The sequence below is a fragment of the Scyliorhinus torazame genome, chromosome 3 (genome assembly GCF_047496885.1).
Source record: "Scyliorhinus torazame isolate Kashiwa2021f chromosome 3, sScyTor2.1, whole genome shotgun sequence".
Taxonomy (NCBI): domain Eukaryota; kingdom Metazoa; phylum Chordata; class Chondrichthyes; order Carcharhiniformes; family Scyliorhinidae; genus Scyliorhinus; species Scyliorhinus torazame.
Window position 1 is genome coordinate 7,418,338 of NC_092709.1, and position 72,089 is coordinate 7,490,426.

General features: G+C 51.6%; 1 protein-coding gene across 2 annotated transcripts; it reads right to left on the reverse strand.

The window, feature by feature from the left end:
* Window positions 1-14,962: 14,962 nt before the first annotated feature.
* Window positions 14,963-38,962, reverse strand: LOC140408273 (epigen-like). Of its 2 annotated transcripts, none has more exons than XM_072495244.1 (5): window positions 38,864-38,962; window positions 35,894-36,019; window positions 27,749-27,881; window positions 16,872-17,030; window positions 14,963-15,459 (listed from the first exon to the last, which is right to left on the reverse strand). In XM_072495244.1, the coding sequence occupies exons 1-5, from the start codon at window positions 38,901-38,903 to the stop codon at window positions 15,405-15,407; spliced, it is 513 nt and encodes a 170-aa protein (XP_072351345.1). In that variant the 5' UTR covers window positions 38,904-38,962; the 3' UTR covers window positions 14,963-15,404. The 2 variants fall into 2 exon arrangements, with proteins under 2 accessions (XP_072351345.1, XP_072351346.1); XM_072495245.1 differs by having other exon boundaries at window positions 15,259-15,459; window positions 27,749-27,878.
* Window positions 38,963-72,089: the final 33,127 nt, after the last annotated feature.

Consider the following 72,089-nt stretch of genomic DNA (forward strand, 5'->3'; position numbering starts at 1 on the left):
CACCCCGCCGCACACACACATTACACTCCTCACACACACTCATCCCAGCCGGGTACACACATTACACTCCCCACACACACTCATCCCAGCCACACACACACATTACACTCGCCACACACACTCACCCAGCCGCACACACATTACACTCCCCGCACACACTCATCCCAGCCGCACACACACATTACACTCCCCACACACACCATCCCAGCCACACACACACATTACACTCCCCACACACACTCATCCCAGCCACACACACACATTACACTCCCCACACACACTCATCCCAGCCGCACACACACATTACACTCCCCACACACACTCATCCCAGCCGCACAAACACATTACACTCCCCACACACACTCATCCCAGCCGCACACACACATTACACTCCCCACACACACTCATCCCAGCCGCACACACACATTACACTCCCCACACACACTCATCCCAGCTGCACACACACATTACACTCCCCACACACACTCATCCCAGCCGCACACACACATTACACTCCCCACACACCCTCATCCCAGCCGCACACACACATTACACTCCCCACACACACTCATCCCAGCCGCACACACACATTACACTACCCCCACACACTCATCCCAGCCACACACACATTACACTCCCCACACACACTCATCCCAGCCGCACACACACATTATACTCCCCCCACACACTCATCCCAGCCACACACACATTACACTCCCCACACACACTCGTCCCAGCCGCACACACACATTACACTCCCCACACACACTCATCCCAGCTGCACACACACATTACACTCCCCACACACACTCATCCCAGCCGGGTACACACATTACACTCCCCACACACACTCATCCCAGCCACACACACACATTACACTCCCCACACACACACACCCAGCCGCACACACATTACACTCCCCGCACACACTCATCCCAGCCGCACACACACATTACACTCCCCACACACACCATCCCAGCCACACACACAAATTACACTCCCCACACACACTCATCCCAGCCACACACACACATTACACTCCCCACACACACTCATCCCAGCCGCACACACACATTACACTTCCCACACACACTCATCCCAGCCGCACACACACATTACACTCCCCACACACACTCATCCCAGCCGCACACACACATTACACTCCCCACACACACTCATCCCAGCCGCACACACACATTACACTCCCCTCACACACTCATCCCAGCTGCACACACACATTACACTCCCCACACACACTCATCCCAGCCGCACACACACATTACTCTCCCCACACACACTCATCCCAGCCGCACACACACATTACACTCCCCACACACACTCATCCCAGCCGCACACACACATTACACTACCCCCACACACTCATCCCAGCCACACACACATTACACTCCCCACACACACTCATCCCAGCCGCACACACACATTATACTCCCCCCACACACTCATCCCAGCCACACACACATTTCACTCCCCACACACACTCGTCCCAGCCGCACACACACATTACACTCCCCACACACACACATCCCAGCTGCACACACACATTACACTCCCCACACACACTTATCCCAGCCGCACACACACATTACACACCCCACACACACTCATCCCAGCCACACACACACATTACACTCCCCACACACACTCATCCCAGCCGCACACACACATTACACTCCCCACACACACTCATCCCAGCCACACACACACATTACACTCCCCACACACACTCATCCCAGCTGCACACACACATTACACTCCCCACACACACTCATTCCAGCCGCACACACACATTACACACACCACACACACTCATCCCAGCCACACACACACATTACACTCCCCACACACACTCATCCCAGCCGCACACACACATTACACTCCCCACACACACTCACCCAGCCGCACACACACATTACACTCCCCACACACACTCATCCCAGCCGCACACACACATTACACTCCCCACACACACCATCCCAGCCACACACACACATTACACTTCCCACACACACTCATCCCAGCCGCACACACACATTACACTCCCCACACACACTCATCCCAGCCGCACACACACATTGCACTCCCCACACACACTCATCCCAGCCGCACACACACATTACACTCCCCACACACACTCATCCCAGCCGCACACACACATTACACTCCCCACACACACTCATCCCAGCCGCACACACACATTACACTCCCCACACACACTCATCCCAGCCGCACACACACATTACACTCCCCACATACACTCATCCCAGCCGCACACACACGTTACACTCCCCACACACACTCATCCCAGCCACACACACACATTACACTCCCCACACACACTCATCCCAGCCGCACACGCACATTGCACTCCCCACACACACTCATCCCAGCCGCACACACACATTACACTACCCCACACACTCATCCCAGCCACACACACATTACTCTCCCCACACACTCATCCCAGCCGCACACACACATTACACTACCCCACACACTCATCCCAGCCACACACACATTACACTCCCCACACACACTCATCCCAGCCACACACATTACACTCCCCACACACACTCATCCCAGCCGCATACACACATTACACTCCCCACACACACTCACCCAGCCGCACACACACATTACACTCCCCACACACACTCATCCCAGCCGCACATTCACAGTACACCCCCCACACACATTCATCCCAGCCGCACACACACATTACACTCCCCACACACACTCATCCCAGCCGTGCACACACATTACACTCCCCACACACACTCATCCCAGCCGCACACACACATTACACTCCCCACACACGCTCATCCCAGCCGCACACACACATTACACTCCCCATACACATTCATCCCAGCCGCACACACACATTACACTCCCCACACACACTCACCCCGCCGCACACACACATTACACTCCCCACACACACTCATCCCAGCCGGGTACACACATTACACTCCCCACACACACTCATCCCAGCCACACACACACATTACACTCCCCACACACACTCACCCAGCCGCACACACATTACACTCCCCGCACACACTCATCCCAGCCGCACACACACATTACACTCCCCACACACACCATCCCAGCCACACACACACATTACACTCCCCACACACACTCATCCCAGCCACACACACACATTACACTCCCCACACACACTCATCCTAGCCGCACACACACATTACACTCCCCACACACACTCATCCCAGCCGCACACACACATTACACTCCCCACACACACTCATCCCAGCCGCACACACACATTACACTCCCCACACACACTCACCCCAGCCGCACACACACATTACACTCCCCACACACACTCATCCCAGCTGCACACACACATTACACTCCCCACACACACTCATCCCAGCCGCACACACACATTACACTCCCCACACACACTCATCCCAGCCGCACACACACATTACACTCCCCACACACACTCATCCCAGCCGCACACACACATTACACTCCCCCCACACACTCATCCCAGCCACACACACATTACACTCCCCACACACACTCATCCCAGCCGCACACACACATTATACTCCCCCCACACACTCATCCCAGCCACACACACATTACACTCCCCACACACACTCGTCCCAGCCGCACACACACATTACACTCCCCACACACACTCATCCCTGCTGCACACACACATTACACTCCCCACACACACTCATCCCAGCCGCACACACACATTACACACCCCACACACACTCATCCCAGCCACACACACACATTACACTCCCCACACACACTCATCCCAGCCGCACACACACATTACACTCCCCACACACACTCATCCCAGCCACACACACACATTACACTCCCCACACACACACACCCAGCCGCACACACATTACACTCCCCGCACACACTCATCCCAGCCGCACACACACATTACACTCCCCACACACACCATCCCAGCCACACACACAAATTACACTCCCCACACACACTCATCCCAGCCACACACACACATTACACTCCCCACACACACTCATCCCAGCCGCACACACACATTACACTTCCCACACACACTCATCCCAGCCGCACACACACATTACACTCCCCACACACACTCATCCCAGCCGCACACACACATTACACTCCCCACACACACTCATCCCAGCCGCACACACACATTACACTCCCCACACACACTCATCCCAGCCGCACACACACATTACACTACCCCCACACACTCATCCCAGCCACACACACATTACACTCCCCACACACACTCATCCCAGCCGCACACACACATTATACTCCCCCCACACACTCATCCCAGCCACACACACATTTCACTCCCCACACACACTCGTCCCAGCCGCACACACACATTACACTCCCCACACACACTCATCCCAGCTGCACACACACATTACACTCCCCACACACACTTATCCCAGCCGCACACACACATTACACACCCCACACACACTCATCCCAGCCACACACACACATTACACTCCCCACACACACTCATCCCAGCCGCACACACACATTACACTCCCCACACACACTCATCCCAGCCACACACACACATTACACTCCCCACACACACTCATCCCAGCTGCACACACACATTACACTCCCCACACACACTCATTCCAGCCGCACACACACATTACACACACCACACACACTCATCCCAGCCACACACACACATTACACTCCCCACACACACTCATCCCAGCCGCACACACACATTACACTCCCCACACACACTCACCCAGCCGCACACACACATTACACTCCCCACACACACTCATCCCAGCCGCACACACACATTACACTCCCCACACACACCATCCCAGCCACACACACACATTACACTTCCCACACACACTCATCCCAGCCGCACACACACATTACACTCCCCACACACACTCATCCCAGCCGCACACACACATTGCACTCCCCACACACACTCATCCCAGCCGCACACACACATTACACTCCCCACACACACTCATCCCAGCCGCACACACACATTACACTCCCCACACACACTCATCCCAGCCGCACACACACATTACACTCCCCACACACACTCATCCCAGCCGCACACACACATTACACTCCCCACATACACTCATCCCAGCCGCACACACACGTTACACTCCCCACACACACTCATCCCAGCCACACACACACATTACACTCCCCACACACACTCATCCCAGCCGCACACGCACATTGCACTCCCCACACACTCATCCCAGCCGCACACACACATTACACTACCCCACACACTCATCCCAGCCACACACACATTACTCTCCCCACACACTCATCCCAGCCGCACACACACATTACACTACCCCACACACTCATCCCAGCCACACACACATTACACTCCCCACACACACTCATCCCAGCCACACACATTACACTCCCCACACACACTCATCCCAGCCGCATACACACATTACACTCCCCACACACACTCACCCAGCCGCACACACACATTACACTCCCCACACACACTCATCCCAGCCGCACATTCACAGTACACCCCCCACACACATTCATCCCAGCCGCACACACACATTACACTCCCCACACACACTCATCCCAGCCGTGCACACACATTACACTCCCCACACACACTCATCCCAGCCGCACACACACATTACACTCCCCACACACGCTCATCCCAGCCGCACACACACATTACACTCCCCATACACATTCATCCCAGCCGCACACACACATTACACTCCCCACACACACTCACCCCGCCGCACACACACATTACACTCCTCACACACACTCATCCCAGCCGGGTACACACATTACACTCCCCACACACACTCATCCCAGCCACACACACACATTACACTCCCCACACACACTCACCCAGCCGCACACACATTACACTCCCCGCACACACTCATCCCAGCCGCACACACACATTACACTCCCCACACACACCATCCCAGCCACACACACACATTACACTCCCCACACACACTCATCCCAGCCACACACACACATTACACTCCCCACACACACTCATCCCAGCCGCACACACACATTACACTCCCCACACACACTCATCCCAGCCGCACACACACATTACACTCCCCACACACACTCATCCCAGCCGCACACACACATTACACTCCCCACACACACTCATCCCAGCCGCACACACACATTACACTCCCCACACACACTCATCCCAGCTGCACACACACATTACACTCCCCACACACACTCATCCCAGCCGCACACACACATTACACTCCCCACACACACTCATCCCAGCCGCACACACACATTACACTCCCCACACACACTCATCCCAGCCGCACACACACATTACACTACCCCCACACACTCATCCCAGCCACACACACATTACACTCCCCACACACACTCATCCCAGCCGCACACACACATTATACTCCCCCCACACACTCATCCCAGCCACACACACATTACACTCCCCACACACACTCGTCCCAGCCGCACACACACATTACACTCCCCACACACACTCATCCCTGCTGCACACACACATTACACTCCCCACACACACTCATCCCAGCCGCACACACACATTACACACCCCACACACACTCATCCCAGCCACACACACACATTACACTCCCCACACACACTCATCCCAGCCGCACACACACATTACACTCCCCACACACACTCATCCCAGCCACACACACACATTACACTCCCCACACACACTCATCCCAGCCGCACACACACATTACACTCCCCACACACACTCACCCAGCCGCACACACACATTACACTCCCCACACACACTCATCCCAGCCGCACACACACATTACACTCCCCACACACACCATCCCAGCCACACACACACATTACACTTCCCACACACACTCATCCCAGCCGCACACACACATTACACTCCCCACACACACTCATCCCAGCCGCACACACACATTGCACTCCCCACACACACTCATCCCAGCCGCACACACACATTACACTCCCCACACACACTCATCCCAGCCGCACACACACATTACACTCACCACACACACTCATCCCAGCCGCACACACACATTACACTCCCCACATACACTCATCCCAGCCGCACACACACATTACACTCCCCACACACACTCATCCCAGCAGCACACACACATTACACTACCCCACACACTCATCCCAGCCACACACACATTACACTCCCCACACACACTCATCCCAGCCGCACACACACATTACACTCCCCACACACACTCATCCCAGCCGCACACACACATTACACTCCCCCCACACACTCATCCCAGCCACACACACATTACACTCCCCACACACACTCATCCCAGCCGCACACACACATTACACTCCCCACACACACTCATCCCAGCTGCACACACATTACACTCCCCACACACACTCATCCCAGCCGCACACACACATTACACACCCCACACACACTCATCCCAGCCACACACACACATTACACTCCCCACACACACTCATGCCAGCCGCACACACACATTACACTCCCCACACACACTCATCCCAGCCACACACACACATTACACTCCCCACACACACTCATCCCAGCCGCACACACACATTACACTCCCCACACACACTCATCCCAGCCACACACACACATTACACTCCACACACACACTCATCCCAGCCGCACACACATTACACTGCACGCACACACTCATCCCAGCAGCACACACACATTACACTCCTCACACACACACATCCCAGCCGCACACACACATTACACACCCCACACACACTCATCCCAGCCACACACACACATTACACTCCCCACACACACTCATCCCAGCTGCACACACACATTACACTCCCCACACACACTCATCCCCGCCCCACACACACATTACACTCCCCACACACACTCACCCCAGCCACACACACACATTACACTCCCCACACACACTCATCCCAGCCACACACACACATTACACTCCCCACACACACTCATCCCAGCCGCACACACACATTACACTCCCCACACACACTCACCCCAGCCACACACACACATTACACTCCCCACACACACTCATCCCAGCCACACACACACATTACACTCCCCACACACACTCATCCCAGCCGCACACACACATTACACTCCCCACACACACTCACCCCAGCCACACACACACATTACACTCCCCACACACACTCATCCCAGCCGCACACACACATTACACTCCCCACACACACTCACCCCAGCCACACACACATATTACACTCCCCACACACACTCATCCCAGCCGCACACACACATTACACTCCCCGCACACACTCATCCCAGCCGCACACACACATTACACTCCCCACACACACTCATCCCAGCCAACAAGATGGCACTGGTTGTGCTGGAGCGCACCCATACAGCTGATGGGTTAGCTGGGGCCAGAAGGCACCCAGGGGGTGGCCTGGGGACACCCATACGACCCGTGGCCCTAAGTTCCCAGTGGGCTGTTGGCGGTGTGCGCAGCTGCATGGCTGCCTTGCCGGCTGCGGCAATGGTGTTCCGTTCCCGACCACCCCGATCTTACAGCCCACCTCCTGGCCACCCCCCCCGCTACACCCCCCTGCCCTGGCGGAAACCCCTTGGCCAGAGGCACAACTGTCATCAAACTATGGTGATGTTGGGCACCTTCCGTACCCCCTCTCGCTCCCTCAGCAGCCGCCGCTTTCCCGATTTTTAAACACGTAAGTGACACATCGGGAAATCGGCCCATCGGAGACAGAGAATCACGGAGGCCCCAGAGAATAACGGGTCGGGCCCGCTAATGATATGCAAACGGTGCCTACTGTACGTACAGAGTGTAACGCATTGACGCCATTTTCGAGGTGACGGAGATTCGCGATTTGGAGCCAAATCGGCACCTGCCATGATTTTGGTGATGGAAGGTATTCTCCTCCCAATCGCATTTCCTGATTTTGGCGTCGGCTAACGGAAATTCCCGCCCAAAATGTTTTTATTGGGCGGCAGCAATGAATGTCCACAGTCCGCTTATGCTCAGCACGAAGTATCAGTCTGATGCTGGAGACAGGTGCGGGGCAGCAAATGCGCAAGTCAGCTGCACTGAGTCAGCCAGTGGTTGAATCTTTCTTCCCAACGAAGTGTGACTGAGAGATGGAGGGTTGTTGGAATGTTCAACAACAGCTCTCAAAATCTGGACCAACACTGTGTCCTATTGTGGGCAGCACACTTTACGGAGGATGTGGAGGCCTTGCAGAGCTGATTTACTGGAATGGGACCAGGGCCGAGGGGTTAGGTGGAGAGACTGAAGAAGATGGACTCGTTCTCCATTCAAGCAGAGAAGGTTAAGAGGATGTTTAATACGTGGTCAGTGCTATCAGGGGTCTAGATCATGGAATCATGGAGAATCTGTTCCCACAGGGAGGAGGGTCACTCACCAGAGAACACAGAATGCAGATAATCAGCAAAGGAAGCAGAGGCGAGCTGAGACAATCCTGACAGATTGAGTTGTCAAGGCCCTGCCTGAAGGGCCAGTGGAAGCAGATTCAATAGAAGCTTTCAAATCGGAAATAGGATAAATACCTGGAAAGGCGGAGTAAAGAGCTGCGGTGAAAGAGCAGTGGAGAGGAGCTAATGGGATAGCACATCAAAGAGGCAGCATAGTCCCAATGGGGCTGAATGGCCTCGTTCTGTGCTGTATGGTTGATTCTACAGTTCCACAAAGCACCTCTGCTGTAACGTAGCAAAGTATCAACGGCAAGACGGACAGGCACGGTTATTAGTCTAATAAAATCTGTCCGCTGGTTTGTGCCTCAAACCTGGATCATTTGTCCCTGTTATGCCGGAAATGGGCCTCATTATTCGTGAGTCACTACATTTTGAGAGTTACTGGCAGCCTCAAACCAAGTAATTAGCTGAACCCAAACATCCTGCAATGGGATGTGTGGAGAATAATGTTCCACAGCAACTACACAATTGGACTTTTTGGGGATAAAGTTTACAATGATCATAGCCAGGATGTAAATTTGTGTGTATTATAGAGTCGTGGAATCCTGCAGCAAAGAAGCAGGCCATTCAGCCCCTCATGTGTCAGCCCTTTGATAGAGCTATCCAATTAGTTCCACTCGCTTGCTCGTTTCCCACAGTCGTGCAGCTTTTAGTCATTCACGAGATCCTTCTCAATATCTATCCTATACCTTGTATCCTAGACGCCTATTGAAAGTTACCATTGAATCTGCTTCCGCTACGCTTTCAGGCAGCAATTTCCAAATCACAACAACCTCTCTGTTATAACCCTCAGGAAGACCACTTGGGAATCACTGATTGATCACGCCAGGGCTCCGTGGAGTGCGGGATCCCTTACTGAGCGTGGTTTTAAATACTGACCCAGAGCCGGGCCAGGGAGTTCCCGATGGTCCCGGGCTGCAATGCTTGTCCTGTACACCCTGACTGTGGCTTTATTTTTGTTGCGGAATAAATCTTCTTTCTTTCTAGCCTGGCTTCACCTGGAGTTCTTAAAATGGTGACAAGGATCAAGTATGGAATTCTGAGCAGCCTTTAAAAGTACAGATTACTGCTCCAGTAAGAGCCCTTCATTGGCACACATGAGTCATAAGATACACACGTGGAAGACTGGGCTCAGTATGCCGAGTGCATGCGCTATGTCCTTTGTGCCAACGGCATTGAAGGGAATGACAAGCAGAAGGTAACCCTACTGTGGGGCCCCGCGTTTAGCATCATAAAAAGCCTAACTTACCCAGCAGCCCCGACACTACCAGGTTCAATGTGCTCGTAGACCTGATGCGGAACCATTAGCACCCAAAGCCATCCATCATCCTCCAACATTATTGCTTTAATATGGCTGGGAGAATCCCGGGGGAGCGCTTTACGGAATTCCTTAGTAGATTGCGGAAGTTAGCAAAGAACAAAGAACAAATAACAAAGAAATGTACAGCACAGGAACAGGCCCTTCGGCCCTCCAAGCCCCTGCCGACCATGCTGCCCGACTAAACTACAATCTTCTACACTTCCTGGGTCCGTATCCTTCTATTCCCATCCTATTCATATATTTGTCAAGATGCCCCTTAAATGTCCCTATCGTCCCTGCTTCCGCTACCTCCTCCGGTAGCGAGTTCCAGGCACCCACTACCCTCTGCGTAAAAAACTTGCCTCGTACATCTACTCTAAACCTTGCCCCTCTCACCTTAAACCTATGCCCCCTAGTAATTGACCCCTCTACCCTGGGGAAAAGCCTCTGACTATCCACTCTGTCTATGCCCCTCATAATTTTATATACCTCTATCAGGTCTCCCCTCAACCTCCTTCATTCCAGTGAGAACAAACCGAGTTTATTCAATCGCTCCTCATAGCTAATGCCCTCCATAACAGGCAACATTCTGGTAAATCTCTTCTGCACCCTCTCTAAAGCCTCCACATCCTTCTGGCAGTGTGGCGACCAGAATTGAACACTATACTCCAAGTGTGGCCTAACTAAGGTTCTATACAGCTGCAACATGACTTGCCGTATGCCTTCTTGACTACCTTCTCCACCTGTGTTGCCCCTTTCAATGACCTGTGGACCTGTACTCCTAGATCTCTTTGACTTTCAATACTCTTGAGGGTTCTACCATTCACTGTATATTCCCTACCTGCATTAGACCTTCCAAAATGCATTACCTCACATTCGTCCGGATTAAACTCCATCTGCCATCTCTCCGCCCAAGTCTCCAGACAATCTAAATCCTGCTGTATCCTCCGACAGTCCTCATCGCTATCCGCAATTACACCAACCTTTGTGTCGCCTGCAAACTTACTAATCAGACCAGTTACATTTTCCTCCAGATCATTTATATATACTACAAAGAGCAAAGGTCCCAGCACTGATCCCTGTGGAACACCACTGGTCACAGCCCTCCAATTAGAAAAGCATCCCTCCATTGCTACTCTCTGCCTTCTATGGCCTAGCCAGTTCTGTATCCACCTTGCCAGCTCACCCCTGATCCCGTGTGACTTCACCTTTTGTACTAGTCTACCATGAGGGACCTTGTCAAAGGCCTTACTGAAGTCCATATAGACAACATCTACTGCCCTACCTGCATCAATCATCTTAGTGACCTCCTCGAAAAACTCTCTCAAGTTAGTGAGTGCTGCAAATTTGGGCTTTCACTGACCAAGACGCTACGCGATAGACTGGTGTGTGGGATTAACAATGTCACAACCCAAAATAATTACTGGCGGAGCCCAACCTAGACGTGAAAAAGGCCATTGAGATAGCCTTGCCCCTGGAGAAAGCCAAAAAAGGGGCTCAAGAACAGCGGAACGTGGCTGAGGCGGAAGGGAAAGAGTGCCCCCACGGCACAGGCCCGCCCGCGGATCGGTGGGCCCCGAACGTGGGCCACGCCACTGTGGGGGCACCCCCCCGGGGTCAGATCACCCCGCGCCCACCCAGGACCCCGGCGCCCGACCACGCCGCCTTGTCCCGCCGGTAAGGTAGGTGATTTCATTTACGCCGGCAGGACAGTCAATTTATCGGCTGGACTTCAGCCCATCCGGGCTGGAGAATCGAGCGGGGGGGGGGCCCGCCAACTGGCGCGGTGCGATTCCCGCCCCCGCCGAATATCCGGTGCCGGAGACTTCGGCAACCGGCAGGAGCGGGATTCACGCCAGCCCCCGGCGATTCTCCGACCCGGCGGGGGGTCGGAGAATCCTGTCCATTGTTGGGTATCTCTCCTTCTTTCGAAACAGTACAGAGCCAAAATAGGCACCAGTTCCACAGATATAAAAATACAGAAGCGGTGTTGTGAAAATATTACTACAAATACAATTGTAACAGGCAGCAATAGTTTTAATATGATGCACAAGGAATTATGAATTAGGACAAAAAATAATTTATTTGTATTAATGAATAAATATTGACAATGCATAAGGTTTGTCGAACAGCTTGAGCTGTGTTTTTCTAAATGCTATCATGCATTTAAATTTGATGTAATGCGGTTCAGGCAGCAGGTTCTGAGTTGGTGAGTGAAAGAGCGACAGAGGACGTGACTGCTTCCCAATAAGAGGAACTGTACACCTGAAGATGCTTATTGAGCACTTCCTGCTCGCTCCTGTCTTCACCAGAGGCTGTGAGCTGAGACTGGGCATCAATCGACCAAGTGTGGGTCGAGCAAACCCAGGAGGTGTTTGAGGGATCGGGAACAGGGGATCGAAGGTAGAAACTAAATCCTTGGAAATAAGGTTTCCCTGCTTCGCCCTCAGATCATCAGATTCACCGCAGGGTGAACCCACAAATGACAGCACCCCCGAAACCCCCACCCCCTCACACCCATCCACCTCCCCACCACCCCAACTCCTAGTGCCCCGAAACGCAATGTTATACCTGGTCTTTGAAGATCAGAACAAAACTCTTCAATCTTAAAGATCTTAGATTGTGCCTCAACCAGCCTCAAAAGCGATTGGCTGTTTAACAGTAAAGCACCTTTCGGTAAAAGCACCAAAATTCATCATTCGCCTGCCTTAATTTTTGAATTCTCGTCCTTGTTTTCAATTCCATCCATGACCTTCATCTTTTCCTGTCTCTGTAACCTCTTCCATCCAGCCACCCCCTGCTCTGTAATCTTCTCCAGCCCCTACACAGTCCCTATCGCTATAACCTCCTCCAGCCTTGACAATCCTCCTTATCTTTGTAACCTCCCCAGTCCCTATAATCCTCCCTTTCTCTGTAACCTCCTCCAGTCCCCACAACCTTCCCTATCTCTGTAAACTTCTCCAGTCCCCCATTACCATCCCTATTTCTGTAACCTCCTCCAGCCTCGACAATCCTCCTTATTTCTGTAACCTCCTCCAGTCCCTATAATCCTCCCTTTCTCTGTAACCTCCTCCACTCCTAACAATGCACTTAATCTCTGAAACCTTCTCCAGCCCCCCACAACCCTCCCTATCTCTGCAACCTCCCTCAGTCCCCAGAACACTCCCTATCTCTGTAACCTCCCTCAGTCCCCAGAACACTCCCTATCTCTGTAACCTCCCTCAGTCCCCAGAACACTCCCTATCTCTGTAACCTCCTCCAACCCTCTGAGGTCTCTGCTTTTCTTCAATTCTAGCCTCCACTTCCTTCACTCCACCATTGGCAACAGTGTCTTCAGCTGTCTAGACCCTAATCTCTGGCCTTTCCACCCTAAACCTCTCCTCCATCCCGCTTTGCTCTTTTAAGTCATTTGTTAACGTGCCCCCATCAGTTTTCTTTCCGTGTCTCGGTGTCAAATTTCATTATTCAATTGATGTGAGTTAGAACTTCCTTTGCCCGATGGAAATAATGCAATTAGTTGTTGTTCACCTCCCAGTTTTCCACATCCTTCCCTACTCCCCTGCTTTTCCCACGCACACCTCCTCCAGACACAGTTTTTATTTCTCTACTGCTTCCGTTGCCATTTCTTTTGCCTTCCTCCGCCATCCCTCGTGCCATTTAATCTCTTCTGCCTTCTGCCCAAACCCAGACCTCCCCCCCTGTTCTTTCCTCCACTCCCCCCTCCCCCTTTTCCACTCTCCAACTTCCCTCCAAATAACTCCTGTTCTGAGGAAAGGTCATTGACCTGGAACATTACACCTCTCCCCACAACAACTTGTTGATATCGGGGCTCAATTCAGAATTTCACAACGGAGATTGATGGATTATTGTGGGAGGAGGGTAGGAAGGGATGTGGGCACCTGGAATTGTCAACCATGATCTAACTGAATGGAGGAGACAGGATCAAGGAGCTGAACATCTTCTTCTTCCCACCACCTTTGGAGTGTTCCTGGGCTGACGTCGGACAGCTCTCTGTAACCCTGACTGGCTTTTGTTTTTGAAGCCCAGGAAGACCTGTTGGCCATGTCCTCCAGATTGGCGAACGCACGGCAACTGGGAATCAAAGTCTGGGCCTCACTGCTCAACCCCATTGGGGGTGGTATCTGGGAGAAGGAGCACGCACTGGTTGAGAGTGGGTTCCAACCTGGGGGTGCTAAATGCCCCTTTCCCCATCTGTGATAAACAAACTCAACCCCAATCAGGAAAACAAATCTGCTTTGGGTGGACAGATAGTTATTTGGAGGGGAAACGCAGGGCATAATCATTATTTAAATATTTACTTATTAACTTTCGCTGAGTTGAATTTACAAATCTCAGGCATACAGGGTCTTCCGGGTGATTCGGGGTTCTGTGTACAGTGACAAAAACCTGCTGAGTTCATGTGGTGGCACAAACACACAGAGTTCTCTTCCAGGTTAGTTCTTGGTGTTGCTCGAGTTTCCCCTTATGTTCGACAATAAGAGCACCAGAAATGGTTTTGCCAGCTGTCATTGGCGCACCTCACGGGAGCAGTCAAACCCGTGCCTCGACAGAACATTTGCTGTACATTTGTTTGGATTTCCGGCACCTGCAAACAAATACAATCACTGTCACAATGTATACTAATAATAATAATCTATATTGTCACAAGTAGGCTTACATTAACACAGCAATGAAGTTACTGTGAAAAGCCCCTAGTCGCCACACTCCGACGCCTGTTCGGGTACACAGAGGGAGAATTCAGAATGTCCAATTCACCTAACAAGCCCGTCTTTCGGGACTTGTGGGAGGAAACCGGAGCCCCCGGAGGAAACCCACGCAGACACGGGGAGAACATGCAGACTCCGCACAGACAGTGACGCAAGCCGGGAATCGAACCCGGGGCCCTGGTGCTGTGTAGCAGCGGTGCTAACCACTGTGCTACCGTGCCGCCCATCCTGAACGTGGAACAGTAGAAGTTTTAAAGCACGTGAAGGAGGCTGTTCAGGCTGTCACCTCTGGTTTTTTGTTACCATCCCAAATACGAATCCGACCGTCGTGTTTCCTCCCACAACCCTGTGCCTGCCACGGCATCATATACTTTTCCGAAACCTTTTCTTCCAAGTTGCGACTGTCTGCCTGAAACATTCCCGGCAGCAAAGCTTTCTGTGCTCCACATTAGTAATACGACCATTCCTTCCCTATACTCTCACACAAGGGCAATTAGGGATTGGGAATGAATGCTGGCCTAGCCAATCAAACCCACATCCCGTGAATGAATTTAAAAAACCTCACACCCTTACTGATTATTTTAAAACGATGACCAAGTCCGCGCATTAATTAGAAATGAGTGGAAAAGCAAGAATGGAAAATGGACTGCATCAAACATGTTTCAATGTCCCTTCACAGTGGAACAGTAAATGAATAATTTGTAATACCATTGGCTTGCATTCGTACAATATCTTTGATGTGCTCGAACATCCCAAAGCGCTTCACATGAAAATTATCAAATAAGCATTTAACACCAGGCCACTGAAGGGGTTTTCGGGCAGATCTCTAAAAGTTGGATCAAAAAGATTTTATGAAGAGCTGTGCAGGTAGAGAGGTGGTGAGGTTTAGGGGGGCAATTCCAGAGCTTAGGGTGCAAGCAACTGAAGGCACGGCCACCAATGATCGAGATGCGATAAAGGCCAGAATTAGAGGGGCGTGGAGACCTTGGAGGGAGGTAAGTCCTGTCTACTTTCTCAAACAGACAAAAAAGATCCCACCACCATTATTTTGAAGAAGACCAGGGGAGCAGTGACCTTGGCTAAGATTCATCCTTCAACCAGTATCACTAAAAGTTATTGGATGAACAGATCATTGTGACGTTGATGTTCCTGGGAGCTTGCAATGGCATTTCAATGGCTGTGGAATATGGCCGGACCTTCTGAGGTTGTGAAAGGCACTATATAAATGCAATTTGCATTTCAACAAGGGTCAGCCCCTTTACTGGGAGCTTTATTTCCTTACTGAGCTTACCTGTTTCGACAGCAATAATAGAGAAGAACAGCAAGTCCACTGAAGAGCAATCCAACACCAATTCCAACTGCGATATACATGTATAGTTCTGACTGCTGGGTTGCGTGAGACAATAGTGTTAGTTCCTCGCACCTCTCTCCCCTGTATCCTGGCTTACAGCTGGAATAGTGAATATAAAAGATGTATTCATGTTAACATTGAAAAGCAGAGCACCATTTGTATAATTAACCTGACTTAGCTTGGCGGTATTCGTTGGTACAAATCATAAGTGTTGCCTATTCATGTTTGTTCTGAATTGGAACAGAGTCACTTTAAGAGTATGGTCATGTGTGGTATTGATGATGTCATCGGCAATTTGGGCAGGCTAACAGTCCGTCTAGTCTAGCAGCCTGTGTGACACCACCTTTCCAATGAAGCTCTCGTTTTTTTGTGCCTTCGTGGTCTGCAAGCCTATCCTTTAAAAATACCATGACGAGGTAGATAACCCGCACTGCAAACATCCAAAAACAAACTGATGACACCTGGTGGAGGACGGAAAATCGTCGATCCACACTGCAACCATCCAAAAAGAGATTAAGAAAATCAAAACATCACTCTACCAAAGCTGGCAACAGAGGAGTGCAGAATAATAGCGGAAACAATCGAAGGAACCAAAACTTAAACAAAGATTTTGATGCAAACAGCATCAAAAGAAGCTTGTCAAGTGCTCTGCCCGGAATGTTCTGGAACAGTGCTCCTTCTACAGTGAGTAGTAAGTAACAAACACCCTGCAACGATTAATTGAGAGCTAGGAGAGTTTTGCAACAGCTTTTGCAAAACTTGAAAAGCAACAGGCTGAGCTCAGGATTACCTGGGTAAAAAGATTTTTAAAAGAATCAAGATAGTGCGAAAGATTTTTTGTGACACATTTGTGCTTACACAGGTTTTTTTTGGCATCATGGGACGATATGATGAAAGCACCAAGAACTGGAGCTCAGACACTGAAAGATTCAAATAATTTGTCCAGGCGAACAAAATTTTGGTGGACACACTAGTCCCATCCTTCCTGAGAATGATGGGAGGTGAAACGTTCATCCTCCTGCGAAGTCCATAGAATAGAGATCCTACAGTGCAGAAGTCAGCCATTTGGCCCATGGAATCTACACCAACCGTCTTAATGAGCACCCTCCCTATCCTCACAACTCCATCTAGCCTTTGGGCCCCAAGGGACAATTTAGCCTGGCCAATCCACCGAACCTGCTCATCTTTGGACTGTGGGGGGAAACCGGAGCACCCGGAGGAAACCTACGCAGACACGGGGAGTACGTGCAAACACCGTTAATGGAAGTGATTGGGCCACATCTATAGTACCCGTGATGAAGAAAGATGGCTTTTACACATATGCGGCAATTTTAAAGTTACTATCAATAGGGAACTGTGTCCAGAACATTGTCATCTACCTTTAATTGATGATTTATTTCCTGGGTTGGCTGGAGGCCAGACTTTAGTAAAGTTGACCTTAATCACGCTTATGTCCAGGTAAATGTGAATCCAGATTCACAACAATATTTGCTGAACATGACACATAAGGGGCGGTTCAGGTATAAATGACTTCCATTTGGCATCACGTCTGCACCTGCGTTATTCCAGCGTACCGCAAATCTAATTCTAAGCAGCCGAGAAGGAGTCCAGTGCTCCTTAGGTGATGGGCGAGATTTAACAGAAAAGAAACCGGGTCCAGCGTCGAGCACATTTACCTGGGTGTTTCCCGGTGCCAGCAGCCACTCCGATATCTAAAGGAACTTGGTTTTATTTTGGGGCCTCAGTGGGGGGAACGCCTTTGTACAAATTAAGGAGGCATTATTAAAGTCGGAGATCCTGACACACTTCAATCGAAGTTACCATTGCAACTGGCTTGCGACACATTCCCATATGGGGTGGGAGCTGTGGTTTCTCACATAATACCCAACGGTGAAGAGATGCAATGAAGTGTTTGCATCAAGATCCTTGGGCAAAGCAGAAATGGACAATGCACAGATAGAGAAGGAAGCTCCAGGCATCATTTTCAGAATCATTTTTACTAATACCTATTTGGACATAAATTTGCTTTACTGATGGATCATCGACCACTGGGAACGATACTTGGGCCACACACCTGTATTCCATCTCTAGCAACGAGCCGGATGCAGAGATGGGCTTTGTTGTTGTCAGCGCACACGTACACAATAACAAAATATCAAATCTCCATGGTAACGTTGATGGACTCTCTAGATCACCTTTACCCCAATGTGTCGTCAATGAATGGTTCGAGTGGTAATATTTTCTATTTTGAAGAAATCGATCACACTCCAGTAACAGGACAAGTTAAGAAGGAACCAGAAATAATCCACTCGCGTCAGAAGTTCTGGACATGGTGCTTCATGGCAAGACCATGGGAGCAAACCCGGAGTTGAAGCCACATGTTACCCAAATTCTCAAACTATCCGTTCAGGCTGGTGGCCTCCTCTGGGGAATGAGGGTCAGCATTCCGCCATTGTTAAGAGAATGTGTCCTAAACCAAATTCATGAAGGTCATTATGGGATAGTCAGGATGAAGGAGAAAGCCAGAAGCTATCTTTGGTGGCCAGGACTTGATAGTGAAATCAAGGAGAAGGCGGGCATGTGTTTGGTTTGTGCAAGGATTTGAAACCTGCCACCACTCGCGCCATTACATCCATGGGAATGGCCAGAAGGGCCTTGGCAAAGAATTCACGTATAGATTATACCGGACCATTCGGTGGGCGAATGTTTTCGATTGTGGTCGACGCGGACTCGAAATGGCCTGAAGCCTCCATTAAGAAGACAACATTCTCGGAGAGAACAATAAAAAGACTGGGTGAGATTTTTGCAAGATTCAGTTACCCTGAACAACTTGTTAGCGACAATGGGCCACAGTTCATTTCACAAGCATTCACTAATTATCTAAAGTAACTCATAAACAAAGATCACTGTCTAAACGATTCAGCCAATTCCTGATGAAACACGGGAATACAACACATTCGACAGCCCAAAGTTCTCCAACATTAGTCATGGTAAATGTCAGTTACGCATAGCGTTTGATCTGCTGTAGCTGCCTAAGACGGGAGATTGTTGAGAGGAAACTGCAAAATCGGGTATTGTGGCCTGAGAGCAGGGCTAAACAACGTGTTTTTCACAAAGGTCAGAAAGTATTGGCAAAGGAACTATACCACCAGTGAGGAGTGGATACCTGCCATCGGCTTAGCACAGACTAAGTGTAGTGACCAGAACTGGACACAATCCTCCAGCTGGAGACTAACCAATGATTTAGTGAAGGTTTAGTACAACTCGTTCACTCTTGTACTCTACACCTGTGTTTGTAAAGCCCACCATCCTCTCAGTCTACTTTTAACCAGTGATATTGTTCAGCCACCTTCACAGCAGAGTCCGGTCCAATATTCTTCTGGACAGAAGGGAGTGTGAGAAACCTGTGTCCCTCAGTGCTTTCTCCTCTGTCCTGCGAGCAATGGAGCTGGAGTCTCGGGGGCAGAGCCGCTCCCCTCGAAGCCCATCACAGTTTGAATAAGTGTCATACCTCTCGGGCTGGGGCGTCTTTTGCTCCGCGCCGGCCCCTTTAGCCCTGCGCCATGTTGATTCAGGGCCGGCGCGGAGTAGGGAGCCACCGCGCATGCGCACAACCGCGCCGGCCGCAGCGCACATGTGCAGAGCCACGCCGCCCATTTGAGGCCGGTATTGGCTGCTGGAGCAGCGTGGGTCGTTCCAGAACCGTGCTGGCCTACTGAGGGGCTCAGGATCGCTGCTCCTGAGGGCCTGTTGACGCCGTCGTGAAACGCGACGGTCTTTACGAAGGCGTCAACACTTAGCCTCAGGATCAGAGAATCCCGCCCTTCATTTTTGTTCAAACTGGAATGGCTATGTCATTGTGGGATGGGATGTGATCTAACCAACTGCGCTCGACAGCACAGACATAGAAACCAGCTCGCTAGAAACCAGCTCTGTTTGCAGACCTGTCACAATTCAGACTGGATCAGCAGCATTCAAATTGATTTTTACAATCACCGCGCCCTAACCTTTCAAGTTGAGTGAAGTGAAGTTCATGGAAAAGGCTCAGCTCCACACACTGCAGACGAGCACAAGGTGAAGCACAGGTAAATGGGTGGCACAGAATTTCCTGACATGTATCCGCTCCCCCCCCCCCACCTCCCACCCCCCCACCCCCAGTGTACAGATTTAGCTGGTCTGAGATCTGGGTTCAAACTCAATTCAGACAAAGAAAGATATTTCTATCTGACCTTTCTCAACCTCAGCACGTCCTAAAGTACTTCACAGCCAATGAAATACTTTTAAAGTGCAGTCACTGTTGCAATATAGGAAATATGGCAGGCAATGTGGCAGCACGGTAGCATTGTGGATAGCACAATTGCATTGCTTCACAGCTCCAGGGTCCCAGGTTCGATTCCGGCTTGGGTCACTGTCTGTGCGGAGTCTGCACGTTCTCCCCGTGTGTGCGTGGGTTTCCTCCAGGTGCTCCGGTTTCCTCCCACAGTCCAAAGATGTGCAGGTTAGGTGGATTGGCCATGATAAATTGTCCTTAGTGTCCAAAATTGCCCTTAGTGTTGGGTGGGGTCACTGGGTTATGGGGATAGGGGGGAGGTGATGACCTTGGGTAGGGTGCTCTTTCCAAGAGCCGGTGCAGAATCGATGGGCCGAATGGCCTCCTTCTGCACTGTAAATTCCATGAAAACAATGTACGCACAGCAAGCTCCCACAAATGGTCTAAGTCCCAGGTAATCCATTTTTATTCATGTCGGTTGAACAATTAATGTTGACCAGGGCGCTGGCAGAAAGTCCCCGCTCTTGATTTGAGTGCTGTCCAAGCGATCTTTTACATTGACCTGAGAGGTGGAGCTTCAGTTTAATATCTCTTTCAAAGGCAGCGTCTCCAATAGAAAACAAAGGTGTTATCATTCCGATGATGAATATTGTCAGGTGTTTTCACTGAGGGTAGAGTCAGATCTGAATGTACAGAAAACCTCAGCACCACATACCCTTAACAACTGCTAAATGTCCAGTCTTACTATGAGCAATATATAGGTGGAGTACAAAGAAAGCCTCTTGTTATTGTGGGAGGTGAAAACACCTCCCATATAAAAACAGTTTTTATGATTTGCAGTTTCCGCAGTATTTTGCTTTGAACACACAGCCGAGCTCCCTCGAATTCCATAACTTTCTTTATATCCGAGGCTACGCAGCCTGTGTCCGTACCCGCACCAAACCCCGTTCACCCATCACCCGTAAACTCGCTGACAACGTCTTGATTCTAAATTCCGCATCCTTGCTTTTAAATCCCTCCAGGGTGTCACTCCTCCCCCATCTCTGTAACACTCCTCGAGCCCAACAAAACTTGCAAAGCTTGTGCCCCTCCAACTCTGGCCTCTTGCACATCCCCAATAATGCCATTATGGGTGGCATGGCAGCACAGTGGTTAGCACAGTTGCTTCACAGCTCCAGGGACCCTGGTTCGATTTGCGGCTTGGGTCACTGTCTGTGCGGAGTCTGCACGTTCTCCCCGTGTCTGCGTGGGTTTCCTCCGGGTGCTCCGGTTTCCTCCCACAGTCCAAAGATGTGCAGGTTAGGTGGACTGTCCATGCTAAATTGTCCTTCGTGTACATAAAGGTTGGGTGGGGTTACTGGGTTATGGTAATGGGGTGGAGGTGTGGGCTTAAGTAGGGTGCTCTTTCCAAGGGCCAGTCCAGACACACTGGGCCGAATGGCCTCCTTATGCACTGTAAATTCTATGTGATTCCAAGCCTCTCTCTACACATTTAAGATGCTCCTTAAAAGCTGCCTCTCTGGCCAGTTTTTCTAACATCTGTCCTCTTACCTCCTCATGGGACCCGGTGTCAAATTTTATTTTAGTAACAGTCCTGTGAAGACTTTTTTATGTTTCAGGATTAGGTTTTCACGAAGGAGTTAGATTCAGTTCCTGGGGCTAAAGGGACCAAAGGATATGGGGGGAAAGCGGGATTAGGCTATTGAGTTGGATGATCAGCCATGATCATAATGAATGGCGGGGCAGGCTCGAAGGGCCGAATGGCCTCCTCCTGCTCCTATTTCTCTATGTTTCTGTGTAAAATGCAAATTGAGTGGGTGCAGAGGAGATTTACCAGAACGGTTCCTGGGGTGAGGGGGGGTTAGTCACAAGGTTCGGCTGGTGAATCTGGGGGTGTTCCTCTTGGAGTGAAGGAGATTTGGGGGGGATTTGACGGAGGTGAACAGGGTCGTGATGGGTTTGAATAATGTAGACAAGGAAAAGATGTTCCCATTGGCCAATGGTTCAAGGACTAGGGGACACAGATTTATGGTTTGGGGAAAGCGATGCGAAGGAACACGGGGATGTGGGAATGAACATTTCACACAGCGAGCGGGAATGACCTGGAACTTGCTCCTTATGAAAGGGGTAGTAGCAGAAACACTCAAGGTCTCACAAGAAATTTGGATAGGCACTCGAGGGAAATAAAGTTACAGGGCTTTAGGGGTGGTGGGGGGGGAGGGGGTGAATGGGACTGACTTCCTGGCTCCCTGGTGAACTGCTGAATGGCCCTGCCTCTGTGCTATTATGTCTCAATGAGAGCAATTCAAGCTGCGTTCTGACTGACGCTCTTCCCGCTATTCCGGGAGATGTGGACATTTAGTGAAGTGGGGGAGGTTGCCCCTCTGGGGTCGAGGGTGCTGCCCATGCCTGCAGAGGGCCGCGATGTCCGTGGGTCGGGGGTGTGGGAGATCTTCAACTTAACTTTGAGATCTGGGGCACCTTGAAAAGGATACCCCGGTCTCCGAGGAGCCGGCCTTCTCGGCGTCTTTAGTTCCCCACTCCAGAGAAAATTATAGATGTGGGAATTTTCAGTGAGAATCTCCCCAAGCTCCAGGAAAATGACTAGGAGTGGGTGAGTTGTGATGGTAACCGTGCCGGAACAGCCGACGGAATTCTCACCGGGTTTCCTGCCCAAAATGGCACTTTCGGCTGGAAATCTCCAGCTATTGGGATTTTCTGTTCCCGCTGGCGGCGCACCCCCTCCCGTGGGTTTCCCAGCAGCAGGGAGTGGCTTCAATGGGAAATCCCATTTACAAGCGGCGGTAGTAGAGAATCCCTGCCGCCTGCGAACGCACGTCGCCAAGGAACACGGGGCTGGGAGACCGGAGAATCCCGCTCCTAGTCATTGTTTGGGAGAATTCCGCCCAGTGAGTTGTTGTTCTTGCTACTGAGGAAACGATATTGATGACCTATACTGTGCTCCTACTCAGCATCTTTAATTATGTTCCATGACGCATGGCCTGTCACTCTTACTTAAAGCATTGCAGTCTGGAGGCAGGAGGCCAGGATGCATGCGTGACGCCAAAACATTCCAAATTCATTGGGCCCAGTCAGGGCAGTATGAATGCCTCTGAATCAGATTGCGGATCCAAACCTCACTCACTCATGAATCGGGCAGACACACGAGTACAATGATGAGGTCATTGTTGTTCTATCCTTCAGTTGAGACATGGAATAATACAGCACAGAAGGAGGCCAGTTGGCCCATCATATGCCAATACCAGCTCTTTGAAAGATCTATGCAATGAGTCCCGCTGTCCTCTCTCTTTCCCCATATTCCTGCAAATGTTTCCTTTCCAAGTATTCCCTGTGTGAACTAATTTCTCCTCATCTCCCCCCTCATTCTTTGACCCATTATCTGTGCCCTTCAGCCACTGGAAACAGTTTTTTTTATTACTTACTCTATCAATACCTCCCATAATTCTAAACAGCTCTATTGAACCTCCCCTTAACCTTCACTTCCCTAAGGCGAACATTTCCAACCTCTGCAGTCTCTCTAAATCTCCATCTTACTAAATCTCCTCAGCACCTTCTTCAAAGCTTTGACATCATTCTCCTGTTGTGGATCCCAGAACTGGACACGATTATACAATAAGACGTAGGAGCAGAAGTTGGCCATTCGGCCCATCGAGTCTGCTCCACCATTCAACGAGACCCTGCTGATCTGTTATGATAATCCTCAACTTCACTTTCCCGCCTTTTCCCAAGACCCTCGATTCCCTCACTGATCTATCTCAGCCTGCGCTACGCTTAACGACCCAGCCTCTACAGCTCTCTGCGGTAAAGAATCCCACAGATTCGCTGAGAGAAGAAATTCCTCCTCATCTCGGTCTTAGATGGGCGCTCCCTCATTCTGAGATTCTGCCCTCTGACCCTGGACTCCCCCACAAGAGGAGACAAACTCTCAGCAGTGACCCTGTCTAATCTCGAGCTGCAGCAATAAAAATAGTCTGCACCGTCTCGTTAGAAACATGGACAGGTCGATCAGCTGTTTCTGCATTCCCTATAATTTCCTAGTCGTTAATTGTAAATGTGAGGTATTGAGTCACAGGAACAAAAATAAGGAATGGCCCAATTCCGAGTATATTATTTAAAAAATGATGGACAGGAAATCGCAGCAAGTGTTTAAATTATTGTGAGCGTAACTTTGTGAAATAAGCCCATGCGGTTGTCGAAATCGGACGTAGAGCTGAAAAGACACAAAGTTCAGGACTATAGGGGAAGGGCAGGAGGAGTGGGGCCAGTTGGATTGATCTCTCAAAGAGCTGGACTGAATGGTCTCCCTTCGGCGCTGCACTTGATGCTATGTTGCTGCAACATTAATACTCCAGCCGGAGCACCAACCGTCATCAGCACACTGGAATGACAGAAAGAGTCTCTGCGTCAGGATGGATCCGCTGAAATCTTTTAAAAGGAATGCACGCCATAGTCTCTGGATTTTTTCACCTCTTGAGTCATATCCTCCACTGTCTCAGTTTAGTTCATTGTAACCAGAGCAAAGAGTTTCTACGGTCACTCAAATTCATGACCAAATCCTAGCCTCTGTGACAGAATCAAAGAACGCAGAAGGAGGCCATTCAGCCCATTGCATCAGTGCCAGCCCCGTGAAAGAGCGAGCCAATTAGTCCACACTGCCCACTGCTCATTCCCCATATCCCGCCAATTCCCTTGTGAAAGCTATTGGGCGGGATACGACAGCCGTGTTTTCTGGCACGGTGCGCCTGTGTCGGCAGCGGGGTCGTATATTAGCATGGATAGAGGATTGGCTAGCTGATAGAAGACAGAGAGTTGGGATAAGAGGGGCATGAGGGGCTGGTTTAGCACAGGGCTAAATCGCTGGCTTTGAAAGCAGACCCAAGGCAAGCCAGCCGCATGGTTCAATTCCCGTACCAGCCTCCCTGAACAGGCGCCGGAATGTGGCGACTAGGGGCTTTTCACAGTAACTTCATTTGAAGCCTACTTGTGACAATAAGTGATTTTCTTTTCATTTTCATTTCATTTTAAGAACGGTAATTTAGGAATGATTTTAACATACTCCACCCAGAGGAAACACAGAGGATTGGGTGAAATACTGGTTTCACGCAGTGCCCAACTTTACTCTTCAAAGTCAACAAGTCAACAGCAGATGGAATTTAAAATGCAGGTCTCTCTACACCCATGTCACCACCACTAAATCAGCGTGGTTCATTTGATCATTACACATTTCATTGGCTTTGTCAACTTTGGTTGGGCAGATTCCTGCAGGTGACATCATTTGACCTTCTGCCTCCATCTTCTCCGACTCACATTCCTGCCATTGCCGATGCATCATCGCAGCTCGACGCCTCCCCGCAGCCAATCAGAAAGCAACAAGATTCTTCACTGCTGAATGCTGTTTTCTTTTATTCATTTAGGGGATGTGGGTGTCGCTGGTCAGGCCAGCATTTGTTGCCCATCCATAGTTGCCCTTCAGAAGGTGGTGGTGAGTCACCTTCTTGAACCGCTGCAGTCTATGTGGTGTAGGTACACCCACTGTGCTGTTAGGGAGGGAGTTCCAGGATTTTGACCCAGCGACAGTGAAGGATCGGCCGATATATTTCCAAGTCGGGGTGGTGAGTGACTTGGAGGGGAACCTCCAGGTGGTGGGGTTCCCAGGTACCTGCTGCTCTTGTCCTTCTAGATGGTAGTGGTCGTGGTTTGGAAGGTGCTGCCTCAGGAGCCTTGGTGAGTTACTGCAGTGCATCTTGTAGATGGTACACACGGCTGCCAATGTTGTCAGTGGTGGAGGGAGTGAATGTTTGTGGAAGGGGGAGCAATCAAGCGGGGCTGCTTTGTCCTGAATGGTGACAAGCTTCTTGAGTGTTGTTGGAGCTGTGCCTTGTAGATGGTGTAGGTTTGAGGGGGTGGGGGGTGGGGGGGGTGGGGGGTCAGGAGGTGAGTTACTCGCTGTAGGATTCCTAGCCTTTGACCTACCCTGATGGCCACAGTATAGATGTGGCTAGTCCAGTTCAGTTTCTGATCAATTGTAACCCATTGATCTTTCAAAATGTCATATTGCTTAAAGGGACTGTAGCATGACATCACTAGAAAGGAAGTGTATCATGTGGTCCAAGTTTAGTTTCACTTCTGCTTTTGAGCTGAAAATGCACATACAGCTCTGCTGCTGGGGGCTTCAAGCTTTCTAGCCACGTACATCTGCTCTCATGTGCCCCGTCTTAATAAAGGAACCCACAACTTGCTTACCCAATCACCCCGGTGTGACTGGTGCCTTTACATCATTATAAAAATGACACTGAATTGCATTCTACTTGACTCTCAGTCAAACAGACCTCCCTCCCCCCATTTATACTTTTTTAACAGTTCAGTTTTTCAGTACTGCTCTTTTCCCAGGACCTGTTGCTACCAACAGTTAATCTCAAATTCCTGGAGACACCATGGCAATCCTGATCAACCGTCTCTTTCAGCAGGATGTCATCTCTGAATTTTAAAGGTCATTTCAAAGAGATTAAAATTCTTGTAGACTTACACACACGTCCGTAATTTGGTGATCTGATCCTGGTCCTCCCGGTACATACAATCACCATTCATACAATAACTGTGACCACCTTCATAACAGGAATGCTTTAATTCGAGAGTCCTTGGCACATTAGGATTTCCTGCTAAATGGACAAAACTAAGTTAAGGAATCATCAACAACAACTTGTATTTATATGGCACCTCTAACAGAGTAAAAGATCGCAAGGTGCTTCACAGCAACATAACGGAAATATCACCAAACCACATAAGAGGCTATCAGGACAGGTGACTGAAAGCGAGGTCAAAGAAACAGGTTTAAAGGAGCATCGTAAAGAAGGGGAGTGAGAGAGGGGGGGAGGTTTAGGAGAGAAATTCCAAAGCTCAGTACTTGAGCTAAAGACACGTTACCCAATGGTGGAGCGATGGAAATCAGAGATGCTCAAGAAGCCAACAAAGAACAAAGAGAAGTACAGCACAGGAACAGGCCCTTCGGCCCTCCAAGCCTGCGCTGACCATGCTGCCCATCTAAACTAAAATCCTCAACACTTCTGGGGTCCGTACCCCTCTATTCCCATCCTATTCATGTATTTGTCAAGATGCCCCTAAATGTCACTATCGTCCCTGCTTCCATCACCTCCTCTGGCAGCGAGTTCCAGGCACCCACTACCCTCTGTGTAAGAAACTTGCCTCGTACATCTCCTCTAAACCTTGGCCCATGCACCTTAAACCTATGCTCCCAAGTAATTGACCCCTCTACCCTGGGGAAAAGCCTCTGACTATCCACTCTGTCTATGCCCCTCATAATTTTGTAGACTTCTATCAGGTCGCCCCTCAACCTCCGTCGTTCCAGTGAGAACAAACAGAGTTTATTCAACCTCTCCTCATAGCTAATGCCCTCCAGACCAGGCAACATCCTGGTAAATCTCTTCTGCACCCTCTCTAAAGCCTCCACATCCTTCTGGCAGTGTGGCGACCAGAATTGAACACTATACTCCAAGTGTGGCCTAACGTTTGGAGGAATGCAGAAACCTTTGACTGGAGGAGATGGCAGAGACAGGAAGAGGGCGAGGCTATGTAGCAATTTGAAAACACGGACGAGAATTAGAAAATCGGGTTGTTGTCCAACTGGGGGCCAGTGAAGGTCGGCGAGCACAGGGCAGGGGGCGAAAAGGACTTGCCGCAAGTTAGAAAAGGGAAACAGGGTTTGGGTAACCTCAAGTATCCAGAGGGTAGAAATCAGGGGCAAAATTCTCTGGAAACGGCGCGATGTCTGCCGACTGGCGCCCAAAACGGCGCAAATCAGTTGGGCATCGCACCGCCCCAAAGGTGCGGAATGCTCCGCATCTTTGGGGGCCGAGCCCCAACCTTAAGGGGCTAGGCCCACGCCGGACGAATTTCCGCCTTTGGTGCCCCGCCAGCTGGCGCGGAAATGACATCTCCGGACGGCGCATGCGCGGGAGCGTTAGCGGCCGCTGACGGCATTCCCGCGCATGCACAGTGGAAGGAGTCTCTTCTGCATCCGCCATGGTGGAGACAGTGGCGAAGGCGGAAGGGAAAGAGTGCCCCCACGGCACAGGCCCACCTGCGGGCCAGGCCACCATCGGGGCACCCCCCGGGGCCCCGACCCGGTGGGGGGTCGGAGAATCTCGCCCCAGATGACTTTCTGCACACACCACTCCACCTTCAGAGAGACTATTTACATTTAAAAGGAAGGATTGCCTTTCCTTATGATGCATAATGTTCTAATTGCAGAATTTAACAGCTCAGAAGTTGGCCATTTCGCTCATTGCGCCTATGGTAGCTTTTTCAAAGTGCTATCCAATCAGTCCCACTCCTTCACTCTTCCATAGCCCTGCCATTTTCCATAGCCCTGCCATTTTCCATAGCCCTGCCATTTTCCATAGCCCTGCCATTTTCCATAGCCCTGCCATTTTCCATAGCCCTGCCATTTTCCATAGCCCTGCCATTTTCCATAGCCCTGCCATTTTCCATAGCCCTGCCATTTTCCATAGCCCTGCCATTTTCCATAGCCCTGCCATTTTTCCTTTTCAAGTATCTAGAAAACCGTTGAAAGTTATTATTGAATCTACTTCTTCCTCCCTTTCAAATAAATAACCTTTATTGTCACTAGCAGGCTTACATTAACACTGCAATGAAGTTACTGTGATAAGCCCCTCGTCGCCACATTCCGGCGCCTGTTCGGGTACACGGGGGGAGAATTCAGAATTCTCAGCTGGTACGGGAATTGAACCCGTACTGCGAGCCTTGTTCTGTATCACAAACCAGCTGTCTAGCCCACTGAGCTAAACCAGCCCCTGGACACCAAGCAGGAGAAGAGAGAAAAGGAAGAGGCAACATAAACACCGATTCCAGTCCTTGGACAAGAGCAAAATAGAGATTGATACTTTCAGTACAGTACTGAAGGAGTGCTGCTCTGTCAGAGGCGCCAACATTTGGATAAGACATTAAGTTGGAGCGGCATCTGCCCTCAGACAAATATAAACGGTCTTGTGCATTATTTCAAAGAGCTGGGTAGTTCAACATCAATAAAAATAGATTCTGCAGTGGTTACCACATTGCTGTCTACATGCTTGTGTGCAAATTGGCTGCTATAACCTCCTACTTAGCTACACATCAAAAGTGCCTTATTCGCTGCAACTTGGAGCATCCTGCGGCAAGAAGGGAGCTTTATAATTGCAGCTGCCCCAATGAGGAACAAATGCTCAGAGGCCACACTGGTCAGTATTAATACATGGGAGGAAATCGGGGAATGTGTGCCAAGAGCTTCCAGTCCAATGCTCCATACAAGTGTCACACTTTGCACTGAAATCCCACACTGGCAAACTTCTCATTCTTTCATGGGATGTGGACATCACTGGTAAGATCAGCGTCCATAATCCATGCCTAATTGCCCTTGAGAAGGTGGTGGTGAGCTACCTCATTGAACCGCTGCAGTCCATGATTATTGTCATTTTTATAAATGACCTGGAGGAGGGCGTAGAAGGATGGGTGAGTAAATTTGCAGATGACACTAAAGTCGGTGGAGTTGTGGACGGTGCAGAAGGATGTTACAAGTTACAGAGGGACATAGATAAGCTGCAGAGCTGGGCTGAGAGGTGGCAAATGGAGTTTAATGCAGAAAAGTGTGAGGTGATTCATTTTGGAAGGAATAACAGGAAGACAGAGTACTGGGCTAATGGTAAGATTCTTGGCAGTGTGGATGAGCAGAGAGATCTCGGTGTCCATGTACGTAGATCCCTGAAAGTTGCCACCCAGGGTGAGAGGGTTGTTAAGAAGGTGCATGGTGTGTTAGCTTTTATTGATAGAGGGATTGAGTTTCGGAGCCATGAGGTCATGTTGCAGCTGTACAAAACTCTGGTGCGGCCGCATTTGGAGTATTGCGAGCAATTCTGGTCGCCGCATTATAGGAAGGATGTGGAAGCATTGGAAAGGGTGCAGAGGAGATTTAGCAGAATGTTGCCTGGTATGGAGGGAAGATCTTATGAGGAAAGGCTGAGGGACTTGAGGCTGTTTTCGTTAGAGAGAAGAAGGTTAAGAGGTGACTTAATTGAGGCATACAAGATGATCAGAGGATTGGATAGGGTGGACAGTGAGAGCCTTTTCCTCAGATGGTGATGTCTAGCACGAGGGGACATACCTTTAAATTGAGGGGAGATAGATATAAGACAGATGTCAGAGGTAGGTTCTTTACTCAGAGAGTAGTAAGGGCGTGGAATGCCCTGCCTGCAACAGTAGTGGACTCACCAACACTAAGGACATTCAAATGGTCATTGGATAGACATATGGACGATAAGGGAATAGTGTAGATGGGCTTTAGAGTGGTTTCACAGGTCGAAGCAACATCGAGGGCCGAAGGGCCTGTACTGCACTGTAATGTTCTATGTTCTATGTGATGTTCAAGGAGCCTCGGTGAGTTGGCACAGTGCTTCTTGGAGATGAACACTTCCTTAACGGCAGCAAGGTGGCACAGTAGTTAGCACTGCTGCCTCACGACGCCGGGGTCCCAGGTTCGATCCTGGATCCCGGCGGGGGGTTGGAGAATGTCGCCCTCTATCTCTGTAACCTTGTTCAGCCCCTCAACTCTGTTATCTCTGCTCTTCTCTAATTCGGACCCTTGAGCATTCACAATTTCAATCGTTCCACTATTGGCGGCCGTGTCTTCCCCTTCCAGCGTATCTGGAATTCCCTCCCTAAGCTTTTCCACCTCTCCCCCCTCCTCGAAAATGCTCCTGAAAACCTCCCTTTCTGACCACGTTTTTGTCACCTTCTGAACATTTCTTTGTATGACACGACGTCATACTTGGCAAGCTTTCCTGTTATGCGTTGACCTGTTTTATGGGCACTGCAGAAAAACAAGTTGTTGTTGTTGTTGCTGCTACTCATCATCAAGCAATGCAAATATCGTAAATCATTTCTGTAAATATCTTTAGTCAACCATCAGCAGCTGCCCCAATGAGGAAGAAATGCTCAGAGGCCACACTGGTCAGTATTAATACACGGGAGGAAATCGGGGAATGTGTGCCCAGAGCTTCCAGTCCAATACTCCGTACAAGTGTCACACTTTGCACTGAAATCCTGGACTAGGACTCCCAAGTCCCTTTGCACTTCAGCATTATGAATTTTGTCTAAACGGTGACAAAATTCATAATGCTGAAGTGCAAAGGGACTTGGGAGTCCTAGTCCAGGATTCTCTAAAGGTAAACTTGCAGGTTGAGTCCGTAATTAAGAAAGCAAATGCAATGTTGTCATTTATCTCAAGAGGCTTGGAATATAAAAGCAGGGATGTACTTCTGAAGCTTTATAAAGCATTGTTAGGCCCCATTTAGAATACTGTGAGCAATTTTGGGCCCCACAGCTCAGGAAGGACATACTGGCACTGGAGCGGGTCCAGCAGAGATTCACACGGATGATCCCAGGAATGGTAGGCCCAACATACGATGAACGTCTGAGGATCCTGGGATTATATTCATTGGAGTTTAGGAGGTTGAGGGGAGATCTAATAGAAACTTACAAGATAATGAATGGCTTGGATAGGATGGACGTAGGGAAGTTGTTTCCATTAGCAGGGGAGACTAGGACCCGGGGGCACAGCCTTAGAATAAAAGTGAGTCACTTTAGAACAGAGATGAGGAGAAATTTCTTCAGCCAGAGAGTGGTGGGTCTGTGGAATTCATTGCCACAGAGGGCGGTGGAGGCCGGGACGTTGAGTGTCTTTGAGATAGAAGTTGATAAATTCTTGATTTCTCGAGGAATTAAGGGCTATGGAGAGAGAGCGGGTAAATGGAGTTGAAATCAGCCATGATTGAATGGTGGAGTGGACTCGATGGGCCGAATGGCCTTACCTCCGCTCCTATGTCTTATGGTCTTATGGTTTTCAGGTCAGTTGTACCGTGATGTGGGAAAGCACCATTGGCTGATGGTTGACTAAAGATATTTACAGAAATGATTTACGATATTTGCATTGCTTGATGATGAGTAGCAGCAACAACAACTTGCTTTTCTGCAGTGCCCATAAAACAGGTCAACGCCTAACAGGAAAGCTTGCCAAGTATGACGTCGTGTCATACAAAGAAATGTTATCAGTTCAGACACTCCTACAGTCAGCTTGGGCTGGTAGTAACATGCAAAGGGTTCAATCGGCTATCTACTGTCTATCACTGATAGCAGTGACTCCACACATTCACTTTCCGAACGATTCTGATGAACAACTTTGATCTCTAACGAGTGGGGAGATGATGCAGATATTTTCCAACAGGTCGTTTGGCCTCACTGTTTATGCATCACATGAAAATACGAACATAGGACTTGGGAACAGAAGTAGTAGGCTATTCGGCCCTTCGAACCTACTGCCCCATTCAATAAGATCACGGCTGATCCAATTGTTGTTTCAGCTCCACTTTCCCCCTCTGTCCCTCATCACACTCGGCACTTCTGTCTATCAAAACTCTATCCAACTCAAGATGCGACACAAATGCAAGTCAACACAAGGGCGGTATGTCGTCACAGTGGTGAGCACTGCTGCTTCACAGCACCAGGGTCCCAGGTTCGATTCCCCGCTGGGTCACTGTCTGTGCGGAGTCTGCACGTTCTCCCCGTGTCTGCGTGGGTTTCCTCCGGGTGCTCCGGTTTCCTCCCACGGTCCAAAGATGTCCAGGTTAGGTGGATTGGTCATGTTAAATTGCTCCTTAGTGTCCAAAGGCCAGGTGGGTTAAGGAAAAAGGTGGGGGGCAGGTGGGGGCGTCGGGTAGGGTGCTCCTTCAGGGGGTTGGTGCAGACTCAGTGGGCCAAATTGACACTCAGCGAGACCTTTTTGTCCTCGTGCACCAGTCGCTGAAAGTAAGCGCACAGGTACAGCAGGCAGGGAAGAAGGCAAATGGTATGTTGGCCTTCATAGCGAGAGGATTGGAGTATCGGAATGGAGATGTTTTACTGCAATTGTAATGGGCATTGGTGAGGCCACAGCTGGAGTATTGTGGGCAGTTATGGTCTCCTTATCTGAGGAGGATGTTCTTGCTGTGGAGGGAGAGCAGCGAAGGTTTACCCGGCTGATTCCTGGGGTGGTGGAACTGTCATATGGGGAGTCATATGGTTAGTAATATATTCATTTAGAGGAGTGAGAGGGGATCTCATAGAAACTTACAAAATTCTAACAGGATTAGACAGGGTAGATTCAGAAAGAATGTTCCCGATGGTGGGGGAGTCCAGAACTAGGGGTCATAGTTTGAGGATAAGGGGTAAACCTTTTCGGACTGAGGTGAGGAGAAATGTCTTCACCCAGAGAGCGGGGAATCTGTGGAATTCACTCCCACAGAAAGTCGTTGAGGCCAAAACGTTGTGTAATTTCAAGAAGGAATTAGATCTAGCTCTGCACAGGGCTAAATCGCTGGCTTTGAAAGCAGACCAAGGCAGGCCAGCAGCGCGGTTCGATTCCCGTACCAGCCTCCCCGAACAGGTGCCGGAATGTGGCGACTAGGGGCTTTTCACAGTAACGTCATTTGAAGCCTACTTGTGACAATAAGCGATTTTCATTTCATTTGGGGCTAAAAGGATCAAAGGATATGGGGGGGAAGGCGGGATCAGGGTATTGAACTTGATCGGCCATGATCGTAATGAATGGTGGAGCAGGCTCGAAGGGCCGAATGGCCTCCTCCTGCTTCTATTTACTATGTATGTTTTGTGCATGTTTCTACGGATATAATCTGAATTTGTTTTTCTGTCAGAGCTGCTGTGTATTTTCAGCATTTTCTATTTTTCAGTGCCTGCTGTGTTCTATTTTTATTATTTTTAGTGATGATTCAGGGTTTAGGTATTGACCAGGACACCAGAGAGAACTGCCCCGCTATGCTTTGAAAGAGCACAACGGGACCTTTGATATCCAACTGAGAGGCAAATTGGGTTTCACGCACATCGTATTTGACAGACAACACGTCTGACAGTGCAGCACTCCCTGCAACACTGCACTGGCACTGCTGGCCTAGATTTGGTGCTCAACACCCTGAAGTGGGATTTGAATCCATGACCTGACATGGGGGGTGTTGGGTAGCTCAGTTGGCTAGATGGCAATGTGGAATGACACCGATGTTCAATCTCTGTACCAGCTGGGGTAGTTCGTGGAAACCCGACTCCCGGCCTTACCCAACACTGGTGGGGTGGTGCCTCTCAAACTATCTAACCAATTGTCCTAATGGAGAGAGATGGACCCGTACTACTGACCCAAGGCCAGTGTGCGTCCACAGACCAAACCTACACTTCTCCTTATTTGATAGGATCAAATTATTGATCAGGTCAGCATGTTCGGTAGTGGCCTTTGAGAGTAATGATAGAGTTATTACAGCACAGAGAGCGGCCAGCCCATAGTGTCTGTGCCGGCCATCAAACGCCTATCCATTCTAATCCTATTTCCAGCATGTTGTCCGTAGCCTTGTGAATGGTTGCGGAGCTCATTTAAGTTTAATGAAAGGGGATTTTGTGAAATAATTATAACCAGTTTCTCTGAGGTTTTACATACAGGCAGCTTTTCAAAGAACTAAAGATGCAGAAATGATGAATTTCCATGCTGTTTACGCCTGACGCTTGCCGCTGAAGCAGAGTTTGTGTACAACAGTGTAAAGCTTGACAGTAATTTCCAACTTACCTTTGTGCTCTGGCGTGGGCGTTTCCAGGGTATCTGATGTGTTTTGAGACACATTGAAAGTGTGGAGAGATTCAGTGGTGGGCAGTTGAGTAAGTTCACTCGCAGCTCGAGCCAGGGCAAGAATTACTGGCAAAAAATTAGCAATGGTATTAGCAACACACTGGTATCAGGATTCTGTTTGCACCAACATGGGTTTATATAGATGACATAATGATCTATTACAGTCATTGTAGACCCAACCATCTTCAGCTGCTTCATCAATGACCTCCCTTCCACCATCAGGTCAGAAGTGGGGATGTTTGTGGATGACTGCACAATGTTCAGCACCATTTGCGACTCCTCAGATACTGAAGCAGCCCATCTCCTACAAGATACATTCTAATCATCGCCTCTTGATGGTCGATGGCATTTCCATCACTAAATCCCTCACTATCAACATCCTGGGGGGGAGGGGGCGGGGGTTACCAATGACTAGAAACTGATCTGGGCTCGCCATGTAATTACTGTGGCTACCAGAGCAGGTCAACAACTAGGAAGCCTGCAGTGAGTAACTCACCTCCTGTCTCCACAAAGCCATTGGCCAGAATTCTCCAGCTTTACCTGCTCCCGTGTTAGCACCCCGCCTGGAGGCGTGGGGTGGCTTCTGTGGGAAATCCCATTGACAAGTGGTCTCGCCGTCGAGAACCATGCGGTCGGGGATCTGGAGAATCCTGGCCACCAACTACAAGGCGCAAGTCAGCAATGTGATGGAACACTCTCCACTTGCCTGGATGGGTGCAGCTCCAACAACACTCAGGATGTTCGACATCATGCAGGACAATGCAGCCCGCTTGATTGACACCCCATCCACAAACATTCAATCCCTCCACCACCAACAAACAGTAGCAGCCGTGTGTACCATCGACAAGATGCACTGCAGCAACTCACCAAGACTCCTTCGACAGCACATTCAGCGAACCTTGCCATCTAGAAGGACAAGGGCAGCAGATACCTGGGAACCCCACCACCTGGAGGTTCCCCTCCAAGTCACTCACCATCCTGACTTGGAAATATATCGCCGTTCCTTCACTGTCACTGGGTCAAAATCCTGGAACTCCCTCCCTAACAGCATAGAGGGTGTACTTACCCCTCAAGAACTGCAATGGTTCAAGAAGGCAACTCACCACCACCTTCTGAAGGGCAATTAGGGATGGGCAATAAATGCTGGCCTGACCAGCGACGGCCACATCCTGTAAATGAATCTTTAAAAAGGTGGTCCCTCCAACAATGCAGCAATTGCTCAGCTGGACTTTGTGCTATACTGCCACTTTAGCCCACAGCATTCTCAGTCTGCTACATGATTTGCCTGAGGATAATCTGACCTGCTATGAAGTTGGCAACAACAATGCCCTTGAATAGCCACATGCATTATTTCATCACTCGATTCCTATTGTATTTAAATAGACAATGAATATTCTCAATTACCTGCTACCTGGAATGTGAAGAATCTCCCAAAGAGGCATGGAATTAAATTCACAGAATCTTAGAGTAAAGAAGGAGGCCATGCACCCCCTGTCATTTCTGTGCTGACTCTGAGAAAGAGCTTTCCAATTCGCTCCCTGAAATCCAGCAAATGTCTCCTATTCAAGGATTTATCCAATTTCCTTCTGAAAGATATTGGGCGAAATTCTCCGTAATCGGCGCGATGTCCGCCGACCGGCGCCAAAAACGGCGCAAATCAGTCCAGCATCGCGCCGCCCCAAAGGTGCGGAATCCTCCGCATCTTGAGTGGCCGAGCCCTAACCTTGAGGGGCTAGGCCCGCGCAGGACTGATTTCCGCCCCGCCAGCTGGCGGGAAAGTCCTTTGGTGCCCCGCCAGCTGGCGCGGAAATGACATTGCCGGGCGGCGCATGCGCGGGAGCGTCAGCGGCCGCTCACGGCACCCCCGCGCATGCGCAGTGGAGGGGGTCTCTTCTGCTCCCATGTCCATTCCCATGTCTCCACCATGGCGAAGGCGGAAGGAAAAGAGTGCCCCCATGGCACAGGCCCGCCCGCGAATCGGTGGGCCTCGATCGCGGGCCAGGCCACCGTGGGGGCACCCCCCCGGGGCCAGATCGCCCCGCGCCCCCCCCCCTCCCAGGACCCCGGAGCCCGCCCGCGCCGCCTTGTCCCGCCGATAAGAGAGGTGGTTTCATCCACGCCGGCAAGACAGGCATTCCAGCAGCGGGACTTCGGCCCATACGGGCCGGAGAATCGCTGGGGGGGGGGGGGGCCCGCCAACCGGCGCAACGCGATTCCCGCCCCCGCCGAATCTCCGGTGCCGGAGAATTCGGCAACCAGCGGGGGCGGGATTCACGCCAGCCCCCGGCAATTCTCCGACCCGGCGGGGATTGGAGAATCCCGCCCATTATTGAATCTGCTTCCACCGCCAGTTCAGCCGATGCGTCCGGGATCACAACGCCCACAAAAACTCTCTTCAGTTCCCTCTCTGATTCCTTCATCAATTATCATAAATCTGTGTCCCGCTGCGCCTCCTACTGGTGGAAACAGTTTCTCCTTATTTATTCCATCAAAATCCTCATGATTTTGACTGTCCTCCCCCCCCCCTCTCCCCTTAAATCTCCCCTTAACCTTCCCGGCTCTAAGAAGCTTCTACCAGTCCCTCCACGATACAAAAGCAGCACAGTCACGTTTGCGAAAACGCACCATGTTCTTCAGCCTCACATCGTAAGCAGCCCCTTCTGCCTCAAAGTGCAAACCTGGGATCACATTGCTTCGTTTCTTGACCCTGACAAAAAAGATCAAAAACGAGAAGGACACATCTGCACAGCTCCGAACACTCTTGAATTCTCGCTCGCAGATTGGAGCATCGGCAGATTCACATGTCTCATTTTAATACCACACTCGTGCGCCTTTGAAAGTTCTTGAGGGATTGAAGAGCTGTTCAGAAAGGGAGACGTCTATTCAACTGCAATATCGAATTAGCCTTACCGCTTATTATGAAGATAGGTCCCCCCGTGACAGATTTCATCCTCGACACCTACACAGCCCTCACCAACTCACTTTCACTCCGGTCTGCAGAATGCCCTGGCCTCTGTGTTGCTGCTTGCTGATCTCTTTATACAAACACCTATTTGGAACAACATTAGCTGAAATGATGTCAAACCAATAGAAAGACAACATTACCACATGGCCCCAATCCAGTGCCAGAGGCAAAATAACCTGAATTCACTTCAAAGCTCAGCCTCCGTGATTATGCAACACCAGGAATGTTCATTAAAATGACGGAGAGCTTCCTCTTAACCTGGGGCACTATCTAAGAAATGGCCTTTACATGACTATACCTGTTTAAACCCAGTAGGACAGTCTCATCAATGGAATTAATTCCTCCGGCAACTCCCAAACCAAAGTATTAGCTGACCAGAAGCATTATTTTATGTGGTTCATGTGCGTAAAGGGTTTCTTTAACACGTTTCCTGCAGGGTCTGGCATTGTAACCACAAGGAACATTGACAGCTGGCATTCACTCAGACAGCACGGTGATCTGGCCTTTGGAGGAGGAGAGACTCACATTTATTTATCGCTTTTCTTGACCGCCGGATGTTCCAAAGCAGTTTGTAGCCACTGAATTACTTTTGAAGTGTAGCCACTGTCGCAACGTAGGAGACACAGTAGCCAATTTGTGCACAGCAAGATCCCAGGAACCGTAAAATGACAATGGCCAGAACATGTTTTTAGTGATGAACATTGAGGGAAGAATATTGCCCCTGACAGGCTCCTGTGAAGCCCCCTGTGGATGTTTTACTACATTAAGGTGTTAAATAAATGCGTAGCCTTGCTGTTGATTTAACATTTTAACAGGTTGTGGCGATGATTTAAAAACATGAAATCAACACAAGAGTTGTCTATGCACTGATGATTTAGTCATAGCTCAAAGGGAGTGAAGGTTTCTCGACATCATCCATCTCATAGTTTGTTCATTTTTATTTTATTGGCAAGCCGAAATATTAATAGCAAGCACCAGCAGAAAGATAAGGAAAGATCAGGGAAAATCAATGAAAGGAAGTGTTCTTATTTTATGACATTGATTGAACAATTATTTCTCAATAATGATACTTAGATTAACATTAGTTCCGCACATTATCTCCACCCCTCCTACTCTTTATGGATGAATAAGGAATTTGTATTAAACCTTTATAAAATAGTGGTTGAACATCAGCTGCATTAGAACAAAGAACAGTACGGCACAGAAATAGGCCCTTCGGCCCTCCAAGTCTGTACCGGTCATGATACCAACCTTGGCCAAACCCCTCAGCATTTCCTCTATACCCATCCTATCCATGTATATGTTGAGATGCCTTTTGAACGCCGTTAATGTATCTGCTTCGACAACCTCCCCTGGCCACTCGTTCCAGACACTCACCACCCTCTGTGTAAAAAACCTGCCTCGCACATCTCCTCTAAACTTTGCCCCACGGACCTTAAACCTATGCCCCCTGGTGACTGACCCCTCCACCCTGGGAAAGAGTGCCTGCCCATCCACTCTATCCATGCCCCTCATAATCTTGTCGACCTCTATCAGGTCACCCCTCAACCTCCGTCTTTCTAATGAAAACAGTCCACGTCTGTCATGATATCCATATTAACATATCATGGTGCAATCACACACACACTGATGGACATGTCGACGGACCAATCAACACACACGCAACATCGCAGCCAATCACCAGTGAGAGCACACGCACTATAAAACAGGGAACACCACAGTTCCTGCTCATTCCACCAGGAGATAGCTCAGAGCACAGAGCTCACAGCGTGCCACTCAGACATACACCATGTGCTGAGTGCCTCTCTAAGATAGCGCTAGGGCTGGGTCCACAGGTTAGCTGGTGAAGTACGAACCTCAGCCAGAAGTTAATAGTTATTATTGTACAGAATAATAAAACAGAGTTGTACCATCCACAACCGCGTTGGTTCGTTTGTGTATCGGCACACCCAACACGACTACGTCTATTCAGCCTCTCCACATAGCTAACACCCACCAGACCAGGCAACATCCTGGTAAACCTCCTCTGCACCCTCTCCAAAGCCTCCACATCCTTCTGGTAATGTGGCGACCACTTCTGGCAGCGTCATTAGACAGAACATTAAGAGACAGTGGACAACCCTTCCCCACCCCCCAGAAGCAAGGCCAGCATGGAGCTGACCCACAACGATAATGTGATGAAGAGAGCAAACAAGCTGCTCGATTCAACTAACTGGGAACAAAGGCCCACAGCGAGCGCGTTTAGCCGTGTGTTTCCTGGCGCTCGCAGTGCTATGAAATACATGGTTATACAATGTGACTCGTATCATATAAGGGGCCTCAGCGGGGAACGTGCAGCCGAGACCGCACACATCCCCGTTTTGTACACTGAGAAGCTCCACTCGCCGGAACTCCCCAGTGTAGCGAGAGACCGGGACGCCATTTTTAAGTGGTGTCCCGATCTCCAATGCCCCCAAAGCGATCCCTGACCCCCCCCTCCCAGACCGAACGCACTATGGGAAGATTCCCATCTCCCCCCACCCCCGGCAACACCCGAACACCCACGCAGGGCACCCCCGCCACAATCACATGCACAAAATGCCAGCTTGGCACCACCCATGCCAGCTGACAGTGGCACCTTGGCACTGCCACCCTGGCACCCAGGTGACACTGTCAGGGTTGCACTGCCAAGGTGTCAGGCTGGGTTGCCAGGGGGCACATTGGCATCAGCAGTGCCAGGGCACCACCCTGCTCAAAGGACATGCAGCTGGGGTCCTCCAATCTCCTGGGGCCCCACACGTGTGCCATTCCATTTTTGGGGAGCAGTGCTGAACGGCACTCGCCCGAGTTCTCTGCGGCGAAGGGAATGAATCCCAAAGCCTCAGATGCCTCGGGAATCTGCACTTCAGAGTGAGACTAGCTGTCCCACTTTAATATACAGATTTGCCAAAACGTGATCCCATGCACAATGGGCGGATTTATATCGCAATGTCTCGCGTTGGATCTCGTGAGGCTTTGTGAGTTCTCGGGAGCGATGTCTCCTGGCTTTTATCGGCCACATGGATTGCGGCGAGCTGTTTTTCGGGTGCAGCGCGGCCGTTGGATCGCGTCCAAGGGCTGAGTGGGACTTCAACCCCACACTGGAGACAAGGTTCCACCCTGGGGAGCTGCCAACCAATCTGACTGGCTGGCGGCTCCAGCAGTCCCACAGACCGCAGACTTGATTCGGGAACTTAAGGTGAAGGAACCCTGAGGGGGCAGTGACCACAATATGATAGAATTCACCCTGCAGTTTGAGGGAGAAGCTGCAATCAGATGTAACGGTATTACAATTAAACAAGGGTAACTACAAAGACATGAGGGAGGAGCTGGCCAGAGTTGATTGGAAAAGGAGCCTTCAGAAATTCATCCCGGGGAGGAGGAAACATGCTAAGGGGAGGACAAGGCATCCATGGTTGACGAGGGAAGTCAAGGACAGCATAAAAGAAAAAGAAAAAGCATACAAAGTGGCGAGAATTAGTGGGAAGCCAGAGGATTGGGAAGCCTTTAAAAGTGAGCAGAAGATAACTAAAAAAGCATTAAGGGGGGAGAAGATGAAATATGAGTGTAAACTAGCTAGTAATATAAAAAGAGATGGCAAGAGTTTTTTTTTGATACATAAAAGGTAAAAGAGAGACAAGAACGGACGTTGGATCACTGGAAAATGAGGCTGCAGAAGTAGTAATGGGGAACAAAGAAATGGCACAGGAACTAAATAGGTACTTTGTATCCGTCACAGAATCATAGAATTTACAGTGCAGAAGAAGGCCATTCGGCCCATCGAGTCTGCACCGGCCCTTGGAAAGAGCATCCTACACAAGCCAACACCTCCACCCTATCCCTGCAACCCAGCCCCATCTTTTTGGACACTATGGGGTAATTTAACATGGCCAATCCACCTAACCGGCACATCTTTGGACTTTGGTGCCTTCACGGTGGAAGACACCAATGTCATAGCAGAACTTCAAGAGAGTCAGTGGGCTGAGGTGAGTGCCGTGGCCATCATTAAGGAGAAGTTGCTGGGGCAACTGAAAAGTCTGAAGGTGGATAAATCACCTGGACCGGATGGACTACACCCCAGGGTTCTGAAGGAAATATCTGAGGAGGATGTGGGGCGTTGGTGGTGATCTTTCAGGAATCACTGGAGGCAGGAAGGGTCCCAGAGGACTGAAATATGGCGAATGCAACACCCCTGTTTAAGAAGGGAGGGAGGTAAGGGCAGCACGGTGGCACAGTGGGTTAGCCCTGTTGTCTCACGGCGCCGAGGTCCCAGGTTCGATCCTGGCTCTGGGTCACTGTCCGTGTGGAGTTTGTACGTTCTCCCCGTGTTTGCATGGGTTTCGCCCCCACAACCCAAAAGATGTGCAGGGTAGGTGGATTGGCCACGCTAAATTGCCCCTTAATTGGAAAAAATGAATTGGGTAATCCAAATTTATATATAAAAAAAGAAGGGAGGGAGGCAGAAGACAGGAACTTATAGACCAGTTAGCCTGACTTTGGTTGTTGGTAAGATTTTATAGATTTTAAGGACCAGATGCGGAGTACTTGAAAGTGCATGATAAAATAGGACTGAGTCAGCACAGCTTCATCAAGGGGAGGTTATGCCTGACAAATCTGTTAGAATTCTTTGAGGCGGTAATGAGGAAGTTAAACAAAGGAGTACCAGTGGACGTGGTCTATTTGGATTTCCAGATGGCCTTTGACAAGGTGCCGTACAGGAGGCTGCTAAATAGGATAAGAGCCCATGGTGTTAGGGGCATGGATAGGGGATTGGCTGACTGACAGAATAATAATGATTAATAATCTTTATTATTGTCACAAGTAGGCTTACATTAACACTGCAATGAAGTTACTGTGAAAATCCCCTAGTCGCCACACTCCGGCACCTGTTCGGGGACACTGAGGGAGAATTCAGAATGTCCAAATTACCTAACAAGCACGTCTTTGGACTGTGGGAGGAAACCGGAGCACCCGGAGGAAACCCACGCAGACACGGGGAGAACGTGCAAACTCCGCACAGACAGTGACCCAAGCCGGGAATCAAACCTAGAACTAACCATTGTGCTGTCATAGAGAAGGCAGAGAGTGGGGATAAAGGGGTCTTTTTCAGGATGATAGCCAGTGACTAATGGTGTTCCACAGGGGTCAGTGTTGGGACCACAATTATTCAGGATATACATTAACGACCTGGAAGAAGGAACTGAGGGCACTGTTACTAGAGTTTGCAGACTATACAAAGATATGCAGAGTGACAGGTTGGGAGGGATTCTCCGACCCCCCGCCGGGCGGGCTCCGGGGTTCCTGGGGGGGTCACGGGAGGATCTTGCCCCGAGAGGTGCCCCCAGGATGGCCTGGCCCGCAGTCAGGGCCCACCGATCCGCGGGCGGGCCTGTGCCGTGGGGGCACTCTATTCCTTCCGCGATGGCCGATGTGGAAGTGAATCCCTGTGCGCATGCGCGGGGATGACGCCAGCATGCGCTGGTGCTCCCGTGCTTGCGCCGACACGCGCCGGCCGGCGGAGGCCCTTCGGTGCCGGTTGGCATGGCGCCAGGCCCCTATCCCGCCGGCCTATGGGGCGGCCCGACGCCAGGGTGATTCACGCCACTCCGTCCCGCCGGGATCCCCCGCCGCGCCGGGTACGGGAGAATCCCGCCCGTTGTGTTGAGGAAGCAGAGAGGCTGCAGAAGGACTTGGACAAGCTAGGAGAGTGGGCAATGAAGTGGCAGATGGAATACAATGTGGAAAAGTGTGAGGTTATGCACTTTGGTAGGGAGAACAGAGGCAAAGGCTATTTTCTTCGGAAATCTGAAGCACAAATCGACTTAGGAGTCCTTGTTCACGATTCTCTTAAGGTTACCGTGCAGGTTCAGTTGGCAATTTGGAAGGCAAATGCAATGTTAGCATTCATGCCGAGAGGGCTAGAATACAAGACCAGGGATGTACTTCTGAGGCTGTATAAGGCTCTGGTCAGACCCCATTTGGTATATTGTGAGCAGTTTTGGGCCCCGTATCTAAGGAAGGATGTGCTGGCCTTGGAAAGGGTCCAGAGGAGGTTCACAAGAATGATCCCTGGAATGAAGAGCTTGTCATATGAGGAATGGTTGAGGACTCTGGGTCTGTACTCGTTGGAGTTTAGAAGGATGAGGCGGGATCCTACTGAAACTTACAGGATACTGCGAGGCCTGGATAGAGTGGACGTGGAGAGGATGTTTCCACTTGTAGCAAAAACTAGAACCAGAGGGTACAGCCTCAGACTGAAGGGACGATCCTTTAAAACAGAGATTGGATTGGATTGGATTGGATTGGATTTGTTTATTGTCACGTGTACCGAGGTACAGTGAAAAGTATTTTTCTGCGAGCAGCTCAACAGATCATTAAGTACATGGGAAGAAAAGGGAATAAAAGAAAATACATAATAGGGCAACACAAGGTATACAATGTAACTACATAAGCACTGGCATCGGATGAAGCATACAGGGTGTAGTGTTAATGAGGTCAGTCCATAAGAGGATCATTTAGGAGTCTGGTGACAGTGGGGAAGAAGCTGTTTTTGTTCCCTCATCCAAATCATTAATTAAATGGTGGAGCAGACTCGATGGGCCGAGTGGCCTAATTCTGCTCCCACGTCTTATGGTCTTATGGTTTTATGTCCTGACATCAAAAGGCTCTATAAAAATGCAGGTCTTTCTTAAACATCAATCCACCTTTAAGGAGAAAACCTGGAGCAATGTTCACTTCCTGCTCAATGTCGTGCTTTATCTAACTGGCACAATTGTTTTCTATTACACTTCTTTCGCAGGAAGGGTTCTGGAGAAGTGTTTCTTTCCTGCACCAAACACATCAATGGATGTTCCCTCTGCTATGCAAGTACTTAACACAAGAGGGCATCTGTTAATAATACGATTCTCACACTGTACAGCTGGGAGGTGACCTGAACCAACCATTATTGTCCTGATGAACTATCACAAAAGGCTATTGGCCACTCTCCTGGAAGCAGGAAGCTCTCCCGGCCTCTCCTCCGGCACTTTTGCACCGTGTGGAAAGGAAGTCTTGCATTTCTGTGGCGTCTTTCACAGCTTCAGGATATCTCAAAGTGCTTTACAGTTAATTAAATATTTTTCACCGCTGTAATTTAGGAAATTCCGCATCCAATTTGCACAAGGCTGCGTTTGCTGCGGGTGCAGTCGTACCGATGTGAAGTCAGGTCCATTTGGCGGTGATGGCTGTGTACACCACACTTCTGATTTCACTTTTCAGTGAAGCGACCTAATGTATTTGCAGCCAATCAAATTCATGTCGCCTGATCTTGGTTCAAAGGTTCATATAAATCCCTCAGGGGATTCTAATTTTCATCCTATTCCCTCCGGGAATGCAGGAGAAGGCTGCCCTCTGCTGTATCACAAGAGGCAGATAAATATAAATGTTTTGTTCTGCTCTTGATAGAGCATATGCTGCTTCCGTGATGTGCACTCTGACAAAGGAAGGTTCAGACTAGGAAATAGCTGTAAAACATTTATTAAACTGTTAACAATTCTCCTACTTGGATTCGACTCTCCTGTTAATCCTGCTATAGCTACTCAGACTAACTAACCAGTCTGCTACAATCCACGTGGTGGGTGTGATGTGTTTCAATCAACCCTGTGTCTGTACTCACTAAGTGTCTCCACTGGAAAGAGGAAGATCATGTGTGTTGTGTCCTTATATATGGGTTGGTATAATGCCCCCCTGTGGTATTGGCACCTCTGTGTGTGTCGTGACTGCCCATTGGTCGTGTCCTATCTTACTGACCTATTGGTTGAATGTCTGTGTGACATGATGTCTCTGGTGCTCCCTCTTGTGTTTATCTAGTCTAAGTGTATTTATATTAACCCCTTGTGTATTTACAGTGATGCATATCACCACATCCCCCTTTTTTTGTATTACATATTTTCTGTACAGTGTTAAAGAAAATTGAACAAAATAGGTAGATAAGTGATGACACGTACAAATCATGATGAGTGATGATTATACAATAAGTCCAAATCATATGTATGAGTCCAAAGTTCAGTAATTAATATGGTCGAGTGGCTTTCTTGTTTGGTTGGTGAGTTGGTGATGTTGATGGTGACATATCCTTGTGAACGCCGTAAGTGTCCCTGTGCTTACGGAACCAAGAAGTGGTCAAATCACTTTGTTGGCTGAGGTGGACTCTTTCTTTCTTTCGATGCTTGTGGTGGTAATTCTTGATGGCATCTGTCCTGAAAGCCAGGTTGCCTGTTGATAGTGCAGCAAACGTGAATTGGTAAGATGCATCGTCCTGCCATGGCATGTCATTGTACTGAGCTGAGCAGTAACAGTGCTCCTCATTTGCGGAGTTGTACCATGTCGTACCAGTCGTAGTCCCATTGTTGTTGTTTTTGTCGTGCTTGTTGTCGACGTTGTTGCCTTTGGTACGCCTCTTGTTATTGTTTTTGATGTGGTTTTTGTGTTGGTTGGTTTTGTTGTCATGTTTGCTGCACTCAAGGACACACTCTGTGGATAATACGAGTCCTTCACACAGTTACTCGTGTTAGCATCCTTTGTGGCGTCTGCTGTCTCCTTGAGCGCGCCGTCACTGAGTTTGCGGCGTCCCCGTCTGGAGTCATGTCCGGCTTACTTGAATCAGCTTTGGTTTGTCGATGCCCCCCGTCTGGAGCCCTTTCTGGTTCACCTGAATCAGCTTTGGTTTCTTGATGCTCCCCGTCTGGAGTCAAAACATTCAGGAATGCATTTGCTTGTGGAGAGGCTCGAGCGAATGAGGTTTGAAGTAACGCGGTGTCACCGGAGTCACCAGTAGTCTCACTGTGATTGTCGAGTGCCTCTGTACATTCTAGCTGAGGTCTGTCATGTTGCACATCTGGTATGGGAAGTGGGATGCTGTCGTCACTTGTCGTACATACAGTGGGTAGGGCCTCAGTGTGTTCTTGCTTTGCACCTGAGCGTGGTAGACTGTCGTAGTCAGCTTGCTGTACACTTGAGCATGGCAGACTTGCATCGTCTGCTGCTGGTTGCTCAGACCCTCAGGGTCTTGTTCATGCAAGGACTGCGCTCTGGAGTCTTGCGTTCCTCCCATCGTGGAGTCCGTCCACGAGCTCGCTGTGGAGGCTTGTGTCACTCCCTCTGTGAAGTCTTAGAATTTCATAGAATTTCATAGAATTTACAGTGCAGAAGGAGGCCATTTGGCCCATCGAGTCTGCACCGGCTCTTGGAAAGAGCACCCTACCCAAGGTCAACACCTCCACCCTATCCCCATAACTCAGTAACCCCACCCAACACTAAGGGCAATTTTGGACACTAAGGGCAATTTATCATGGCCAATCCACCTAAGCTGCACATCTCTGGACTGTGGGAGGAAACCGGAACACCCGGAGGAAACCCACGCACACACGGGGAGGACGTGCAGACTCCACACAGACAGTGACCCAAGCCGGAATTGAACCTGGGACCCTGGAGCTGTGAGGCAATTGTGCTATCCACAATGCTACCGTGCTGCCCAGACAGTCCTGGACAAGTTCGAACGATTCCTTGCAGCATTCCTTGTATGGAATCGTGCATTGGTCTAGCTGTGGAGACTGTCATCACTTCTTGTTCATGCAAGGACAGCGCTCTGGAGTCTTGCGTTGCTGCTATCGTGGAATCTGTTCACGAGCTCGCTGTGGAGGCTTGTGTCACTTGAGTCACTTCTTGTTCATGCAAGGACTGTGCACTGGAGTCTGTCCACGAGCTCGCTGCGGAGGCTTGTGTCACTGGAGTCACTTTCTGTGTGGAGACGTGCAGTTGTCTCGCTGTGGAGTCTTTCATCACTTTCTGTGGGCAGGCTGGGACCCTTCGTGGTGCGTGGACCACTTTCTGTGTGGAGTCGGGGACTCTTCGCGGTGCGTGGACCATTCTCTGTGCGGCAGCCAGCCTCTCTCTGTGGGCTTAAACATAGAACATAGAACATAGAAAATACAGCACAGAACAGGCCCTTCGGCCCACGATGTTGTGCCGAACCTTTGTCCTAGATTAATCATAGATTATCATTGAATTTACAGTGCAGAAGGAGGCCATTCGGCCCTTTGAGTCTGCACCAGCTCTTGGAAAGAGCACCCTACCCAAACTCAACACCTCCACCCAACACCAAGGGCAATTTGGACATTAAGGGCAATTTATCATTGGCCAATTCACCTAACCCGCACATCTTTGGACTGTGGGAGGAAACCGGAGCACCCGGAGGAAACCCACGCAGACACGGGGAGGACGTGCAGACTCCGCACAGACAATGACCCAAGCCGGAATCAAACCTGGGACCACGGATCTGTGAAGCAATTGTGCTATCCACAATGCTACCGTGCTGCCCTTAAGAACAAATAAATCTACACTATATCATTTTCCCGTAATCCATGTACCTATCCAACAGCTGCTTGAAGGTCCCTAATGTTTCCGACTTAACTACTTCCACAGGCAGTGCATTCCATGCCCCCACTACTCTCTGGGTAAAGAACCTACCTCTGATATCCCTCCTATATCTTCCACCTTTCACCTTAAATTTATGTCCCCTTGTAATGGTGTGTTCCACCTGGGGAAAAAGTCTCTGACTGTCTACTCTATTTATTCCCCTGATCATCTTATAAACCTCTATCAAGTCGCCCCTCATCCTTCTCCGCTCTAATGAGAAAAGGCCTAGCACCCTCAACCTTTCCTCGTAAGACCTACTCTCCATTCCAGGCAACATCCTGGTAAATCTTCTTTGCACCTTTTCCAGAGCTTCCACATCCTTCCTAAAATGAGGCGACCAGAACTGTACACAGTACTCCAAATGTGGCCTTACCAAAGTTTTGTACAGCTGCATCATCACCTCACGGCTCTTAAATTCAATCCCTCTGTTAATGAACGCGAGCACACCATAGGCCTTCTTCACAGCTCTATCCACTTGAGTGGCAACTTTCAAAGATGTATGAACATAGACCCCAAGGTCTCTCTGCTCCTCCACAATGCCAAGAACTCTACCGTTAACCCTGTATTCCGCATTCATATTTGTCCTTCCAAAATGGACAACCTCACACTTTTCAGGGTTAAACTCCATCTGCCACTTCTCAGCCCAGCTTTGCATCCTATCTATGTCTCTTTGCAGCCGACAACAGCCCTCCTTACTATCCACAACTCCACCAATCTTCGCATCGTCTGCAAATTTACTGACCCACCCTTCAACTCCCTCATCCAAGTCATTAATGAAAATCACAAACATCAGAGGACCCAGAACTGATCCCTGCGGTACACCACTGGTAACTGGGATCCAGGCTGAATATTTGCCATCCACCACCACTCTCTGACTTCTATCGGTTAGCCAGTTCGTTATCCAACTGGCCAAATTTCCCACTATCCCATGCCTCCTTACTTTGTGCAGAAGCCTACCATGGGGAACTTTATCAAATGCCTTACTAAAATCCATGTACACTACATCCACTGCTTTACCTTCATCCACATGCTTGGTCACCTCCTCAAAGAATTCAATAAGATTTGTAAGGCAAGACCTACCCCTCACAAATCCGTGCTGACTATCCCTAATCAAGCAGTGTCTTTCCAGATGCTCAGAAATCCTATCCTTCAGTACCCTTTCCATTACTTTGCCTACCACCGAAGTAAGACTAACTGGCGTGTAATTCCCAGGGTTATCCCTAGTTCCTTTTTTGAACAGAGGCACGACATTCGCCACTCTCCAATCCCCTGGTACCACCCCTGTTGACAGTGAGGACGAAAAGATAATTGCCAACGGCTCTGCAATTTCATCTCTTGCTTCCCATAGAATCCTTGGATATATCCCGTCAGGCCCGGGGGACTTGTCTATCCTCAAGTTTTTCAAAATGCCCAACACATCTTCCTTCCTAACAAGTATTTCCTCGAGCTTACCAATCTGTTTCACACTGTCCTCTCCAACAATATCGCCCCTCTCATTTGTAAATACAGAAGAAAAGTACTCATTCAAGACCTCTCCTATCTCTTCAGACTCAATACACAATCTCCCGCTACTGTCCTTGATCGGACCTACCCTCGCTCTAGTCATTCTCATATTTCTCACATAAGCGGCTTGTACCGCTTCCTGTCTCTTGGTGTCTGCCGCAGCATAATCCTGCACTCACGAGTCGGGATGTCGTATACGCTGGGCTGAAGCTCCTCAAATTTGAAGGACACATCCGCGTCTGTGTTGGATTCTTCACCGTAGAACACATCTCGTTGAGGTTCGGATTTGGTACTGGGGGTCGCCATCTCCAATGATGAAATCATCGTCTGAGTCGTAGTCTTCAAGGACTGTATCATCTCTTTGGGCGGTGCTAACTGCTTGTTGCAGGATCCTGCGGAGGTTACTTTCAGCTACAGGTCGAAGTTCAGGCATTGTGCTGTCGTTCCAGGTGAAAGAATTTGTTTTGAGGCGGTAAAAAATTTTTTTTATTGTTTTGGGACATTTCGCCTTTAAGTGGGCATGGTCCGGTGCCTCTGACGTCACAACGCTTGTGACGTAGAGCGTAGGAAGCGCTGGCGCACGCGCAGATCGCTGTTCCTTTAGTTTGCGCATTTCTCTAAACTGCGCATGTGCGGCACCTTTTCCAAGATGACCGCCAATCAAAATTGTCGTTCGCTGCTCGCCCACCCCGGCCTCGTGGTTAGTATTGGCGCCTAGTTTACCATTTTCTGTTGTTTTTTTTGTCTTTTCCTCGCAGTATCGTTCGAACTTGTCCAGGACTGTCTGGAATTCACTCTTGTCTTGCCCTTTGGAGAACTTGAATGTTTTGAAGATTTCTTCTGCACTTGCACCCGCGATGGTGAGCAGAAGCTCTGTCTTTTCATCATCAGCCACGTCTTGTAGGTCGGCTGCTACCAGGAAGATCACAAACCTTTGCCTGAATGCACGCCAGTTGGCACTGAGATTGCCGTGGCACCTGAGCCGCTGTGGAACCGGAATCTCGATCATCTTGCCTGGGTGCTTTTGCTGGTTGTCACAGTTCGCTGAGTTGAAACTATATGGATTTAAACAGTCACTCACTGGTACCATGTTTTGTTGTGCTCTTGCTGTACATAAGCTGCTTCCTTGATGTGCACTCTGACAAAGGAAGGTTCAGACTTGGAGATAGCTTTAACACGTTTATTAAACTATTAACAATTCTCCTACTTGGATTCGACTCTCCTGTTAATCCTGCTATAGCTACTCAGACTAACTAACCAGTCTGCTACAATCCACATGGTGGGTGTGATGTGTTTCAATCAACCCTGTGTCTGTATTCACTGAGTGTCTCCACTGGAAAGAGACTGAGCATGTGTGATGTGTCCTTTTATATAGGTTGGTGTAATGCCCCCCTGTGGTAGTGTCACCTCTTGTGTGTATCGTGACTGCCCATTGGTCCTGTCCTATCTTACTGGCCTATTGGTTGAATGTCTGTGTGTCATGATGTCTCTGGTGCTCCCTCTAGTGTTTATCTAGTCTAAGTGTATTTACATTAACCCCTTTTGTACTTACAGTGATACATATCATCACAATAAATAAAAATAGGGGCTGGTTTAGCACAGTGGACTAAACAGCTGGCTTGTAATGCAGAACAATGCCAGCACTGTGCGTTCAATTCCCGTACCAGCCTCCCCGAACAGGCGCCGGAATGTGGCGACTAGGGGCTTTTCACAGTAACTTCATTGAAGCCTACTCATGACAATAAGCGATTATTATTATTAATATCTATGTATATCTCGCGAAATCACATTACAAAGCGTTACCATTGTCACACGGTAGATCGCCAGCAGGGTTTATCATGAATAGAAGGTTGCGCACCACACTTCAATACTTGGCAAAGAAGGAGGAGAAGGCAGCGGTGCTGCAGGAAATGCAAAACATTAAAGAGAAACAGAAACAGTTCTATGATAGAGTGTCTCGAACGTTACCACCTCTGAATAGTGATGACATTGTGAGAGTAGAAGATTCAGACAATTGGTCAAGAAAAGTCATTGTACTTGAAAAGAAAACCTGATCGACTCAATTTGTAGATTTGGACTATTTGTGCATGCTATGTTTGCTGTTCTTGTATATATATATATACTTGTTAAACCAGTTTTTTAAAGTTCAAAGAAAAATATAATACTGTTAGGTTCACAGGCTAACGATAACCACATGTAAATATACTGATGATACTGTATTAAGTTATATCTTCAAAGGAAAGGGGATGTGGTGATATCACGGTTGTGTTGTAATTCACTAACTGACCACTAGGAATTTCATTAGTATATAAGTGAATGTTAGAGTCAGGTGGCCCCTCAAACTGACTGGAGGAAGCTGGAGAGAGGTTGCTTGTGCATGATCATACTGTTGTTCACCTGTTGTTTTGTATATAGTTGATCCACAGTTAATGCTAATAAATCATAAACCAGTGAACAGTGAATTTGTTTGATAACATGTGACGAATGAATGCGGTGGGGTGGGAATCATAAAATTAAGAACCAAATTATACAGATACGCAGGTAAAACTTTTCTTTCTTTCACCTTTTGTGTGTAGGTCAGTGGTCCTTTCTATGCAGGGGTATTTTAAAACTCCTGAGTCAGGAATCTGGCCTGAACTCGATTGTATAATAATAAAAGTAATCTTTATTATTGTCACAGTAGGCTCACATTAACACTGCAATGAAGTGAGTTTGAAAATCCCCTCTTCGCCACACTCCGGCGCCTGTTCGGGTACCGAGGGAGAATTCAGAATGTCCAATTCACCTAACAAGCACGTCTTTCGTGACTTGTGGGAGGAAACTGGAGGGCCCGGAGGAAACCCACGCAGACACGGGGAGAACGTGCAGACTCCACACAGACAGTGACCCAAGCCGGGAATCGACCCCGGGTCCCAGCACTGTAATACAACAATGCTAATCACTGTGCTACCGTGCCGCACAAGGTGATTGAGTGGGTCCTGAGCTATGGAGGGATTTAAACAAGACACTGGGAATTGTAAAGGCTGAAAGCATCAGAATCTGGCTCCTCACTAAAGCCAAAGAATTTTACCGTAAGGGCAGAAAAGTGAAACATTGTCCAAATAAATATCGAAAATAGATTTTTTTAAAAATGTTAATAAGTCATTTATAGCTTTAGCTCCAAGTGTTCTTGTAATAAAAATCAGACCATCTGACAAGAACATAACAGTGACCATGAGATTGTCTTTGTTTTATTGTTTGGGTTGGTTTCACTGCCATCATGGGTGGGCCTCTGGCCTACATCCTCTGGGCAGGTGCTTGAGAATCCGTTATGGTGCAAATAGCTGACTCCGGGTGAAGGGCATGTGGCAGACCCCCAATGTGATTGGTCACCTGGCTCGTTCAGAAAGTTAGGGGGCATGGGATACAGGGGAGTTTGGCTGTCTGGATACAGAATTGGCTGGCCGAAAGAAGACAGCGAGTGGTAGTGGATGGACAGTATTCCGCCTGGAGGTCGGTGACCAGTGGTGTCCCGGATCTGTTCTGGGACCTCTGCTCTTTGTGGTTTTTATAAATGACTTGGATGAGGAAGTGGAAGGGCGGGTTAGTAAGTTTGTCGATGACACGAAGGTTGGGGGTGTTGTAGATAGTGTTGAGGGCTGTTACAGGTTACAACAGGACATTGACAGGGTGCAGAGCTGGGCTGAGACGTGGCAGATGGAATTCAACCTTGATAAATGTGAAGTGATTCATTTTGTAAGGTCAAATTTGAATGCTGAATACAGGGTTAAAGGCAGGATTCTTGGAAGTGTGGAGGAACGGAGGGATCTAAGTTGCCACCCAGGTTGATAGGGTTGTTAAGAAAGCGTATGGTGTGTTGGCTTTCATTAACAGGGGGATTGAGCGAGGCTTTGGCAGTCACGAGGGGACATAATTTTAAGGTGATTGGAGGAAGGTGTCGGGGAGATGTCAGGGGTAGGGTCTTTACACAGAGAGTGGTGGGTGTGTGGAATGCACTGCCAGCAGAGGTGGTGGAGTCAGAGTCATGAGGGACATTTAAGCGACTCTTAGACAGGCACATGGACAGCAGTAAATTGAAGGGGTGTAGGTTAGGTTGATCTTAGATTAGGATAAATGGTCGGCACAACATCGTGGGCCGAAGGGCCTGTACTGCGCTGGACTGTTCCATGTTCTATGTTACGGTGCAAATGGCTGACTCCAGGTTAAGGGCGTGCGGGAGACCCCCGATGTGATTGGTCACCTAGAACGTAAGGGGATTGGGGGCCCAATAGAAAGGTCGAGCGTTTTCTCTCACCTGAAGAATCTGAGAGCTGATGTGGCATTCTTGCAGGAAACTCATCTGTGGGTGAGGGATCAGACCAGGCTGCGGAAAGGGTGGGTGAGCCAGGTCTTCCACTCGGGCTTCGATGGTCGGGCTCGGTGGGGGGGGGGGGGCGGGGGGGGGGGGGGCGGGGGGGGGGGCGCATTTTAACCAACAAACGGGTTGATTTATCGGTGGGCAAGTTGGTGGTTAACACATAGGGAAGGTACGTGATGGATACACAGTCTTTGGCAGGTAGGTTGGTGGTATTAGTTAACGTATACGCCCCGAACTAGGACAACACAGCATTTATTGGGAAGCTGTTGACTTCCATTCTGGATTTGGATACACACCAACTAATTTTTGGGGGTGAATTAAATTGTGTTCTAGATCATTAGGAGCAGTGCTCTGAAAGCTAGTGATTTGAAACAAACCTGTTGGACTTTAGCCTGATGTTGTAAAACCTCTTACTATGGGTAAGGCAGTGAGACAGTTCCAGCGGTCAAGGGAGGTCCTTTGTCAGTATGGGGAGAAGGCTGGCCATCTGTTAGCTCATCAGCTGAGGTGACAGGTGGCCTCCCAGGAGATTATTCAGGTTAGGGATTCGAGTGGGAGTTTGGTTTCCACCCCAGGTAAAGTTAACGCAGGATTCGAGGCGTGGTCACTTTGAAATCATACTGCAGTCAAACCTCAGGAAGGCTGTTGTCCGGAGCCCAGATCGAGCCAGACTTTCTGTCACCCAGAGTTTCTACTGCCGCCTTATATGGGAACAGGTCATGTGCGGCCCACGCCACCTGAGGTGGGACACCTGGAACGGGCTCAGGTGGCCTGCCAAACGGTCATCAACTGGACCATTGGTTGCTGGGACCCCCCTCCCGAGGCCTCATTAGCCAGAAGCCAGAGAAGTTCCTGAAAAAGCGAGTGGAGGGGAATAAAAGTAGGCACCTCGGAGACACCAAAGGCAGAAGACAAGCAGAAGATTCGAAGCAAAGACTCAAAGCAAAGATTCTGTGATGAATGATAACTGTACCTTTAATGTCATGATCTTTTTAAGACCGGGTTTGAAACCCTGGGGGACTCCGCCTCCGGCTCCGCCCCCCCAGGGAGCCTTATATAAGGTCATGTCCAGTGGGCAGCGTGCAGTGAGCACACTTCTCGTCAGCTGTCTGGTTCTCTGCTAATTAAAGTCTTTGTATTACCAATCATCTCTCTCGAGTTGTAATTGAGGGTATCTCAATTTAATTAGCAGACTACTTCAGGATGGAGAAGCTCAATTTGGATGCTCGGTCGCCGGAGGCCGCTGAAATTTTAAAATACTGGCTCCGGTGCTTTGAGGCCTACCCGAACTCCTCAGACACAACAGTCGACGGACCTCGCAAGCTGAGCTTACTACATGCCCGGGTGGGCCACAGACTCTCTTCCGCGATCGGAAAGGCCACCACGTACGAGGCAGCGGTCGAAATCGTGCAGAAGCGCTTCGTTAAGCCAATAAATGAGGTACACGCCCGGCATTTGCTCTCGACCTGCCGGCAGTGCTCCGGGGAAGCGTTGGACGAGTACGTGGAGAGACTCACTGCGACCACAAGGAGGTGACGGCAGAAGTCCATATGAACTTGCACATTCGAGATGCTTTCGTGGCCGGTATACGATCCACATACATCCGGCAGCGGCTCCTTGAAGACGGGGCAAAGGACCTCCAAGGCACGGTAACGCTTGCTTCTTCTCTGGAAGCGGCCCACCATAATCTCCGCACGTACTCCGCGGACCTTGCGAACCCCTCTCGATCCTCTCCAGACTTGGCCACGCTACAGGCCTGCGCCTCGCGGCCACCCGCTCACACCGAGGGCACACCGTGCTATTTCTGTGAACAAGGCCAGCACCCACGCCAGCGTTGCCCTGCCCGCTCCGCTATCTGCAACGACTGCGGAAAGAAGGGACATTTCGCAAAGGTCTGCCCAGCTGGGTCCAAAGTCCAGAAACAAAAGTCTCATCGGGCCCAAAAATCGAACTCCCGGGCCCACATGCCCAGCAACGCGGCTGCGTGCCGGCCGGACACGCCCCCTTCTGACGCGTCATTGGCCGCGTGCGAGTCATGTGGGCGGCCATCTTGGCGGCGGCCATCTTCAAAATCCGACACGTGCGACTGACGGCGGCAGCCATTTTGTGACTCCCAACGGCCATTTTGTGAGTCCGACTCAACTGAGGACTCTGACTACCCACAACTGGGAGCGATCACTCTCAATCAATCACGGCCAAAGCACCTGCGGAACTCCATGATGCAGGTCCAAATCAACGGGCGCTACACCCCCTGCCTTTTTGACTCCGGGAGCACGGAGAGCTTTATTCACTCAGAAACGGTAGGACGCTGCTCCTTGCGCACCTATCCCGCCTCCCAAACAATCGCCCTCACGTCCGGGTCCCACTCGGTCCAAATCACCGGGTATTGTGGCGCGATCCAGGGCGCCAAATACGCCCGTTTCAAACTTTATATCCCCCCTCACCCCTGCGGCCCCCTGCTGCTCGGTCTGGACTTTCAGTGCAGCCACCGAAGCCTGACCCTGAAGTTCGGCGGACCCCTGCCCCCACACACGGTATGTAGCCTGGCGACACTCAAAGTTGCACCACCCCCCCCCCTCTTCGCGAACCTCACTCCCGACCGTAAGCCCGTCGCCACCAGGAGTCGGCGGTACAGTGCCCAAGATATAACTTTCATCAAGTCAGAGGTCCAGCGGCTACTGAAAGAAGGGGTCATAGAGGCTAGCAACAGCCCCTGGAGAGCACAAGTATTGATAGTCCGGTCTGGGAAAAGCAACGAATGGTGGTGGACGATAGTCAGACCATAAACCGTTTTACGCAACTCGATGCGTACCCCCTCCCCCACATAGCAGAAATGGTGAACCCGATTGCCCAGTACCGGGTATTCTCCACGGTCGATCTAAAATCCGCCTATCATCAGCTCCCTATCCGCCCGGAGGACCGCCCCTACACGTCCTTCGATGCAGCCGGTCGGCTTTTTCACTTCCTCAGGGTCCCTTTTGGCGTCACAAATGGGCTCTCCGTTTTTCAAAGGGCGATGGATTAAATGGTGGACCAGTACGGCTTACGGGCTACATACCTGTACTTGGACAACATCAACATTTGCGGCCATGACCAGCAGGACCACGACGCAAACCTGAGAAAATTCCTCCAGACCGCCCGGGCCCTCAATCTGACATACAACAAAGAGAAATGCATATTCCACACAACCCGACTAGCCATCCTCGGCTACGTCGTGGAAAACAGGGTCCTCGGCCCAGACCCCGACCGCATGCGCCCCCTAAAGGAACTTCCCCTCCCCCGTAGCCTCAAGGCACTCAAACGGGGCCTGGGGCTATTTTCCTATTATGCCCAGTGGGTCCCCAGATATGCGGACAAAGCCCGACCACTCATTTAGACCACGGTTTTTCCCCTGACGGCTGAGGCCCAGTCGGCCTTCAGGCGTATCAAGGCCGATATCATCAAGGCCGCCATGCACACAGTGGACGAAACCATCCGCTTCCAGGTGGAAAGCGATGCATCAGACATCGCCCTGGCTGCTACCCTCAACCAGGCGGGCAGGCCAGTAGCTTTTTTCTCCCGAACCCTCGCCACCTTGGAATTTCGACACTCTGCAGTCGAGAAGGAGGCACAAGCCATTGTGGAGGCCGTGCGGCGCTGGAGGCACTACCCAGCCGGTAGGAGGTTCGCCCTCATCACCGACCAACGGTCGGTCGCCTTTATGTTCGATAACACGCAACGGGGCAAAATAAAAAACAATAAAATTTTGAGGTGGAGGATCGAACTCTCCACCTATACATACTATATTACATATCGTCCGGAGAAGCTCAATGAGTCCCCAGATGCCCTGTCCCGCGGCACATGCGCCAACGCACAGAAAGACCGTCTGCGGGCCATCCACGATGACCTCTGTCACCTGGGGATCACCCGGCTTGCTCACTTCATCAAGTCCCGAAACCTACCTTACTCCACCGAGGAGGTCAAGGCCATGACCAAGGCTTGCCAGATCTGTACAGAGAGCAAACCGCACTTCTACCGACCAGACAAGGCTCGCCTGGTAAAGGCCTCTGGGTCCTTTGAGCGACTAAGCGTGGACTTCAAAGGGCCCCTCCCGTCCACCAACTGCAACACCTACTTGCTCACTGTCATCGATGAATTCTCCCGCATCCCATTCGCTGTCCCCTGCCCCGATATGACCTCGGCCACCGTAATCAAGGCACTGCACAGCATCTTCACCCTGTTTGGTTTCCCCGCTTATATCCACAGCGACCGGGGGACATCGTTCATGAGCGATGAGCTGCGTCGGTATCTGCTCAACAAGGGCATCGCCTCGAGCAGAACGACCAGTTATAACCCGTGGGGAAACGGGCAGGTGGAGAGGGAGAACGCCTCAGTTTGGAAGGCTGTCCTTCTGGCCCTACGGTCAAGAAGTCTCCCAACCACCGGCTGGCAGGAGGTCTTACCCGATGCCCTACATTCCATTAGGTCGCTCCTCTGCACGGCCACGAACGAGACCCCTCACAATCGTTTGTTCGTCTTCCCCAGGACGTCCACCTCTGGGGTCTCGCTTCCACGTTGGCTGACGATTCCGGGACCAGTTCCACTCCGGAGACACGTGAGGAGCCATAAGACAGACCCTCTAGTCGAAAGGGACCAACTGTTACTTGCAAACCCTCAATACGCCTACGTCAAGCACCTCGACGGAAGGCAAGACACAGTTTCCCTGCGAGTCCTGGCACCCGCTGGCTCTCCCACTGACACTCCCCGCTCTACCGACGCTCCCCTCCCCGCACGGCTGCTGACCCCGACAGCGCCCCCCCCCCCCAACGCCCCCTTCCCCCCCCGCCGGTGCCAGCACCAATCACCCTAGTCACCCCGGATACCCCCCCCTGCTCCATCACGGGCAAAGGCTCAAACCACCGTGCTCCCGGATATACCCCCACTGAGGATGACCGTGTCCGCCGCACCACCGCCGGAGCTGGGAAGGTCAACACGGACAATCAGACCACCCAAAAGACTGGACATGTAATTCCACTTCACCCCCGACGGACTATGTGTTTTTTTAAAACAAGGGGTGAATGTGATGAATGATAACTGTACCTTGAATGTCATGATCCCTTTAAGACCGGGCTTGGAACCCTGGGGGACTCCGCCTCTGGCTCCACCCCCCCAGGGAACTGTATATAAGGTCATGTTCAGTGGGCAGCGTGCAGTGAGCACACTTCTCGGCAGCTGTCTGGTTCTCTGCTAATTAAAGTCTTTGTATTACCAATCATCTCTCTCGAGTTGTAATTGAGGGTATCTCAGACTCGGTGTGTGAGGTGACCCTGACCAGACCAGAAGGAAGCAAGAAACAGCCAGCGAGAATCACCCTTTGCAAAGAGGAAGCAGAGGGTCGAGGGATCGGACCTGCAGCTTACCAAACCACCTTTACAGGTAATATCGTCAAATCCTGGCTGTGTCTTGTCTGTACAGTGGGTAATTTACTGGTTAACTATATTTAATAAAGTGTTATATCTGTGTTCGTGCTTTGTTCTACTCATAAATAAAGACATCTGGGTCAACTTTAATTAAGGAGCTGGTTGAAGTGGCTGAATTGGACAGATACAGCAGAGGCGTTTTCAGAATCTTTATGAATCGGAGCACTCGGTGGAGGGGGTGGATGGGGAGGTGGGGGGCGGATGGGGAGGTGGGGGGTGGATGGGGAGGTGGGGGGTGGATGGGGAGGTGGGGGGTGGATGGGGAGGTGGGGGGCGGTGGACATGTCAGTCTTTGAGGTGGATTGGAGTTTCTGGTGGTAGGGGATGAGAGATGGGACGAGTTGGAGGCCCCATTCGGTCCTGAGGAGATTGTGCTGGGAATGGGATGGATGCAAACAGGTAAAGCTCCTGAGCCTGATGCGTTTCCAGTCCAGTTCTATAAGGTGTTTACCGAGCGGTTGGTTCTGTTATTGGAGGTATATTTGATGACGCTCTATCCCGGGGGGGTCCCTGCCCGCTACACTCTCACACGCCTCCATTTCACTACTGTCGAAAAAGGGTAACGGAGTGTGGCTCACACTGTCCGATCTCACTGCTAAATGTGGATGCCAAGATATCGGCTGAGGTATCGGCGGCAAGATACCTGTCTTCATAGAATTTACAGTGCAGAAGGAGGCCATTCGGCCCATCGAGTCTGCACCGGCTCTTGGAAAGAGCACCCTACCCAAGGTCCACACCTCCACCCTATCCCCATAACCCAGTAACCCCACCCAACACTAAGAGCAATTTTGGACACTTCGGGCAATTTAGCATGGCCAATCCACCTAACCTGCACATCTTTGGACTGTGGGAGGAAACCGGAGCACCCGGAGGAAATCCACGCACACACGGGGAGGATGTGCAGACTCCGCACAGACAGCGACCCAAGCCGGGAATCGAACCTGGGACCCTGGAGCTGTGAAGCAATTGTGCTATCCACAATGCTACCGCGCTGCCCTCCACAATGCTACCAATGCTTCCCGGGGTGATTGCGGAGGATCAGACAGGCTTTGTCAAGGAGCGGCAATTGTCAGCTAATATCTGGAGGCGGTTGTATCTGGTTCTGTCCCCGTCCGAGGAACCCGCTCCGGAGGTGGTTGTGTCTTTAGATACCGAGAAGGCATTCGACAGGGTGGAGTTGAGTTACCTATTCGAAATTCTCGAGAGATCCGGTCCTCGGCCAAAATGTTGTATGGGACATCCTTGGCTAGGGTTCACATCAATACCTTGAGCTTGGGGTACTTTTGTTTGAAAAGGGGGACCAGACAGGCGTGTCCGAGGTCTCCCCTTGAAAGGGGATAGGGGGGGTGGAGGGATGGAGGACAGGCTGATGGTCTGTTGTTGTTAAAACCCGACTGGAGGTCACGGGGTCGGCAACCTCAGAGTCCCTGTGGCCTCACCTGAGGACGATCGCCCCAGATAAGGGGGCGGAGCTACACCCTCAAGCCAGGGGCCTCATGGGACATAAATACCCCAGACCGAGGGTGGGCCGGGCAGGGGAGACCCTGGGGAGCAGGAGTTCTAATATAATAAGGTAAAATAGACTTGAGTATTTCTTAGTCATTGCTTCCATGTGGTCGCCCGCCTGGAACTTTACGTGTGCTCTATGACCCGGTCCCCACTATGGGTGATGTAATTGAGAGGCCTCACTATATTTTTGGGTGTCAAGTTAAATCTGAAAAAGAGTGAATGTTTCCTGGTTAACTTCGCAGTGCGGGAGCCAACTTGAGGGTTGTGGTAGTACCAGGTATTGCGGTACCTAAGAGGCTGATGACCATTGGTTCGACCCAGGAGTCTACCATTGGCTGTTGTTACGTAGCTCCGCCCTGACAGGCGGAGTATAAGCAACGGTGCCGTCCCAGCAGCCTTCACTTTCTGGACCGAAGCTGCTGGGGAACAAGTTCTAGTCGATTAAAGCCTTCAGTTATGAAATCACTTCGTCTTGAGTGTAATTGATCGCGCATTAAGGGTGTGGCCTCTTCGCTTGTCCAGCTCTAGCTTCAGGTGTTTGAGACTCCAGGTGGCCCACGATTGGGGCCCAGTTGCAAAAATTGAATCTTGCAAGTCTGTTGGGCAAGGTTAGGTCCAATCTGCAAAACTGGGTCTAACATTGCCGACTTTGCTTTCTTATTGTTCGGAGGCGAAAGCTGAGACGGTGCTGAGGTGGTGCAGTGACCCAGATTCCATATGTGGACAGAGAGAGGCGAGGACATGCAGGGGGTCTCGCACGGGTGCGTTACTGACAGCCTTGCTTCCGTTTTCTCCGGCTAGGTAGTCTATGAACCCGGTGGTTGGAGCTACTTTGAGGATGTGGGGATAATTCAGGCCGCATTTTAAGCTTGGAGCCGTGTCGATGCTGCCCCCTATCTGTGTCACTCAATTATTTGAGTCGTCGAGGATGGACGCAAGGTTTCGGGAGCGAGAAGGGAAGCCCCCGGAGTGGTTCAGGCCCCGGGGAGAGGGAAGGGGCCGGAGTGATTCAGGCCCCGGGGAGAGGGAAGGGGCCGGAGTGATTCAGGCCCCGGGTGAGGGAAGGGAAGGGGCCAGAGTAATTCAGGCCCCGGGGTGTGGGAAGGGGCCGGCGTGATTCAGGCCCCGATGTGAACGAAGGGAAGGGGCCGGAGTGATTCAGGCCCCGAGTGAGGGAAGGGGCCGGAGTGATTCAGGCCCCAGGGTGTGGGAGGGGGCCGGAGTGCTTCAGGCCCCGGTGTGTGGGAAGTGAAGGGGCCGGAGTGATTCAGGCCCTGGGGTGAGAGAAGGGAAGCGGCCGGAGTGATTCAGGACCCGGGTGAGAGAAGGGAAGCGGCCGGAGTGATTCAGGCCCCGGGGTGAGAGAAGGGAAGGGGCCGGAGAGATTCAGGCCCCGGGGTGAGAGAAGGGAAGGGGCCGGAGAGATTCAGGCCCTGGGGTGAGGGAAGGGAAGTGGCTGGAGTGATTCAGGCCCTGGGGTGAGGGAAGGGAAGGGGCCGGAGTGATTCAGGCTCTGGGGTGAGGGAAGGGAAGGGGCCGGAGAGATTCAGGACCCGGGGTGTGGGAAGGGGCCGGAGAGATTCAGGACCCGGGGTAAGAGAAGGGAAGTGGCCGGAGTGATTCAGGCCCCGGGGTGAGGGAAGGGAAGGGGCCGGAGTGATTCAAGCCCCGGGGTGAGGGAAGGGAAGGGGCCGGAGTGATTCAGGCCTCGGGGTGAGCGAAGGGGCCGGAGTGATTCAGGCCCCGGGGTGAGGGAAAAAAAGGGCCCAGAGTGATTCAGGCCCTGGGGTGAGGGAAGGGAAGGGGCCGGAGAGATTCAGGCCCCGGGGTGTGGGAAGGGGCCGGAGTGATTCAGGCCTCGGGGAGAGGGAAGGGGCCGGAGTGATTCAGGCCCCGGGGAGAGGGAAGGGGCCGGAGTGATTCAGGCCCCGGGGAGAGGGAAGGGGCCGGAGTGATTCAGGCCCCGGGGAGAGGGAAGGGGCCGGAGTGATTCAGGCCCCGGGTGAGGGAAGGGAAGGGGCCGGAGTGATTCAGGCCCAGGGGTGAGGGAAGGGAAGGGGCCAGAATGACTCAGGCCCCGGGGTGAGGGAAGGGGCCGGAGTGATTCAGGGCCCGGTGTGAGGGAAGGGAAGGGGCCGGAGTGATTCATGCCTCGGGGTGTGGGAAGGGAAGGGGCCGGAGTGATTCAGGCCCCGGGATGTGCGAAGAGAAGGGGTCGGAGTGATTCAGGCCCCGGGGAGAGGGAAGGGGCCGGAGTGATTCAGGCCCCGGGGTGTGGGAAGTGAAGGGGCCGGAGTGATTCCGGCCCCAGGGAGAGGGAAGGGGCCACAGTGATTCAGGCCCCGGGGTGAGGGAAGGGGCCGGATTGATCCAGGCCCCGGGGTGTGGGAAGGGGCCGGAGTGATTCAGGCCCCGGGGAGTGGAAAGGGAAGGGGCCGGAGTGATTCAGGCCCCGGGTAAGAGAAGGGAAGCGGCCGGAGTGATTCAGGCCCCGGGGTGAGGGAAGGGAAGGGGCCGGAGTGATTCAGGCCCTGGGGTGAGGGAAGTGGCCTGAGTGATTCAGGCCTCGGGGTGTGGGAAGGGAAGCGGCCGGAGTGATTCAGGCCCCGGGGTGAGGGAAGGGGCCGGAGAGATTCAGGCCCCGGGGTGAGGGAACGGAAGGGGCCGGAATGACCCAGGCCCCGGGGTGAGGGAAGGGAAGGGAGGGAGTGATTCAGGCCCCGGGGTGTGGGAAGGGAAGGGGCCGGAGTGATTCAGGCCCCGGGGAGAGGGAAGGGGCCACAGTGATTCAGGCCCCGGGGAGTGGAAAGGGAAGGGGCCGGAGTGATTCAGGCCCCGGGGTGAGGGAAGGGAAGGGGCCACTGTGATTCAGGCCCTGGGGTGAGGGAAGGGAAGGGGCCGGAGTGATTCAGGCCCCGGGGTGAGGGAAGGGGCCGGAGTGATTCAGGCCCCGGGGAGTGGAAAGGGAAGGGGCCGTAGTGATTCAGGCCCCGGGGTAAGAGAAGGGAAGCGGCCGGAGTGATTCAGGCCCCAGGGTGAGGGAAGGGAAGGGGCCGGAGTGATTCAGGCCCTGGGGTGAGGGAAGTGGCCTGAGTGATTCAGGCCTCGGGGTGTGGGAAGGGAAGCGGCCGGAGTGATTCAGGCCCCGGGGTGAGGGAAGGGGCCGGAGAGATTCAGGCCCCAGGGTGAGGGAACGGAAGGGGCCGGAATGACTCAGGCCCCGGGGTGAGGGAAGGGAAGGGAGGGAGTGATTCAGGCCCCGGGGTGTGGGAAGGGAAGGGGCCGGAGTGATTCAGGCCCCGGGGAGAGGGAAGGGGCCACAGTGATTCAGGCCCCGGGGTGAGGGAAGGGAAGGGGCCACTGTGATTCAGGCCCCGGGGTGTGGGAAGGGAAGGGGCCGGAGTGATTCAGGCCCCGGGGTGAGGGAAGGGGCCGGAGTGATTCAGGCCCCGGGGAGTGGAAAGGGAAGGGGCCGGAGTGATTCAGGCCCCGGGGTGAGGGAAGGGAAGGGGCCACTGTGATTCAGGCCCTGGGGTGAGGGAAGGGAAGGGGCCGGAGTGAACAACAAACAAAGAACAAAGAAATGTACAGCACAGGAACAGGCCCTTCGGCCCTCCAAGCCCGTGCCGACCATACTGCCCGACTAAACCACAATCTTCTACACTTCCTGGGTCCGTATCCTTCTATTCCCATCCTATTCATATATTTGTCAAGATGCCCCTTAAATGTCCCTATCGTCCCTGCTTCCACTACCTCCTCCGGTAGCGAGTTCCAGGCACCCACTACCCTCTGCGTAAAAAACTTGCCTCGTACATCTCCTCTAAACCTTGCCCCTCTCACCTTAAACCTATGCCCCCTAGTAATTGACCCCTCTACCCTGGGGAAAAGCCTCTGACTATCCACTCTGTCTATGCCCCTCATAATTTTGTATACCTCTATCAGGTCGCCCCTCAACCTCCTTTGTTCCAGAGAGAACAAACCGAGTTTATTCAATCGCTCCTCATAGCTTATGCCCTCCATACCAGGCAACATTCTGGTAAATCTCTTCTGCACCCTCTCTAAAGCCTCCACATCCTTCTGGTAGTGTGGCGACCAGAATTGAACACTATACTCCAAGTGTGGCCTAACTAAGGTTCTATACAGCTGCAACATGACTTGCCAATTCTTATACTCAATGCCCCGGCCAATGAAGGCAAGCATGCCGTATGCCTTCTTGACTACCTTCTCCACCTGTGTTGCCCCTTTCAATGACCTGTGGACCTGTACTCCTAGATCTCTTTGACTTTCAATACTCTTGAGGGTTCTACCATTCACTGTATATTCCCTACCTGCATTAGCCCTTCCAAAATGCATTACCTCACATTTGTCCGGATTAAACTCCATCTGCCATCTCTCCGCCCAAGTCTCCAGACAATCTAAATCCTGCTGTATCCTCAGACAGTCCTCATCGCTATCCGCAATTCCACCAACCTTTGTGTCGCCTGCAAACTTACTAATCAGACCAGTTACATTTTCCTCCAAATCATTTATATATACTACAAAGAGCAAAGGTCCCAGCACTGATCCCTGTGGAACACCACTGGTCACAGCCCTCCAATTAGAAAAGCATCCCTCCATTGCTACCCTCTGCCTTCTATGGCCTAGCCAGTTCTGTATCCACCATGCCAGTTCACCCCTGATCCCGTGTGACTTCACCTTTTGTACTAGTCTACCATGAGGGACCTTGTCAAAGGCCTTACTGAAGTCCATATAGACAACATCTACTGCCCTACCTGCATCAATCATCTTAGTGACCTCCTCGAAAAACTCTATCAAGTTAGTGAGACACGACCTCCCCTTCACAAAACCGTGCTGCCTCTCACTAATACGTCCATTTGCTTCCAAATGGGAGTAGATCCTGTCTCGAAGAATTCTCTCCAGTAATTTCCCTACCACTGAAGTAAGGCTCACCGGCCTGTAGTTCCCGGGATTATCCTTGCTACCCTTCTTAAACAGAGGAACAACATTGGCTATTCTCCAGTCTTCCGGGACATCCCCTGAAGACAGCGAGGATCCAAAGATTTCTGTCAAGGCCTCAGCAATTTCCTCTCCAGCCTCCTTCAGTATTCTGGGGTAGATCCCATCAGGCCCTGGGGACTTATCTACCTTAATATTTTTTAAGACACCCAACACCTCGTCTTTTTGGATCACAATGTGACCCAGGCTATATACACCCCCTTCTCCAGACTCAACATCTACCAATTCCTTCTCTTTGGTGAATACTGATGCAAAGTATTCATTTAGTACCTCGCACATTTCCTCTGGCTCCACACATAGATTCCCTTGCCTATCCTTCAGTGGGCCAACCCTTTCCCTGGCTACCCTCTTGCTTTTTATGTACGTGTAAAAAGCCTTGGGATTTTCCTTAACCCTATTTGCCAATGACTTTTCATGACCCCTTCTAGCCCTCCTGACTCCTTGCTTAAGTTCCTTCCTACTTTCCTTATATGCCACACAGGCTTCGTCTGTTCCCAGCCTTTTAGCCCTGACAAATGCCTCCTTTTTCTTTTTGACGAGGCCTACAATATCACTCGTCATCCAGGGTTCCCGAAAATTGCCGTATTTATCTTTCTTCCTCACAGGAACATGCCTGTCCTGTATTCCTTTCAACTGACACTTGAAAGCCTCCCACATGTCAGATGTTGATTTGCCCTCAAACATCCGCCCCCAATCTATGTTCTTCAGTTCCCGCCTAATATTGTCATAATTAGCCTTCCCCCAATTTAGCACATTCATCCTCGGACCACTCTTATCCTTGTCCACCAGTACTTTAAAACTTACTGAATTGTGGTCACTGTTACCGAAATGCTCCCCTACTGAAACATCTACCACCTGGCCGGGCTCATTCCCCAATACCAGGTCCAGTACTGCCCCTTCCCTAGTTGGACTGTTTACATAATTCAGGCCCCGGGGCGTGGGAAGGGGCCGGAGTGATTCAGGCCCCGGGGAGTGGAAAGGGAAGGGGCCGGAGTGATTCAGGCCCCGGGGTAAGAGAAGGGAAGCGGCCGGAGTGATTCAGGCCCCGGGGTGAGGGAAGGGAAGGGGCCGGAGTGATTCAGGCCCCGGGGTGAGGGAAGGGGCCTGAGTGATTCAGGCCCCGGGGTGAGGGAAGGAAAGAGGCCGGAGTGATTCAGGCCCCGGGGTGTGGGGAGGGGCCGGAGTGATTCAGGCCCCGGGGTGTGGGAAGGAACCGGAGTGATTCAGGCTTCGGTGTGTGGGAAGGGATGGGGCCGGAGTGAGTCAGGCCCCGGGGTGAGGGAAGGGAAGGGGCCGGAGTGATTCAGGCCACGGGGTGAGTGTAGGGAAGGGGCCGGAGTGATTCAGGCGCCGGGGTGTGGGAAGGAACCAGATTGATTCAGGCCCCGGGGTGAGGGAAGGGAAGGGGTCAGAGTGATTCAGGCCCCGGGGTGTTGGAAGGGGCCAGAGTGATTCAAGCCCCGCGGTGTGGGAAGGGAAGGGGCCGGAGTGATTCGGGCCCTGGGGTGAGGGAAGGGAAGGGGCCGGAGTGATTCAGGCCCCGGGGTGAGGGAAGGGGCCGTATTGATCCGGGCCCCGGGGTGTGGGAAGGGGCCAGAGTGATTCAGGCCCCGGGGAGTGGGAAGGGAAGGGGCCGGAGTGATTCAGGCCCCGGGGTGAGGGAAGGGAAGCGGCCGGAGTGATTCAGGCCCTTGGGTTTGGGAAGGGAAGCGGCCGGAGTGATTCAGGCCCCGGGTAAGAGAAGGGAAGCGGCCGGAGTGATTCAGGCCCCGGGTAAGAGAAGGGAAGCGGCCGGAGTGATTCAGGCCCCGGGGTGAGGGAAGGGAAGGGGCCGGAGTGATTCAGGCCCCGGGGAGTGGAAAGGGAAGGGGCCGGAGTGATTCAGGCCCCGGGTAAGAGAAGGGAAGCGGCCGGAGTGATTCAGGCCCCGGGGTGAGGGAAGGGAAGGGGCCGGAGTGATTCAGGCCCTGGGGTGAGGGAAGTGGCCTGAGTGATTCAGGCCCCGGGGTGTGGGAAGGGAAGGGGCCGGAGTGATTCAGGCCCCGGGGAGAGGGAAGGGGCCACAGTGATTCAGGCCCCGGGGTGAGGGAAGGGAAGGGGCCACTGTGATTCAGGCCCTGGGGTGAGGGAAGGGAAGGGGCCGGAGTGATTCAGGCCCCGGGGTGAGGGAAGGGGCCGGATTGATCCAGGCCCCGGGGTGTGGGAAGGGGCCGGAGTGATTCAGGCCCCGGGGAGTGGAAAGGGAAGGGGCCGGAGTGATTCAGGCCCCGGGGTAAGAGAAGGGAAGCGGCCGGAGTGATTCAGGCCCCGGGGTGAGGGAAGGGAAGGGGCCGGAGTGATTCAGGCCCTGGGGTGAGGGAAGTGGCCTGAGTGATTCAGGCCTCGGGGTGTGGGAAGGGAAGCGGCCGGAGTGATTCAGGCCCCGGGGTGAGGGAAGGGGCCGGAGAGATTCAGGCCCCGGGGTGAGGGAACGGAAGGGGCCGGAATGACTCAGGCCCCGGGGTGAGGGAAGGGAAGGGAGGGAGTGATTCAGGCCCCGGGGTGTGGGAAGGGAAGGGGCTGGAGTGATTCAGGCCCCGGGGAGAGGGAAGGGGCCACAGTGATTCAGGCCCCGGGGTGAGGGAAGGGAAGGGGCCACTGTGATTCAGGCCCTGGGGTGAGGGAAGGGAAGGGGCCGGAGTGATTCAGGCCCCGGGGTGAGGGAAGGGGCCGGATTGATCCAGGCCCCGGGGTGTGGGAAGGGGCCGGAGTGATTCAGGCCCCGGGGGGTGGAAAGGGAAGGGGCCGGAGTGATTCAGGCCCTGGGGTAAGAGAAGGGAAGCGGCCGGAGTGATTCAGGCCCCGGGGTGAGGGAAGGGAAGGGGCCGGAGTGATTCAGGCCCTTGGGTTTGGGAAGGGGCCGGAGTGATTCAGGCCTCGGGCTGTGGGAAGGGAAGGGGCCTGAGTGATTCAGGCCTCGGGGTGTGGGAAGGGGCCGGAGAGATTCAGGCCCCGGGGTGTGGGGAGGGGCCGGAGTGATTCAGGCCCCGGGGTGAGTGTAGGGAAGGGGCCGGAGTGATACAGGCCACGGGGTGAGGAAAGGGAAGGGGCCGGAGTGATTCAGGCCCCGGGGTGAGGAAAGGGAAGGGGCCGGATTGATTCAGGCCCCGGGGTGTGGGAAGGAACCAGATTGATTCAGGCCCCGGGGTGAGGGAAGGGAAGGGGTCAGAGTGATTCTGGCCCCGGGGTGTTGGAAGGGGCCAGAGTGATTCAAGCCCCGCGGTGTGGGAAGAGAAGGGGCCGGAGTGATTCAGGCCCTGGGGTGAGGGAAGGGAAGCGGCCGGAGTGATTCAGGCCTCGGGGTGTGGGAAGGGAAGCGGCCGGAGTGATTCAGGCCCACGGGTGAGGGAAGGGGCCGGAGAGATTCAGGCCCCGGGGTGTGGCAACGGAAGGGGCCGGAATGACTCAGGCCCCGGGGTGAGGGAAGGGAAGGGAGGGAGTGATTCAGGCCCCGGGGTGTGGGAAGGGAAGGGGCCGGAGTGATTCAGGCCCCGGGGAGAGGGAAGGGGCCACAGTGATTCAGGCCCCGGGGTGAGGGAAGGGAAGGGGCCACTGTGATTCAGGCCCTGGGGTGAGGGAAGGGAAGGGGCCGGAGTGATTCAGGCCCCGGGGTGAGGGAAGGGAAGGGGCCGGAGTGATTCATGCCCCGGGGTGAGGGAAGGGAAGGGGCCGGAGTGATTCAGGCCCCGGGATGTGGGAAGGGGCCGGAGTGATTCAGGCCCCGGGATGTGGGAAGGCAAGGGGCCCGAGCGATTCAGGTGCCGGGGTGAGGGAAGGGAAGGGGCCGGAGTGATTCAGGCCCCGGGGTGAGGGAAGGGAAGGGGCTGGATTGATCCAGGCCCCGGGGTGTGGGAAGGGGCCGGAGTGATTCAGGCCCAGGGTTGTGGGATGGGAAGGGGCCCGAGCGATTCAGGTGCCGGGGTGAGGGAAGGGAAGGGGCCGGAGTGATTCCGTCCCCAGGGTGAGGGATGGGAAGGGGCCGGAGTGATTCAGGCCCCGGGGAAAGGGAAGGGACCGGAGTGATTCAGGCCCCGGGGAGAGGGAAGGGGCCGGAGTGATTCAGGCCCCGGGGTGTGGGAAGGGAAGGGGCCGGAGTGATTCAGGCCCCGGGGTGTGGGAAGGGAAGGGGCCGGAGTGATTCAGGCCCCGGGGTGTGGGAAGGGGCCGGAGTGATTCAGGCCCCGGGGTGTGGGAAGGGAAGGGGCCGGAGTGATTCAGGCCCCGGGGTGTGGGAAGGGGCCAGAGTGATTCAGGCCCCGGGGTGAGGGAAGGGAAGGGGCCGGAGTGATTCAGGCCCCGGGGTGTGGGAAGGGAAGGGGCCGGAGTGATTCAAGCCCCGGGGTGAGGTAAGTGAAGGGGCCGGAGTGATTCATGGCCCGGGGGAAAGAAGGGAAGTGGCCGGAGTGATTCAGGCCCCGGGGTGAGGGAAGGAACCGGAGTGATTCAGGCCCCGGGGTGAGGGAAGGGAAGGGGCCGGAATGATTCAGGCCCCGCGGTGAGGGAAGGAAAGAGGCCGGAGTGATTCAGGCCCCGGGGTGTGGGAAGGGGCCGGAGTGATTCAGGCCCCGGGGTGAGGGAAGGGAAGGGGCCGGAGTGATTCAGGCCCCGGGGTGTGGGAAGGAACCGGAGTGATTCAGGCCCCGGGGTGAGGGAAGGGAAGGGGCCGGAATGATTCAGGCCCCGGGGTGAGGGAAGGAAAGAGGCCGGAGTGATTCAGGCCCCGGGGTGTGTGAAGGGGCCAGAGTGATTCAGGCCCCGGTGTGAGGGAAGGGGCCGGAGTGATTCAGGCCCCGGTGTGTGGGAAGGAACCGGAGT

Coding starts and splice junctions, on each gene's coding strand:
- LOC140408273 (XM_072495244.1), bottom strand. CDS start 38,903: ATGAAATCTGTCACGGGGGGACCTATCTTCATAATAAGCG. Junction 27,882..35,893: donor GCCCACGCCAGAGCACAAAG/GTAAGTTGGAAA, acceptor TTGTCCATTTAG/CAGGAAATCCTAATGTGCCA. Junction 17,031..27,748: donor ACCAAATTACGGACGTGTGT/GTAAGTCTACAA, acceptor TCACTATTCCAG/CTGTAAGCCAGGATACAGGG.